General features: G+C 33.0%; 2 protein-coding genes and 1 pseudogene across 2 annotated transcripts; 2 read left to right on the top strand and 1 right to left on the bottom strand.

Annotated features, from left to right (window-relative positions):
- Nucleotides 1–26,450: 26,450 nt before the first annotated feature.
- LOC105775970 (uncharacterized) lies at nt 26,451–28,610 on the top strand. Its single transcript, XM_012598451.2, has 4 exons — nt 26,451–26,687; nt 26,755–26,815; nt 26,968–27,112; nt 28,157–28,610. Exons 1-4 carry the CDS (start codon nt 26,471–26,473, stop codon nt 28,433–28,435), a joined length of 702 nt encoding a protein of 233 aa, XP_012453905.1. The 5' UTR covers nt 26,451–26,470; the 3' UTR covers nt 28,436–28,610.
- Nucleotides 28,611–36,340: 7,730 nt separating this feature from the next.
- On the top strand, nt 36,341–50,005 carry LOC128031958 (equilibrative nucleotide transporter 1-like; annotated as a pseudogene).
- A 12,450-nt stretch (nt 50,006–62,455) lies between these two features.
- Nucleotides 62,456–66,289, bottom strand: LOC105778413 (sulfate transporter 2.1). Its single transcript, XM_012602104.2, has 12 exons — nt 65,769–66,289; nt 65,637–65,685; nt 65,342–65,549; nt 65,057–65,231; nt 64,907–64,972; nt 64,575–64,805; nt 64,366–64,492; nt 63,992–64,278; nt 63,258–63,451; nt 63,036–63,124; nt 62,855–62,931; nt 62,456–62,775 (listed from the first exon to the last, which is right to left on the bottom strand). The coding sequence occupies exons 1-12, from the start codon at nt 66,084–66,086 to the stop codon at nt 62,653–62,655; spliced, it is 1,944 nt and encodes a 647-aa protein (XP_012457558.1). The 5' UTR covers nt 66,087–66,289; the 3' UTR covers nt 62,456–62,652.
- Nucleotides 66,290–72,089: the final 5,800 nt, after the last annotated feature.

Genomic DNA, 72,089 nt, shown 5'->3' with positions numbered 1-72,089 from the left:
TCATTAGCTTGTGCTCATCATTCATCTAATTCACTGAGCTGTACCATTCACTTTCCACTCGTCCCTTGATTTTTTTCATCTTGGGATGGATATTGTTTGAACACGTATTAATTAGTAAATTCCTGCAAAGAATGTCGAGTCACATGATTACTAACATTAACAGAATAACAAGTATCATCTCGCTACCTAGGAACTCTAACAAAATCACATGCTTGAAGTGTAACCTATTCATCACCTACATTTAACACAAGTTCACCACTACCCACATTAATAACAGTTCTAGCAGTGGCTAAAAATGGTCGACGTAAGATCATGGGTACCTTAATATCCTCATCCATGTCCAATATAACAAAATCATTAGGGAATATAAATTTATTGACTTTAACTAGTACATCTTCAATAATACCCCTAGGATACTTAATTGATCTGTCAACTAATTGAATATTCATCCTAGTGGGTTTTGGTTCCCTGAGACCAAGTTGTTTGAACATTTTATAAGGCATAACATTTATACTAGCCTCAAAATTAGCCAAAGCTTTTTCAATATTTAAACTACCAATAAGACAAGGAATAGTAAAACTCCTTAGATTTTTAAGCTTGTTGGGTAGTTTGTTTTGGATAATGGCCGAACAATCCTCATTAAGTTCCACAGTTGACAAGTCGTCTAACTTCCTTTTATTTGTTAACAACTCTTTTAAAAAATTTTCATATTTGGGTATTTGCAAAAGAATTTAAAAAAAAGGTAAGTTAATATGCAGTTTTTTTTAAAAGCTCAAGAAATTTACCATATTGTTCATTTATGCAGTCTTGCTTCAATGTTGTCGGATATGGAATTCATGATTTGTATTCTCTAACCACCGACTTATGCTCTTTCTTGCTTTCCTCAACCCCATCATTCTTCTCAACAGCTTCTTGATTCAGCTTCTTTTTAAGATTGACTAACCCTTCCACGCTTCAAAAAATGATTGCGTGGACTTGCTCTTTTGGGTTAATTTCAGTGTTACTAGGTAAGCTACCATGTTGTCTTTTTGAAACTAGCTTAACAAACTATCCAATTTGAATTTTAAGCCCTTGAATTGATGCTTGCTGATTTTTCAGAGTTATCTCAGTGTCCTGAAATCGAGTTTTGGACACCAAAATAAACTTAGCTAACATCTTCTCAAGGTTCAGTTTCTTTTCTTGCTGATAAGGTTGCTGAAAACCTAGAGGGGGTTGTGACTTTTGATTACCTTAACCAACCTAAGAAAAATTTCCTAAATTATAGTTATTACTACAAAGGTTATTTTGAGGTCTAGAATTGTTACGCATAAAGTTGACTTACTCATGCTTCATGTTAGAATCGAAGGGTAAACATTTCAAATTGATTCTCCCCGCTCCAATTGCATCACATTGCATTATCGGATTCATCGTGTTATTACAAATCAAACCATCAATCTTTTTACTCAGTGCTTCCACCTGACTTGTCAACATAGCAACTTCATCTATATTAAGAACATTGGCTACTTTAATCGGTTTTGTTCTCATGACTTGCCACTAATTGTTATTCAATGCAATCTCTTCAATAAACTCTTGAGCTGCCTTAGATGTCATATTATTCAATGTTCCACCAGCTGTTGCATCAATTAGTTGCCTACTCGAGGGATTTAAACCGTTGTAAAAGGTCTGAACTTGTAACCACAATGGTTACCCATGATGGGGACACTTTCTCAAAAGATCCTTAAATCTCTCTCATGCAAAAGGAGAGATGTCGTTCCTCAACTTAGCTATTTTAGCTGGTGGGAATTACTTCAACAGAAACTTCTCAATCATCTAATCCCAAGTCGTGATAAAACCCCATGGAAATGAATTCAACCATTTTTTTGCCTTGCTCCTCAAAGAGAATGGGAACAACCGTAAGCATATGGCATCAGTAAAAACACCATTCATCTTGAATGTGTCGCAAATATGTAGAAAGTTAGCCAAATGAACATTCAAATCTTCATCTTATAGCCCATCAATCAAGAGATATTGTTGTACCATCTAAATTGTGTTCGGCTTTAACTCAAAATTGTTTGCAGCAATAGTCGGTCTGGCGAGACTCGATTCAGCCCCAATTAGAGTAGGCTTAGCACAATCAAACATAGTACAAGGAGTAAGAGGTGCAAGAGGCTGCTGATTATTTTGATTATCATTTATCTCCACAGTAATATCATTTTCCTCTTAATTGTCTATTAAAATCTGTTGACATTGATTTGTTTCTCTAACCTCTCTACGATTTCTGTGAGCAGTCTTTTCAATTTCACTATCAAACACGAACGGTTCAAACGAGTTTTCTCTAGTCATAAACCAAGAGAACCTATAAGAATCAAACAAACGAAAAATTAAAATGTAAAAATTAAATAAAAAACAAAAAATATTAAAATTAAAATAAAAAATGGCTAAAGTAATAGAAATAAATTTTTCCTCATATTTTAGTCTTCTGCAATTGCGCCAAAAAATTTGGCGTAGTCGTAAACAAACTAAAAATCTAGCTAAGGCAAGTGCACCTATCAATTTATAGTATAGCTACAGTGAGCAAAGATATTGTTCCACGAAGAGTAAAAGTACTAGTAATTATAGTGTTTCTATTATTTAACCAATAAATTTGAGTGATTAATTAAAACTAAAATTAACTAATTTAATTCACTAACGGACACGACAAAGAACAAATTAGAAAAATAATCGAGTAAGCAAACAATAAGCGAAACAATACCATGAGAGAATTCACGTAGATTTCATCTGTCATAATCAATCTAAATTAAGCAATATCTTCACTTAGTATCTTGACTGTAGAAATCCCTAAATTATGCTAATATCTCTTTCAAGAGTAAGAGTAACTGAATTTAGGTTGATTAATAGAAATTTCTTTCTAATTAAAACCCCTATTATCGCATTAACTCGTGTTAGGGATTCCCTTATTAGATTTGACTCTAATTCGGTAGATTTATGTTGTCCTATTTCTAGGATTGTATGCAACTCCACTGAATTATGCAAAATCTAATTTTAAACAAAGTCTATTTCTCCTCTGATTTAAGCACATCAAACATGGATCAATAGTTTAGAAATATTAAACCGAGAACTAAGCACAGATAATTGAAAACAAGATCTAAGTATTTATTACGTAAAATAAAACTCAAATGACAGAATCCATCATAGGGTTCATCTTTCTAGGTATTTAGAAAATTAGTTCATGCTTGCAAATAAAAGCATCCAAAATACAATATAACCATAAGAAACAAAGAAACTCATAATAATATCCAAAGAAATCAAAAGGAAATCTTCAATCTTGATGGAAATCTACTTTAGATTCTACTTCAATGGTGTTTTTCGAGTTGTTTTCTTGAGTATTCTATGACGACTCCTTCCTATCTTCTTAATTTTTTCATATATAGGTCTCATAATGCCCAAAAAAACTGTAAATATGGCGTTTTCCCACTGTTCAGAGTGCTAATTTTTTTTTTGCTCCTTTTGCTCCTAAATGCTCTTTTAAGTATAAAAACATGAATTTAAAGGGTTAGGATCATAGAATTCACCATTTACATCGAATAGTCATCGAAAAATGCATTAAGAACGAGGATAAAATATGTTACTTTTGGCACTTATCAATCGGCTTAAGTGATTGAGGATTTAGTAAAATTGTAATATTGTAAAGCTTTTTTTTGTATCTTTTGATTTAAGAAAATGGAAGGAAAATTGAAGATTTCATTTTAATTCATTGAGCTTGTACTGAAATGTTAATGGTTGCAGCTAACCTTTAATATATCTATGCATGCAAATCAATTATTGTTTTCTTACAACTGAATGTCTTCATTTTGATCTTGATATGATTATTATGTTTAGCTAACTGAAAAGGAGGAGGCTCAGGTGATGAGAAAAACCTAACCAAGTGTAATTGGTACCAACTTTTAGCTATTTTGCTAGTGAGTATCTTAACTTACACTCTTTGTGGTTGTTTTATATATATTAGTACTATGTTATTGTGTTGTCTTCATGTTCTGCTGATGATGAGTTGAATTATTATGAGTTGTTTTTTGCTTGGTTGATGTATACAAAGTTGTGATTTACAGAGGCATGTTTAATTATACGATTTAGTTCATTGTTTTGTTAAACTTTTACTGGTAAAATAACTACTGAAGAAGTTACCATTGAAATGGTCCACTAAATGATATGTTTGGTATGATCTATGTTATGTTATCAATAGAATGATCAGTCGAATGATTAGCCAAATTCTTGTTATATGTCTGTCATAAATATGAATGATATGTGGAGTTGGGAGGGTTGTTTCGGTAGATGAAAAATGAGGAAATGACATGTTGTGCACTCTGTGCCTCATTATATTGGTTTTGTGGAGGTTTGATTGGATTGTATGGAGATATATGTACAAATTAATATGATATCCTTACGTGGGATCTATATAAGTATGAGACTCTACGAAGTCTAAGGCTTAAAGCCTCATATGTGTTAGTAAGTTCATGGCCATGGCATATGTAAGTTATGGAAGTCCGTCGAATTTATTCTTTAAGTTTACATCAAAGTTATATGTACGAAGTTCGCGAAAAAATCTGCATGTGTGAATCTGCAATATTCATGAATTTACTTCTATTAATTTGTATGCATGACAATCCATTAGACTTCTTCTCTGAGTTTCATGAAAAAGTTATGTTATTCGTGAAATTCCTTCATGCAAAAGTTTATGGAACAGTCTGTGTATAAGAATTCACATCTATATGTAAATATTCTTTTATGGATTCGCATGTACGAGACTGTCATATATGAGGTCGCACCCATGAATCTTCAATATGAATCTTTATGTTTGACAGTCCACTGGATTTATCTTTATTATTAAAGTTATAACAGTCTGTTGATCTTTAAACATGTTTCAAGTTTAAGATATCATAGAAACTATCCTTCATAAGAATCAACATGGACTATTATCCAAGTAAGAGACCACATGAGCTTATTCTTATGTTCAAGTTACGAGAGTTTGCACAAACTAGTTATATAAAGCTAAAATTGTAAAGATCTTCTTCACATAGGAGCCCGTCAATGACCATCATTAAATTGAGAGTTCGCAATTACTATCTGCTAAACGAGAGTTTGGCAACAACTATTATTTAAGATAGAGTTCAAGTAAGAACTCGTATGTATGAATTTGCGATTATGATTTTGCTTATAAAGGTTCATAAGTAAGGTCTGTAGGTATATGTTAGTCAAGCTCTAGTCCGCGTATAAATGACTTAAAGTGTAAATTTGCGTGTAAAATAAATTCTCCAAGTGTGAATCTCCCCAAATGAGTTTGATCTATCATAATTTAATATGGAAAATTAGGCTTTTTCGATATACTTGAGGAGTTTATTTTTGAGCAAAATAGTTTCGCTTATGTAGATTTTCATAGTTTTTAGGATTTCAATTTAATAAGTGTAAATGCCTCTTTTTCCTTATTTTGAGACCCAAATTGGCCAATAGTGTCATTGGGCTAACCACCACCAAACATGTGAACATTTTATTGGAAAATACTATACCAAATATATATGAAATTAAAGCAACGATGTCCGCAAGTATACAGGTCAAATTGTAGTATAGTATTATGTTACAATAGAACACAAAGAAGTATTTCGAGGATCGTACCCAAGGGAGGATGAATTAACTCTATTGGAAACATCTTTACAATAATAATTCTAAATAATAGTAATTGATTTCTATATTACGATAATTCATAAAAGAGATAAATATTAGGAACTAGATAATTAAAATAAATAAACAATAAAATAAAAAAACAACTAAACCAATTAAATCAATTAGGAAAATTAACTCATTTTAGGGGTTGTAATTAACTTCAGATTCATATTTTAGGGTGAATTAGCTATTAACTAACCAATCATTACCTCTTAGTATTTAACTGATTCATTAATTGATTGATATCCGCTTATCTCCTGACCTCACTTTCTCAACCAGGATAAATTACAATTTACTTGGCAAACTTATCTTCCGACCTTGTTCAAGAATTTACAATTTACTTTGAGTACTTCCTAATATTTTCAAGCCTAGGGTTTAAGAATGCGTAATTTATACCAACTAATTCTATAGAAAACCCTTAATCCTCCGTTAATGACTTCCCCATCCATTCGTTAAGCTCCCCTAAGGGAATTAACTACTCATGATTTTATTCATCATCTCAATCTCAATTGAAATAAACACGTAAATAACACAAATAAACCAAAAGAGAAAAGAGATATAGAATAATCTTGTTGATGTCGATTGAAGCGTAGAGTAGGAAATCTCTTGATTGGGATAACAAGAATCGTCCCTTGAAAAAGAAAATAAATTGAATAAATTCAATATTATAAAAGAAATCTTGGATCAAAAGTGATTCTAAGAGAAAAAAAAAACAAAGCATTTTAAGAAAATAAAAGAAAACTAAACCTAATCCTACTCCTAAACTACGAGGGTTTTTGGATGCGCGTAAGACGACTTAGTTGCATCAAACCCCTAAGGTTTTATTTATAGAAGTGTTAGTAGGCCAAATTAGGTCTTCAATATGTCCTAGGTCTTCGTATAAGTTTCATTGTGTGGACGAAAATAGCCTCGAAAGACTTGTAGCTCCACGTTGGTCCTATGTTGAGCCATGCACAATCCATGACATGACAAGACATGTAATTTGTGAGTTCTTGAGTATATGTCATACTTTAGCGACTCGGAAAGCTTGTGCATCACTTGACCCAAGTTTCTATGTCCATTGAACCCTAAATTCAACATCCTGCACACTCAAATTAACAGATTAGAACTACTTAACGCCCGTGTCAGCCTAATAGGTTACTAACACTCACCAAATGTGTTAAAAACACTTATTTTATTAAGTTTTACTACCCAAGTACTAATTACTGAAAATGCAATAAATAAATATAAAAATACTAGAAAACAAGCTCCTTAAGTGCGAAAATATACTAAAATGACTACTACATTTGGCAGTAGGTTAGGGGTCGTAATATATCATTGAGTGTTATAGGGACGTGTTGGAGGCCGAAATTGAGCGAGAACATCACAAAAGGAGCGGATATCACGATATCTACTCTAGGAATCACATACCTCTAACAGGCTCCAAAGATGAAGACCACGTACAGTGGTATCACGATGTCCTCTGTGAGTATTGCGATACCCACCTGTCCAATGAGCACCTTAAGTCAAGTCTGTCGACGGTATTGCGATATCTTATCCTTGGTAATGGTGATACCAATATCGTAAGAGGACAAAAAGTGACGCAAAGGGTAGTTTTAGTCTAATCAAAGCACCAATCATTGAAAGCTCATTCAAGGGCATTTTAGGCACATTGAAGGTTAAAAATTGGCTGCTAAAAATAGCCAAATTTGGTTGAGGAGAGAGGATACACACACTTAAGTTTAGTTTAGCTTTAGTTCCTCTTAGGTTTGAAAAAATTAGTAACTAACCTCGGCTTCTAAGCCTTGATCTAACAACAACCTGATATCTTTGAGCTGCTTTGATAGTCCCACGTAACTCGGCCCATGGTTCCACCTATTCAAGCTATATGTTAATTCAAACATATAATAAATAAACAACATTTACTATATTAACTACATATTATTATCAAATGGTTTCTACCTTGTCACCAGTACGAACGTATGAGTCATTCACTCAGGGATGTAGAAATGGTAGCCACCAAATGCCCTTGACTACAACAGGAGTAGGAAACCACTAATCGATATCTTATCCGATTTCATCGCCCGACATAACTCCCGGTACAATGTGGCCAACACGGTTGACTCCAAACTTAGTCATCAGCAATCTTCGAAGTTGACTAGGTGTAGTAGCCACCTTATGTGTACCAAATTTCAAGATTTATCGGGCATTAAAATGCCCTCAATTATCCTTAGGATGAATGCTCGGGCGTATTATTCTTTAACGATGTCTGGAACGTTCGGAGGAAGATCTTTGAAATTGGTTTCCAACCACTTCATATTTATCCGACCACCTTGAATCTTATTCAACACCTTCCCTATAATGCCTTGCAAAGATCCTTTTTACCAGGAACGATCGCTGACCCCGTAATGACTAGCCAATCTACCGGTAAATCGAGTTGTAAAGCTACGTCCTAGAGTGTGTTTGTACACTCGCCGCATGGAAGATAAAAAGTGTGTGTCTCGGGCCTCTATCTTTCCACCAACACGCTAATGAGTGTAGAATCGAGTTTGTAGTCCTCGAGCATACGAAACACATGCAAGAGTCTCATGTCTTGCAAGTAACCTTGAATTTCGATGTCTTGGCTCTTTGACAAGTTATGTTTGAACCATTCCAAAACATGATCATCCGCCTATTTATATTAATAAAATAAATTAATTTTAAATATTTTAAAAACTAAATAAATTCAAATTTAACTTAATTAAAAATAACAAAATTTAAAATTTCGTCTTACCATTATCGCTTCAGCAGCGGAATGTGCTTGTCATCGAAACGAATCAGAGAGCTTGCCATTTCTTGAAAATTTAATTGAAATGAATAATATACGAAATAACGAAATAAAACTATAATATTTTTAAACAAGTGTATCAAAAAATTCAGAGTTTAGAGAGAATAGGGAGAGTTGAATTTTAGTGGAAGAATGAAAAATGGTCTGATATTTACAAGAAACAAAAAGTTACCATTGGCCCTTAAAAAGTTTTACCATTCCCAACGTTTAAAAAGTCGTTGGGAAAATGACCGTTGAAAGAAAGCGTACCCAGTTGGACATGCTTTCACACACTCTCTCCAAAAATGACCTATTTCCTTAATTAAAAAAAGCTAAAAGATGAATTAGAAAAATGGCATAAATGCCTAATTTGACTAAATGGTCAAAAAATGCCCATTTAAAAAAAATTACGAAAATGGATCATTTTTCTTCATATTTACAAGAATGGTCCGATTTCCCTAAAATGTGCTAAGCTGGAGTCGTTTTCAGGGGAAACGCAGAAAAGCACGTCCAGGCCAGCTCTTTTTTCCCTGCTAACATGTAAAATGTGCCCAAGTTAGCGCGCTTTAGTAAAGCGCCTCCACGTAGGCACGTTTTTCCTGTGTTTTTCTCCCAGTGCACTAATTACTAATTAGGATTTATGAAATTAGGGTTAGGATTTAAGGTTTTTTAACTTTAAGTGTTTATGTTTAGGGTTTTATTTATTTTTAATTTTTTATTAATTACAATTTTAAGGTTTTATTTAATTTTTAGGGTTTAAGAATTCTAAAAAAATGTGTACAAGATGGGTTTTGAAAAAATAATTTTGAGGGGATGGGTTCTGAAGAAATAATTTTGATAAGATTGGTTGAGTTTTGTAGAGGAAAATGCTCTAAGTAGGATGCACAGTCAGTAAAAGCACTAAACACAGTTCCAACTGGATGCCTTTTTTAGTATTGCTGCTTTTGAAAAAATAAATTTGAGGATATGGTTCTTAAAAAAAATCCCGGGATTCTCGAGATGAGGTTTGTGAAAAATGCCTCGAATAGTGGGGGTTGAGGTTTGTAGAGGAAAAACACTTCCAACTGGACGCCCTTTTCAGTACTACTACTGATAGTGCATCCTGCTTGGAGTGCTATTCCTTTACAAATTTCAACCCCCACTATTTGGGGTATTTTACAGAATGGAGTGGGATGCTATGCCTTAGGCTATAAATAACCCATATTTCAGCCTCTGGTGGCATAAGTTGGAGCAATAGAAATTGAAAAAGTTTAGAAGAATAGAAGTTCAGAAGAATAGAAGTTCGTAGGGAAGGTATAAGTTGATTTTTCGTGTTAATATTTATATGAAGTATTATTTTTATTGCATAATGTTTTTATTTTTCATGTTAATATTTTGTATTTCAAATTTCTCTCAACAGATAATTTGGATGAAAATGAGTGAATGAATTAGTGCTATTATTTATTACGATGGTGAGGTCTGTGACGCCGAGAGCGGCGTGATTTTTTATCAAAGAACACAACGCGATTGGCTTTTGACCAGAACATAGAGTGGACAGAACTTCGTAAAAGAATTAGGCGAAAAATCTTTGGATCTATGGCAATAAGAGTTTCATCTATTAAGTATTAATTTTTCTTTCGGTCGATCCCGTGGGATATGACTCATTTGATATCAAACATGCTCGGGGCTTGGAGGTGATAGTGTAGATGCACCTTGACAATGGATCACCGTTTCTTAAGTTATATGTGGAATTTTTAAGGCTAGATGAAGGACTTGAGACTTTAACATCTCTTCATGTTCGAGAGGTGAGAATGGTCGAAAATGCCAATAGTCCAACCATGTTTTAGAAAGTTTTCATTATGATATCCCGGAATCATCAATGGGAAGACACTCATTCGTCTTAGCCTTAGATTTCAATCGTGGGAGGCAGAACAATGAACCATTAGGTTTTAGTGCTTGAACAAAATACACGACCCCTATACGAAACTCAGTTAGTGGATGGGACATGCGCCTCGGTGGGTCGATGCTCAACAATGTGGATCCACCTTGAAAGCTCGGTGTCGAAGGTTCAAAAGTTACATTATTTTCTAAACTGGAGCTTATTCCAATTGAACTTGAAGACGGTAAAGGAGGTCAAAATGAAGAAGAAGAAGAAGATCCATGATTCACAGTGTACTCGTTGCCAACCCACATGCATAATGTCGATCTCTCGATAGAGGATGTGTTGGAGTTTCCAAAACTACAACATAGGAGGCCTAGGCACGGAACTACATCGTTAGATTTGGGTGATTTAGAAGTGGGTAGGGAGTTTTCCAATAAAGATGGTTTTCTCGCAGCATTGAAGCGATACAACATTATGAACGGGGTTAACTTCCACGTGGCTAAATCCAAATCTAAGAAGTTTGAGGGAAAGTATGAAATACGAAATAATAGCTGCTAATGAAAAATCATGGCTTTCGTTAAGAAGAAGACACGGTAATGAATGATAAAAAAGTTCATCGGTTCGTATACTTGTGTTGCCTTTGGTACAATATCACTAGGTTATTAGGGTTTTACTTAGGTTTTAGGGTTATTTCCAATTAATTTAACGTACTCGTAGGGTTGCAGGTGTTTTATAGGATCATCCGAAGCTGAATTTAGATATGATCATGGGCCTAATACTACCGATGGTGAAATCAGATCCGAAGACTACTGTGTCGATTTTAATTGTCAATATTCGTAGCCAATTCAATTACACACCTTCGTATAGTAAGGCGTGGATAGCTAATCAGAAGGCCTTCGAGTGGGTGGGACGCGTCATACAACTAGGTATGGTAGTGGTTTCAGGTGCTGAAGAGGTACGTACCAGGTTGTGTAACAGATATTAAAACGGGTCCCGTACTAAAGTGATTGCTTGCTCCGTGGGTGCCGAGTGTTCAAGCACCTTTTTTAGACCTTCAAACAATACCGAGATGCATTCCAGTACTGCAAGTTGTTGGTACAAATAGATAGAGCCTTTATATATGGTAGATATACCCATCGGCTATTCTTGGCTGTGGCACAGGTTGGTAATCAGATGATCCTTTCAATTGCGTTTGCAATAACACTGGGGGAGAAAGTAGATGACTGGGATTTCTTTCTGTCTAGGTTAAGAAAAAATGTCTGCCTCCAACCTGAAATATGCGTCATATCGGATCAGGGAACTAGGATACTATTCAAAATTGACCGACAGGAAAGCCTCTGGGATCGCACATACTACCAGCAATATCAGTATTGTCTAAGGCACGTTTCGTCCAACTACTACCAGCAATATCAGTATACCGTTGAGCGACGACAAGTGACCAACATGGGTACTTTCTAAGGGCTATACATCGTCGTAGGCATCGCTGTTATCGGGAAATGAGATGGCTGATGCGTGTACCAGATTGAGGATAGATGACCAATAGTCCAACTTGACATAGGACTAGGAGTAAAAAAATGTGGTGCAACATTTTGTGCCTGTGTGAAATTAAAAGGGTTAGGATATAGACCAAAATAAGGCGGTACATACTGAATGGGGTATGGTGTGGGCATCGGTCCTGAGGCCGTCGAGGTCGGTTCTTGCGTGGGTGTTGATGATGGGCTCTCCTCACCACCCATTGGATTTAAAGGAGGCTATCGTGGCCTACTTGTATGGGGATGCCGATGCCTCGTCTCTTCCCCTAACAAATATGGCTTGCCATGGATCCTAAACCATGGCATGTAATCCGGATCGCATGCTAAATCCAGAATGAGAATTACGTTACGAGTGGGTAAAAAACTCATACTGATTATTCCACATGTTGATATATTGCAAGTGGAATACCGGTCAATTCGTATTCGGTCGCTGTAAGTCGATACGATGCAGATTATCAAGCTTCTGAGGTGTCACAGAAATTAGTTGTTGGAATCCGAACAGTCGTAACACTCTATCCACCTCGTGCATATTGACGGTAGCATATACTACCAATGGGACCTTAACGTACCAGACGTTGGGATTTACAAAGAATTCTTCAAGAATTACTGCTCGAATGTCGGGTCCTCGTATGGTGTCCATTCAAACTATATGAGTGTGATCAAAACTTTAGTTATATACATACTACTAAATACTAAATACAAAATTGACTACGTTATTTGTATATAGTTCAAAATTAAATAAATACATACCTCCGTTTCCAATCGTTAGTCTAATAGAAGCCGTATATCTTCAAGCTCGGTAGGTAATCGCACATGACTCGGGGCATGGTTCCACCTATTTAAATAACTTGTTAGCATAATAGTTTTATTTTAAATTAATTTAATAATGGTAATATCTATTGAATTTTACTTTGTTACGAATGAGAATGCATACAGATAGTTCACTCGAGGACATAAAAATGGAAAGCAGTACCGAGCCCATGATTGTAGTAGTAAAAGGCAACCACCAATTTTGATTTTTTCTGGTTTCGTTGCCCGACATATCTCTCGGTAAAATGTCGCCAACATGGCGGACCCCCAATTGAGTTCGCTAGCTCTTCTAAAATCGATGAGTTTCAGCAGCCACCTTAGATATACAAGGTTTTGTGACTTATCCAGTATCAGAATACCCCCGATAATCTGAAGGATGTACGCCTAAGCATATCATTCTCTTCTCTCTTTAGTCGAATCCTCCGCTAGCTCCACGAAATTATTTCATAACTAGGCATTTCGATCCGACCTCCGTAAATCGTCTCCGGAACCAAACCCAAAAGATTGTAACATATGGTTCCCGAATCAATAGACTGAACAGACCCGATGGCTACTAACTCATCCACGAGTAATCCCAACTATAAATGCACGTCCTTTAGAGTGATAGTAACACTCACTGCAAGATAGAATGTGTGCGTCTCGGGTCTCCTCCTCTCCACCAACGCGCTTATGAGTTTCGAGTCGTCGACCTACAAGGGCTACGTGTAAAAAACTAGCTTCCCTTAAGTGAGTTTCGATCAACGGTGATGGAGGACTGGGTAGATTATAAATATGACTTTGCAAAATTCGATCTTCCGACTATTTACGTAAACGTTATAAAAAATATTAAGTTCAATTATAACTATGAAATAAAAAGACTAAAAAAGATTAAAAATTATTAAAAATTATTCTTATCATTTGCAATTGGTTGATAGATATGTGCTTGTTATCAAGACAGATTAGAGACCCGGCCATTGCTAAATATATAGTTGAACTCAAATAAATTTTTAATAAAAAAAACTATTTCCTGAAATTACTAATAAAAAATATCAAGACAGATTAGAGACCCGGCCATTGCTAAATATATAGTTGAACACGAATAAATTTTTAATAAAAAAAACTATTTCCAGATGTAATCACTGAATTTTGTCCGGGATTAATTTCGTGTTTAAAAAAAAGAATTTTTTAATTTTTTTTTGTATTTTAACCCCTGTACTTTTTGAAATTTACATTTTGACCCCAAACTTTCTCAAAATTACATTTTAACCCCTAAACTTTCTCAAAATAACGTTTCAACCCCAAAAGTTTTGCTGCCATTACATTTTGGTCCCTCTGGCAAGAATCAGTATAAGTTCTTTACCTACACCTGCAATGCCGACCTAAGGCATGGCCTCATTCTCCCCTAGCCACCTACCACCTGCAAAAGGAGCAAAAAAATCAACAATAAAAGGGGTTTTAAACCCCCAAAATTTGGAGGAAGCCAAAAAAAGAGAAACAAGAAAAAAAAAGAAAAAAACAAATTTTTGAGCGAAAAAACACAAAAAACGGCAGCTCCACCGCGCGCCACCGTGCCCACCACCACGACATCACCGTCACCGCCGTCCCAACACCTAGCAAAACAAACCAAGAAGCAAAGAAGCAAAAAAAAATCTTAAGCAAAAGAAAAAAAAAGAGAAAGAAAAGAGCAAAGAAGAAAAAGAAAAAGGGAGGAGGCGTGCGTCGGTCAGACCACAGCGGAGGAAGCGCCGCAACAGAGAAGTCGGTGGGGCTGAACGGGAAGAAAGAAAGAAAGAAGAAGAAAAAAAAAGAAGAAAAAAGAGAAAGAAGGAAGAAGAAAAAGAAAAAAGAAAAAAGAAAAAGAAAAAAATAAGAAAATAAGAAAATAAATTTTTTTACAGTCGGGTCAAACCGACCCGACCCGACCGACCCGCGACCCGCAACCCAAACCCAACAGCCCAAAAAATAAGTAAAAAAAAAAGAAAAAGAAAAAAGCAACACAAAAAAAACAGCCCAAAAGAAAGAAAAAAACAGCCCAAGAAGAAGCAAGAAGCAGGCCTGCCAAAGAAAAACCAGCAGCAGCCCAACAGCCGAAGGCCCAGCAGCATCCCAGCATGCTGCAGCCCAAACGAATCAGCCCAGTAACAGCAGTAACGGGCCCACTGCCCAGCAGCAGCAATCTAGGCCCAATAGCACAGCCCAACAGCAAAAAAAAGGAAAAATAAAAAAAAGAAGGAAAAGGCCCAAAATTGTGCAGCCCATAACTTTGGGTTTTGGTAAATTCTTTAACTTTTAATTTTGCATAAATATTTAAATGATTGTCTCGTTTTTAATATTATTGCATATTTTTAGGTATTTTTATTTTTTACGTTTCTTAATTTTATCTTATTTTAACTTTTAAATTCGAATAATTTTGATGCATAAGGCAACGAACCGATTTAATATTAAGTCATCAAATTCATCGCTATGTTGGGTGAATATCGATGGCTCGTGTTAAATACGGAACGCCCTTTTTAAAAAAAAACGAAAACATTCAAAAGTTCTCGTGTTCTAAAAAAAATGAAATAAATAAAAATGAGAATTTCTCAGGTTTTAATAGAATCACGATTAAATTTTAAATTAAATCGATTTGACACTAACTCGATGATTTCATCGCCATGTCGGGGTGAATATCATCGATTCGTGTTAAATACGGTATTTTAAAAAAAATCGTGTTTCAAAAACTTTCATGTCTTCAAAATTTCTCGTGTTTCAAAATAATAATAATAAAATTCCCCGTGTTTCAAAAAATATATTCGTGTTTTTTTTAAAAAAATTCGTGTTTCTAAAATTCTTGTATTTAAAAAAAAATTTCGTGTTTTAAAAAAAAATAAAAAGTCGTTGTGCTTTAAAATTCTCGTGTTTCAATCGGTTCACGACTAATATTAAATTGAACTCGTATTTTTGAAAATGAAGACAACGCGCGTTTAACGAGATACCAATTTTGGGCGTCGTGAGGGTGCTAATACCTTCCTCGCGCGTAACCGACTCCCGAACCCTAATTTTCTCTGGATTTTCACGCAGACCTAAAACTACCTCTTTTTTAGGAAAATTTAAAAATAATTTTTTCTTCTAAAAAGAGAATTTATTAGGTGTCCCATCATACCTAGAAAAAAAGATCGGTGGCGACTCCTCTTTTGTAAATAAAATTTGAAACTTTGTTTTTAATTTTTCAATAATCAGTTCGACTAGCGCCCGTGCGTAAAATTTTTAGGTCGCTACAGCTGGCGACTCCACTGGGGAGTTTTTGAGAGTCAAGTTTGATGTTAAACGCGTGTTGTCAAAATTTTCAAAATTTCTTGTTCGAATTAATTTTTAATTGTGATCCTTGAATTTTGTTTTATTTTTTTCGAAATGTCATGCATCTGCATTCGGTTTTTAAATTGATGTTTTTCCTAACTTGTTTTATTTTTCTGTTTTTTTGTCAGCTCTAAGTTTTACGGTTTTTTAGTTTGGTTTTTTTAGAAAAATAAAAAATAAAAAGGTTCGTGAGTTTCTCCCCACACACCGTGCACTTGCATTCTTGCATAACATGAGCTCTCTACCCGGGCTCCGTCCGTTTAAGTGGAAGTAAACGCTACGCCTTCGTGAGTTAACTCGTCCCTCCGCACAGGCTAGTGAAATACTTCCGGGTTACATATGGCTTATGCTTTCGTGAGTTAACTCGTCCCTCCGCATAGGCATAAGTAAATGTAATCCCTCGAATTGAGCTCGTGAGCCTGTGATGGGTGATGACCGAGGCTCCATACTAACCTTAGTAGGTGACAGTATGGACAATTTGAGTACCTTTCTAGAACCAAAACCACATATAGTGAACCGTACGAGCCACCCAATTAGAGCCATGCCGAACCTTTGTCCGTTTGATAGTTACCAAAATAAGAACACGGGAGAAACGCCTCTTACCTTTTATTTCTTTTACATTTACACTTATTTGCAAATGAATTGAGTCTGTTTAATAAATTGGGCCGGATAGATTGTCTGATGGTATGTGGGGTAGGTTTCTTGTAAAGCATGTTGGGGCAGAGAAAAAATGTGGGTCTGTTCCACCAAATTGCATGATTGAATAGCCTAATTTGTTAAATTTTCCATAGTCTTTATTTTTCTTTTTCCTTCTGTTTATACCTGTTGTTGTCTCTAACCAAGGTTATTTGTTCTTCATTTTATTGTTCATCATGCATCGTAGACATCTCTTTAGGAAGGTGTTGATTAGAGATTGGTTGCTAAAAACGGGTTTCTGATAGAGGAGTCAATTACACGAGTAACCGAGAAAAATACTGTAGTCCGAGATTGGTCTTTGAAGACTCAAAGAGCAAAAGGGGACAGTTTAAAGGAAGGATACACCTCTGATCTTCCCGAGCGTGTGACTTCGAATGCTCGTCAGAACGATCTCGAAGACTTGACTGGGATTTGGAAGCAGTGAGACTCAGGCACTAGGGGCATCTTCATTGACAAAATATTTTGTAATGGACTCTTTTGATAAATGAAACGCCAAAATATGGGGCTATCTTGAAATCAACACCAAATTCTTGTATATTTATTCATGACTAACATTCACTTGTCATTCATTTATTCATTCATTTATTGCATGTACATATCACCATTACCATTCACCAAGGCTAGAACCGCATAATCCACAGTTGCGACTATAAGTTTGGAATCACGTCATTCTTATAGAACGCATCTAAGAGGTAGAGCTATCGATGCTGAACTCAGCGAGGATGATGCAATTGAGGATGTCTCAATGATACGCCCCTGTCCTCCAGGATATGTTTTGAACAACTGGACTGCTGTGGACCTCCTTGTAGTTTCTAAATCCTCTCCAGAGTAATGCCCAATGTTAATTCTCCATTATTTTGTGTGCCCCTAAGTAATGGGATTCCTTTTGTAAGAGCTTATGATTGCTCTTTATCATTTCAATGAACATTAATGAGGATGCATTTTGTCATAATCTTTTCATTTCTATCAGTTTCATAATTACCCCCATCGCTTCATATCCATTCTCTCTATGCATCTCATTCCATAACATTGTGTGTGTTGATTCCAATGCTTTGATGCTCCTCCATAGTTTTCTTTCCCAATCACCTTTCAGGTGCTCAGATATCCACGGCATGAACAATCCCGTTACAAGTCCTGAAATCGATTTCAAAAAGGCTGTTTGTTTAGGAGAATTTAAAGCTGACGAAAATGTTGAAGATTGTGTCTCGTCTCCTGACTTACTGAGAATGGTAGAACAAGAAGAGAAACAGATCTTACCCCATCAAGAATCTGTTGAGGTAGTGAACTTGGGGAGTGAAGAAAAGAAACAAGAGGTGAAGATTGGGACTTCCATTTCAGAGAACACCAAACAGAATTTGATCGCCTTGCTCCATGAGTACAAGGACGTGTTTGCCTGGTTTTATCAGGATATGCCAGGGTTGAACACAGATATTGTGGTCTATAAGCTCCCACTGAAACCAGAATGCAAACCTATTCAACAGAAGCTAAGAAGGATGAGACCCGAAATGCTGCTGAAGATAGAAGAAGTCAAGAAACAATTTGACGCTGGCTTCCTACAAGTCTCAAAGTATCCAGAATGGGTAGCTAATATAATCCCAGTGCCGAAGAAGGATGGCAAGGTGCGAATGTGCGTGGATTATCGTGATCTGAATCAAGCAAGCCCTAAGGATAACTTTCCTTTACCGCACATCGACACTTTGGTGGATAATACGGCAAAGCATTCTCTATTTTCTTTCATGGATGGCTTCTCAGGTTATAATCAGATAAAAATGGCTCCCAAAGACATGGAGAAAACTACATTCGTAACAATATGGGGAACATTTTGCTACAAGGTAATACCATTCGGATTAAAGAATGCTGGGGCAACATATCAGAGAGTCATGGTGATGCTGTTCCATGACATGATGCATAAAGAAATATAAGTTTATGTCGATGATAGGATTGCCAAGTCCTGGGGAGAAGAAGAGCATATTGGGAACCTCAGAAAGTTGTTCGAAAGATTAAGAAAGTTCCAGTTGAAGCTTAACTCAGCCAAGTGTACATTTGGGGTTACCTCGAAAAAATTGCTAGGTTTCATTGTCAGTGAGAGAGGTATTGAGGTTAATCCAGACAAGATAAAGGCCATACAAGAACTGCCACCTCCGCGTACACAAAAAGAAGTCAGAAGATTTTTAGGAGGATTGAATTACATTGCTCGATTCATTTCTCAACTTACCAACCGGTGTGATCCAATTTTTTGACTCCTTCAAAAATATAATCCAGGAGAATGGAATGAGGAGTGCCAAATGGCCTTCGACAAGATAAAACAGTATCTGCCTAATCCTCCGGTGCTGGTACCGCCGATCCCTGGAAAACCCTTAATATTGTATCTGACCATATTCAAAAATTCAATGGGTTGCGTACTGAGGCAACATGATGAGTCAAGGAAAAAAGAAAAGATGATTTACTACCTCGGTAAAAAGTTCACAGAATATGAGACAAAGTATCTTTCAATTGAGAATTTTTGTTGCGCATTGATTTGGACGGTTCGAAGGCTCAGACAATACATGTTGTATCATACGACATGGTTAATTTCAAAATTGGATCAAATAAAGTACATGATGGAGTCACCTGCACTCTCAGGAAGAATGGCACGATGGCAGATCCTACTAACTGAGTATGACATCGTGTATGTGAGCCAAAAATCGATAAAGGGAAGCGCGATAGCGGACTTATTGGCAAGTCAAATAGCAGAAGAATACGAGCCTTTGAGATTTGATTCCCCTGATGAAGACTTGATGTGCATTTCAGAAAAAGAGGGCGAGTCATCAAAAGAGAAATCATGGAAGATGAGCTTTGATGGTGCATCAAATGCATTGAGGCATGGGATCGGAGCAGTCTTAGTATCGCCTGAAGGGGACCATTACCCAGTTACTGCCAGATTGAATTTCTTCTGTACCAATAATATAGCAGAGTATGAAGCTTGCATTATGGGACTTCATGCAGCTATCGAGAGGAAAATTAAAATTTTAGAGGTACAAGGGGACTCAGCATTAGTCATTTACCAAATTCGTGGAGATTGGGAAGTGAGAGACTCAAAATTAGTCAGGTATCACGATCTCGTTGCGGAATTGGTCAAAGAATTCAAAGAAGTGACTTTTAACTACTTCCCACGGGAAGAGAACCAACTGGCTGATGCTCTGGCCACCTTGGCTTTGATGTTCAAAGCAAACAGAGAAACTGAAATAATGCCTATCTAGATGAGCATATATGAGACCCCCACACACTGTTGTAGTATTGAGGAGGAGTCAGATGGACGACCATGGTTCCATGATATCTTGGAGTAAATCAAAAGTCAAAGGTACCCCGAGCAAGCAAACGAGAATGACAAAAGAACAATAAGGAAATTGGCGGTTGGATTTGTTCTTGACGGGGATATTCTATACAAAAGAGGAAAAGATCAAGTGCTCTTGAGATGCGTGGACGCTGTTGAAGCTAGAAAGATACTTGAAGAGGTTCATGAAGGAATTTGTGGAACATATGCCAGTGGTTTCACTATGGCCAGACAGATTATGGGACTTGGTTATTACTGGCTGACAATGGAAAATGATTGCATTGGCTACGCACGAAAGTGCCACAAATGTCAAATTTATGGCGTTAAAATTCATGCAGCTCCGTCGCCCCTTTATGTCATGACTTCTCTGTGGCCTTTTTCTATGTGGGGCATGGATGTTATAGGGCCAATTTCCCTGAAAGCTTCCAATGGACATCGATTCATCTTTGTGGTTATAGACTACTTCACAAATTGGGTAGAAGGCACTTCGTTTGCTAATATGACGAAGGCTGCAGTCTATAGGTTCTTAAAAAAGGAGATCCTATATCGATACGGTCTTCCTGAAAGAATCATTTCAGATAATGCTTTAAATTTGAACAACAAGATGATGAAAGAAGTATGTGAGCAATTTCAGATAAAGCATCATAATTCTTCGCCCTATCGTCTGAAGATGAACATAGCAGTAGAAGCGGCTAATAAGAACATTAAGAGGATTCTTGGGAAGATGACTGAGACATATAAAGACTGGCACGGGAAGCTACCATTCTCTTTGTATGCATATCGCACCTCTGTACGGACGTCTACAAGAGCAACTCCTTTTTCTCTGGTCTACGGGATGGAGGCTGTTCTGCCTATCGAAGTAGAGATCTCATCCCTGCGCTCTTGATGGAGACAAAGTTAGAAGAATCAAAGTGGGTTCGAGCTCGATATGATCAGCTAAACCTTATTGAAGGGAAATGTTTGAAGGCAATTTGTCATGGACAGATGTACCAGAAAGGAATGATCACGGCCCATGATAAAAAGGTGCGACCAAGAGAATTTCGCGAAGAGGAGCTTGTACTAAGAAAGATCCTCTCAATACAAAAGACCTTCGAGAAAAATGGTCGCCAAATTGGGAAGGGCCATACGTTGTAAAAAAGGTATTCTCAAGAGGGGCTCTGATTCTCACTGAGATGGATGGGAAAGAATTACCTAATCCAGTGAACTCAGATGCTGTGAAGAAATATTATGCCTGAAAAAAAAGAGACAAAAAAAACAACAAAAAAAAACAAAGAGACAAAAAAAAAACAAAAAAACAACAAAAAAACAAAAAGGAAAACAAAAAACAAAAAACAAAAAAATAAAAAGAAAAATCAAGATGAAAACCCGAAAAGGGCGTCTTGATAAACAAAAGGATTAGGATGAAAACCCGAAAGGGCGTCCTAATGAAGCAGATTCGGACTTAAGGAGCAAGACGACCTGAACAGGGAGTCGAATGGTGAGATTAGAATATTTGAAGCATTCTCAGAAGCTTGAAATCTTCTACACAAGAAACCGTACTCGGAAAAGATCCAGGACGAAGAAACATGGAGAAGTTCATGCGTTGGATGTCTAAAGCATTTGTAGCTATTGGATTCACTTTCCTTTCTTTGTGATGCTTTCTTTATTGAACTATTCCTTGTTAATTTTCTTTGTTGCTTTTGAAATAGTTTGAATATGAGGTATTTCTTTCATGCCTACTTTACCATTTTTCATGCATCTCGTGTTTGATTCATTTAACTGATAAATGGTAAGATGACATACTCTAAACAAAAGGAATGTTGAGCATTACCTGGATGAGAATTTGATAAATACAAGGACCCTGAAGCAAGAACAAAGTTCAACGAGAGGGCAAGAGGGTGATATACAAGGAAATGTGGGTCACTCAACAAACTTGGAGATGGGCACAAAACCTGAGAGAAAGTCAAGAATTGAGGAAATGAATGCGGATCCTCACGAAAATCAAAAGTGGGGCACGTGACAAACAGCCCAGGGTGCATTGCATGATCATGTAGACACAAAAGCATTTAGGACAAACATGTGCATATCGTAATAACATCATACATGACATATACAGGTATACCGGTAGAGCAAGGAATACTAGGAGAAAGCTGCACAGAATCAATGAAGAAGAAGGCTTTTAGTATCACCTGATGTTTTTTTGAAACCCTGTTTCTTTCAAGAAATATTTTTAAAATTCTGTTTTTTTTTCAAAAAATCAACTCATAATACAGAGGTGAGTTGAGCCTCGGGTCACGCTGAGGTATTTTTTTTAATTTAATTTCTGTTTTTTCAAAAAATCAACTCATAATACAGAGGTGAGTTGAGCCTCGGGTCACGCTGAGGTATTTTTAAATTTCTGTTTTTTTCAAAAAATCAACTCATAATACAGAGGTGAGTTGAGCCTCGGGTCACGCTGAGGTATTTTTAAATTTCTATTTTTTTTAAATCAACTCATAATACAGAGGTGAGTTGAGCCTCGGGTCGCGCTGAGGTGTTTTTAATTTATGTCTTTTTTTTAAAAAAAATCAACTCATAATACAGAGGTGAGTTGAGCCTCGGGTCACGCTGAGGTATTTTTAATTTCTGTCTTTTTTAAAATCAACTCATAATACAGAGGTGAGTTGAGCCTCGGGTCACGCTGAGGTATTTTTAATTTATGCCTTTTTTTTAAAAATCAACTCATAATACCGAGGTGAGTTGAGCCTCGGGTCACGCTGAGGTATTTTTAATTTATGCCTTTTTTTTAAAAATCAACTCATAATACCGAGGTGAGTTGAGCCTCGGGTCACGCTGAGGTATTTTTAATTTATGTCTTTTTTTTTAAATCAATTCATAATACAGAGGTGAGTTGAGCCTCGGGTCACGCTGAGGTATTTTTAATTTATGTCTTTTTTTAAAAATCAACTCATAATACAGAGGTGAGTTGAGCCTTAGGTCACTCTGAGGTATTTTTAATTTATGTCTTTTTTAAAATCAACTCATATTGCGAGAGATGAGTTGAGCCTCGGACCATGCCGAGGTATTTCTTTTAAATTTATGTTTTTCAAAAAATCAACTAATATTGCGAGAGGTGAGTTGAGCCTTGGACCATGCCAAGGTATTTCTTTTAAATTTCTGTTTTTCAAAAATCAACTCATATTGCGAGAGGTGAGTTGAGCCTCGGACCATGCCGAGGTATTTCTTTTAAATTTCTGTTTTTCAAAAATCAACTCATATTGCGAAAGGTGAGTTGAGCCTCGGGTCACATGCCGAGGTATTTCTTTTAAATTTCTTTTTTCAAAAATCAACTCATATTGCGAGAGGTGAGTTGAGCCTTGGGTCGCATGCTGAGGTATTTCTTTTAAATTTCTGTTTTTCAAAAATCAACTCATATTGCGAGATGTGAGTTGAGCTTTGGGTTACGCCGAGATATTTTTCAATTCATGTTTTTCAAAAATCAACTCATATTGCGAGAGGTGAGTTGAGCCTCGGGGCACATGTCGAGGTATTTTCGATTTTTATTTTTCGAAGATCAACTCATAATCCAAAAGGTGAGTTGAGTCTCGGGTCGCACGCCGAGCTGTTCTCGATTTCTGCTTTTCAAATAAAGAGGAAAATTTTGGATGGTCGAACAAAATTCAGTGCTTTTTAGTCTTTGCTCTATCCCTGTTTCACAGTGATAAGCAAAGAGGGGCAGCTGTAATCACTGAATTTTGTCCGGGATTAATTTCGTGTTTAAAAAAAAGAATTTTTTAAATTTTTTTGCATTTTAACCCCTGTACTTTTTGAAATTTACATTTTGACCCCAAACTTTCTCAAAATTACATTTTAACCCCTAAACTTTCTCAAAATAACGTTTCAACCCCAAAAGTTTTGCTGCCATTACATTTTGGTCCCTCTGGCAGCAATCAGCGCAAGTTGCGCACCTACACTGCAGCGGCCGACCTAAGGCATGGCCTCATTCTCCCCTAGCCACCTACCACCTGCAAAAGGAGCAAAAAAATCAACAATAAAAGGGGTTTTAAACCCCCAAAATTTGGAGGAAGCCAAAAAAAGAGAAACAAGAAAAAAAAAGAAAAAAACAAATTTTTGAGCGAAAAAACACAAAAAACGGCAGCTCCACCGCGCGCCACCGTGCCCACCACCACGACATCACCGTCACCGCCGTCCCAACACCTAGCAAAACAAACCAAGAAGCAAAGAAGCAAAAAAAAAAATCTTAAGCAAAAGAAAAAAAAAAGAGAAAGAAAAAGAGCAAAGAAGAAAAAAGAAAAAGGGAGGAGCGTCGTCGGCCGTCGCACCGCAGGCGGAGGAAGCGCCGGCAACAGCAGAGAAGTCGGTGGGGGCTGAACGGGGAAGAAAGAAAGAAAGAAGAAGAAAGAAAAAAAAAGAAAAAAGAGAAAGAAGGAAGAAGAAAAAGAAAAAAGAAAAAAGAAAAAAGAAAAAAGAAAAAGAAAAAAAATAAGAAAATAAGAAAATAAATTTTTTTACAGTCGGGTCAAACCGACCCGACCCGACCGACCCGCGACCCGCAACCCAAACCCAACAGCCCAAAAAATAAGTAAAAAAAAAAGAAAAAGAAAAAGAAAAAAGCAACACAAAAAAATCAGCCCAAAAGAAAGAAAAAAACAGCCCAAGAAGAAGCAAGAGCAGGCCTGCCAAAGAAAAACCAGCAGCAGCCCAACAGCCGAAGGCCCAGCAGCATCCCAGCATCCTGCAGCCCAAACGCAGCAGCCCAGTAACAGCAGTAACGGGCCCACTGCCCAGCAGCAGCAATCTAGGCCCAATAGCACAGCCCAACAGCAAAAAAAAGGAAAAATAAAAAAAAGAAGGAAAAGGCCCAAAATTGTGCAGCCCATAACTTTGGGTTTTGGTAAATTCTTTAACTTTTAATTTTGCATAAATATTTAAATGATTGTCTCGTTTTTAATATTATTGCATATTTTTAGGTATTTTTATTTTTTACGTTTCTTAATTTTATCTTATTTTAACTTTTAAATTCGAATAATTTTGATGCATAAGGTAACGAACCGATTTAATATTAAGTCATCAAATTCATCGCTATGTTGGGTGAATATTGATGGCTCGTGTTAAATACGGAACGCCCTTTTTAAAAAAAAACGAAAACATTCAAAAGTTCTCGTGTTCTAAAAAAAATGAAATAAATAAAAATGAGAATTTCTCAGGTTTAAATAGAATCACGATTAAATTTTAAATTAAATCGATTTGACACTAACTCGATGATTTCATCGCCATGTCGGGGTGAATATCATCGATTCGTGTTAAATACGGTATTTTAAAAAAAATCGTGTTTCAAAAACTTTCATGTCTTCAAAATTTCTCGTGTTTCAAAATAATAATAATAAAATTCCCCATGTTTCAAAAAATATATTCGTGTTTTTTTTAAAAAAAATTCGTGTTTCTAAAATTCTTGTATTTAAAAAAAAATTTCGTGTTTTAAAAAAAAATAAAAAGTCGTTGTGCTTTAAAATTCTCGTGTTTCAATCGGATCACGACTAATATTAAATTGAACTCGTATTTTTGAAAATGAAGACAACGCGCGTTTAACGAGATACCAATTTTGGGCGTCGTGAGGGTGCTAATACCTTCCTCGCGCGTAACCGACTCCCAAACCCTAATTTTCTCTGGATTTTCACGCAGACCTAAAACTACCTCTTTTTTAGGAAAATTTAAAAATAATTTTTTCTTCTAAAAAGAGAATTTATTAGGTGTCCCATCACACCTAGAAAAAAAGATCGGTGGCGACTCCTCTTTTGTAAATAAAATTTGAAACTTTGTTTTTAATTTTTCAATAATCAGTTCGACTAGCGCCCGTGCGTAAAATTTTTAGGTCGCTACACCAGAAATTACTAATAAAAAATAACAAAAAGAATAATTTAGATAAAATAGAATTTAGGAAAAATTTTAAGAGACTATTTGAGAGATTTTTTAGAGTTGATTTAGAAATTTGAGAGATTTAGGAGAGAATTGTTAGAAATGTGTGTGGGGGGTGTTTATACTTTCTTTTTATCGTTGGGGGGCCAACGGCTAGTTGAAATAGTCATTGGAATTGACCGTTGGAGCACGGGCGAAAGCACGCATATGTGGAAGCGCTTTACTAAAGCGCGCTGACGTGGTTGCATTTTACATGTCAGTAGGGAAAAAAGTGTTAAACTGAACACGTTTTTCTGTGTTTCTCCCAAAAACGACTCAAGCTCAGTACATTTTTGAAAAATCGGACCATTCCTATAATTATCAAGAAAAAACAGCCCATTTCTATAATTTTTTTAAAAATGGGACTTTTCTGGTCATTTAGTCGCCTAATTTAGCCGAGATATTCAAATATTTATATTGTCGTGTCTAATACTAATTATAAATTCTGAAAAAAATTATTAATTATAAACAACATGACATGAGTATGAGCAGGTTTCAGTTTTACCCATCTCATCTAAATTCAATAACACATGCAACTTCCACCTTTCCTCAGCTGCTCTCAACCAATGGCGGTAGTTTCCTCCAACAGCATCCCATCTTTAACCCTCGGCTCACTGAGTCAACTCGGAAGGCGTTCGCTCGGATGTCCATCACTCTCTCTAAAACTCACCCACCTCTCTAATTCATCTCTTCATTGCTCGTTAAATGTACCTGAAAACACACATGAGGACACCCCGATGGAGAAAAGTAGACCCTTTTCCCCTCTTTTCATCCCAATTATTATCTTAAAGCTGGATTTGTTTATTTGTTTCAGGGTTCCCACCTTATCCTACTGTTATGGACATTAATCAAATAAGAGAAAGATTACCACACAGGTGAAGTTAAACTCTCAAGTTTTGATTTATAGTTTCTGTTTAGCTTTTTTTTTTTTTTTTTTTAATTTGGAATAATATACTATTTGGTACCTTAACTTTACCAAACTCAAATATGAAATGGTGTATTATTATTTTTTGTTTTTATTTTGTAGGTTCCCATTTTTGTTGGTGGACAGAATAATAGAATATAAACCAGGCGTTTCAGTTGTTGGTATAAAGAATGTGACTATAAATGATAACTTTTTTCCTGGCCATTTCCCTGAGAGGCCTATAATGCCCGGTGTTCTTATGATTGAGGTACTCAACTTTTTCTTTCTTTCTTTTTGCCTTTTAGTTAGTTCTTCTTTGCTCTGTAGTAGATATGAATATACGTTGAAACGGATGTCTTCAGTGTCTTTTTTAAAAAATATTTTTCAGGATCTTGATAGAGTTAATTAAATTTGGATTTTGAGCTCTAAATATATAATTAAAATTGGAAAGTAAAAATAATTTACACAGTAATTCAAAATACAATTTGAAACTTTTATTGTGTTTGTTAAGTTTTATTTAGAGAATAATCCAAAATAAATTAATAGTCCAAATGTCAATTAAATCTAATTCACTTAACATATTGTAGCATCGCGTCGATATATTCAACTAGATTCATTCTCTCACCAATTTTCTCCCTTAAAAGTTTAGTTAAAACTAAACAGAAAAACAATTTATTTACAAAATAATTTACACTCTAACAAATTCCTCTAATGAATAGAATAAGTCTCTCTCAATCACATGCATAAACCAATAATCAAGTCTTTATATAATATAGGCTGCAGTGATAAAATTGTGATTCTCTAACTAGTTTGATTGAACCAAACCTTTAAAATTGTGTTGAATTGAGTACTTGATAAGGTGTAAAATAGAAAGAGATGTTCTTTCCTTTTAACTTTTTCAAATTTGACGACTTTAAGAAAATATAAAAACAATTAAAATATCTGGATCAGCAATTACAAAATGAAATTTGAAAGTACAACTCACAACACTAATAGAACGTTGGAGAATTTTACTATTGTAATCATTGTGAGCGACCAAAAAAAAATGAAATTTTTTTGACTTAGCTTCGTATTAAGCCATGCGCATGTTTTAGTATCACATGAAGCCATCTTTATAATTACTTATTATATTACTTGAACTAAAATAAGTGTGTCAAATACGGTATATATTCAGCTTTCCTAATTTTTAATATACATGTTTACAGATTACTAAAGTTCAATGGTTTTTAGATGATCTATTTCCTGTATACTAAACCGATGACTGCATGTTTACTACTAGTATGTACTAACAAAAGTATTTTGCTGGGTCCAGGCAATGTCACAAGTTGGAGGAGCAGTTATTCTGGAACCCGATGTGAAGGGAACTTCTGGGGAAGTTTTCTTTTTGGCCAGAGTCGACAAAGTGAGGTTTCGGAAACCGGTCATTCCCGGAGATACTTTGGTTATGAGGATGACACTTATGAAGATGCATAAGCGATTTGGAGTAGCAAAGCTTGAAGGGAAAGCGTATGTTGGGAGTGAGTTGGTATGCGAAGGCGAGTTCCTGATGGCCACCGGTAGTGATCCACAAGCTCGATTTCTTTATCCTTAATATTATATGGAAATCAAATTATTTTCTATGACACAAATGTTGCCTTAATATTTCTTTCAAATCCTGTTTCCTGGGATGCTATGAGATACATTAGGCTTTTGTTTTTTATGCATAGATTTTTGCTTTAAACCATCTAAATTATATATTCTCAAATGGTTATGAATTAATTAAATTAGTTACTATCCATAAAGTTATATTTTATGAAAATTTGTTGATATGCAGCTTGTTCCCTTTCACGAGATTAATGCATTGTGGGAGAGGTATTGTCTTCTTAGTATGTTATGTTAGAATCCGTTTTCGCGACATAACTATATTAATGTTTAGTTTAGATAGACGGTATATTTATCTCTGGTAATGTTAAATATAATGGTGGTGGTGAGATTAGTTATTATAGCGGTGGGATTGTGCACTATAGCATTGAGATTAAAAACAGAGGTGAGATGTGTGTTCAGATTCAAACGTAATTGTAGTGGTAAAGTGAGAATAAAAAATGACTATTAAATATATTAAATTACAAATGATAAATATGATTTTATCATTATTAGAAATTATATATAATAGAAGTAAGATTGGATACTAAGATTAAAATCAATGATGAAATGTATGTTTAGATTCGAATACAACCGTAAAGTTAAAATGGAAAATTACTATTAAAAACATTAAATTAGCGTGAAGGTATATATAATGAATATAATAAAATTATATTTATCTTAAGTAATAATTAAAATTATACGAAGGAAACACTGTTTTTATTCATTCCTAGCTAATAGGAGTGTTATTTTTCTCTACTAAAAAAAATTATTATATAATATAAGTATTTATCCAACTTAATCTAGAATTAAAATTACTTGGGCTTTTCAGCTTTACACATTAAAAGGGAAAAGAAACCTTAAAAAATAGAAAGGGCCATGGGTAAAATTGTAAAGAAAAAAGGTTGCATTGAATGCATAGAAGCAAAAATCACCAGTGAGAAATTATAAGTGTAGCACAGTAACAATCAGTTCATCGGGCAACTGTTGAACAAATAAGCATAAAATTGGGATGACGAAAAATATTTTTTATTACTAATTATATTATTAAATTATTATTAAAAATATATTTATTTTAATAATAGAATTATATTCATTTAAACTTATTATTATTAAACTAATTTTTATTTGATAATATGCTTTGATATAACAAATTAAATTATTTTTTAATAAAAGTTCAAGTTGAACAAAATTGATAAAATCAAGTTCAAATGGTTTTAATTGAGTTAAACATTTTCAATCATGTTATATTTAAACAAGTCAATATTGCTCCATACCTTTTGGCCAAGTGTCGATAGTTTTCAAGATATCAATACCCATCCTAAAATCGATACCAAATTGACATTCTGTTTTCAATTTATACAAAAAGTATTGATACGGTTACAAAAAGTATCGATACCTTTGACCAGGTATCGATAAATTGCATTTGGTATCGTTGTAAACTAAATTTAACGGTCACTGAATCAGACATTAAATGCTAATAGTATCAATACTCGTAGAAACAGTATCGATACCTTTTGTTTCAGGTGAATTTAATAACCTGGTATTTTCATCCCCAACGGCTCTATTAACTTTCTGATGTGACCTCGTAATTGATTTAGAATTACAAGTCACTCGATTACCCGACCGTTTCCAAATAGGTACTTGTTGCTAAAGAAATAAAAATAAGAATCTCGAAAACAAAGGCTTGTACGAGAAAAGAACCAACGTTAAAGAACGCGACCCATTTTCTATACAACAAAAAATTGAAACAATAATTAGAATCGAACAAACCTCGACCCGTTGTTTATGAAAACAAACAAGAACCGAAGGTATAAGAAATGAAAAAGAACGTCATAAAGCAAAGAGCCTTGATAAGTTCAGATTGTTTGTTCTAAAGAACTTAAGAGAACAATTCTCACAATATGCAAATTCATTTACCATCCACCAAAGTACAAAGTGAGCAATTATTTACAGTCAATTCTTAGGCATATGAATTGCCAATATCAAACATGAAATTGAATGTCTTAACTATGCATGAATGCATGAAGCACACAAATAGTTACAAAACTTTTATCTTGAATGTTGGCAATTAAAGGGACTTTGGCTAGCTGAATGGTCACTTAAAATGAATGTGAACCCTTCAATAATTCTTCTACTAAATTCAGACAATGAATGCTTGTGTCTTTAAATCTCCTCCCATTGAATGCGTCTATTCAAGGCTGGAATTCTAATAGTTATGAAGTTGCTGAAAAGTTGTTTTCCAAAGGTCATGTTCAGCTTCCATCTTGAATGCTCCATTAAAATCGTCCATTAAAAAATCACCTTTGAATGATTGAGTTTCTTTTGTCTTCCTTCCATTGAATTTTGGTTTGAAGATGAAAGGTTTTCAACAAAAATAACCTGCAAAGTAATTTAAATAAAGCTTCAATGCATAATTAAACAAACAAATGCATAACTGAAATGAATGCAACAAAAAAAAAATGAAGCATAATTAAAACACCACTTTATTTATGAATGCAACAAAACAATGAATGAAGCATAAATAAAACAACTCTATGTATGAATGCAACAAAATAGTCAATGAAGCATAATTAAAACACCACTTTATTTATGAATGCAACAGAACAATGAATGAAGCATAAATAAAGCAACTCTGTTTATGAATGCAGCAAAATAATCAATGAAGCATAAATAAAACAACTTTATTTATGAATGCAGCGAAACAATCAATGAAGCATAAATAAACAAACTTTATTTATGAATGCAAGTATGCTTTAAAATGCTTATTGAACAATGTATAATACGTTACAAAGTTGATGATCCTTATTTAATTCAGATTGAAATGTAGATTGTTCCAATTCAACCCAAATGGCTCGTACGAAAACATTAAGCGCCTCTTTAAACTTTCTATCCCTCACCCTCGTAATGGGTCCCATAGGTACGTGCTACACATCTCCAAATATTGGAACCTTCACGTTTGGAACTAAGGACGTTCTCATGCTCACATTATCCTCTCCCTCTTCGAGAGGATTTTTCTTCAAATCAGAAACATTAAAACTCACACTAACATTGTACTCACCTAGGAGATCTACTTATAAGAGCTATCGTTAATTTTTTCCAACATTCGAAAAGGGCTATCTCCTCTTGCAAGGAGTTTAGATTTTCGTTGGGTAGGAAACCATTCTTTTCGCATGTGTACTCAAACCAAATCTCTAAGTTCAAATACAACTTTCTTTTGTTCTTTGTTAGCATGTTTAACGTATTGCTCCGTCCTCTTTTCAATATTATCCTGAACCTTCTTATGAAGTTGTCTAACAAATTCAGCCTTTCTCTTACCATTTAAATTGATAAATTCATTAGTAGGCTATGGAATTAAATCCAAATTTGTAAGAGTATTAAAACCATACACTATCTCAAAAGGAGAAAATCTAGTGGTAGAATACACACTTCGGTTGTATGCAAATTCAACATGTGGTAAACACTCTTCCCATGTCTTTAAATTTCATTGAATGATAGCTCAAAGTAGTGTTGACAATATACAATTTACAACTTCGATTTGTCTATCAGATTGGGGATGTCATGTAGTGGAGAACAAAAGTTTAGTGCCTAGCTTACCCCATAAGGTCTTCCAAAGTAACTCAAAAACTTGGAATCTCGATCAGACACAATACTTTTTGGAATCCCATGTAACTTGACAATTTCCTTGAAAAACAAATTAGCAATATACTTAGCATCATCAATTTTTCGACAAGGTATAAAATGAGCCATTTTGGAAAAACGGTCTAGCACAACAAAAATGGAATCTTTCCCACTACTAGACCTTAGCAAACCTAACACAAAATCCATTGAAATATCTATCCAAGGTTTCATGGGTATAGGTAATGGGGTGTACAAACCATGGGGATTTACTCGTAATTTATCCCTTTTTCATATTATACAATTTTGATAAAGATGCTCGACGTCTCGCCTAATATGTTGCAAAAAAAATGTTCATGCAAAACATCTAGAGCTTTTGCAACTCCAAAATGTCACATTAAGCCTCCCCCATGAGCTCTTTTACAAGTAGCTCTCGAACAGAACTCATTGGTATAAAAAGCTTAATTTCTTGAAAAAGAAATCCATCATGCTTGAAAAACTTACTAAAAGCTTCTTTCTTACAAGCTGTAAAAACATTGCCAAAATCAAAGTCATGTTCATACAAATCTTTCATGTGCTCAAATCCAAGCAATTTAGCATCCAAAGTAGTAAGCATTACATACCGATAATGCATCGGCAACTACATTTTCCTTACCTTGTTTGTATTTAATGACATAAGGAAAAGTGTCAATAAATTCTACCCATTTGGCATGTTGCTTGTTGAGTTTGTGTTAGCTCTTCAAGTGCTTAAGAGATCCATGATCGATGTGGATCACAATATTTTTCGGCCAAAGATAATGCTGCCAAGTCTCTAAGGCTCTAACCAAAGCATATAATTCCTTATCGTATGTAGAGTAGTTCAATGTGGCTCCACCCAAATTTTCGCTAAAATACACAATTGGTCATCCTTCTTGTATCAAAATTGCTCCAATACTTATTCTTGATGCATCACATTCTATTTCAAAAGTTTTAGCAAAATTAAGTAAGGCAAGCAATAGCGTATTAATCAATTTTTCCTTAAGCAAATTAAAAGCTTTTTCTTGTGGCTCTTCCCACTTAAATCCCACAATTGTCTTAATAATTTTAGTTCAAAGAGCGACTATACTACTAAAATCTTTAACAAACTTGCGGTAGAAGCTAGGAAGTCCATGAAAGCTTCTAACTTTACTTACGCTCGTGGGTGTTAGCCAATCCTCGATTGCACTAACCTTTTCATCATCCACTTTAATTCTTTTTGAACTCACAACGAAACCTAAAAACACCAACTTATCAATACAAAAAGAACATTTATTAAAATTTGCAAACAATTTCTTTTTTCGAAGCACTTCCAAAACAAGTTTCAAGTGATTAACATGATCTTCAAAACACTTACTGTAAATTAATTTATCATCAAAGTAGGCTACACAAAACCTACTGATGAATGCTCGCAATACATGATTCATAAGTCTCATAAACATGCTGAGCGCATTGGTTAAGCCAAATGACATTACCAACCATTCATAGAAACCGTGTTTTTTCTTGAAAGCGGTTTTCCATTCATCACCTTCTTGCATTCGAATTTGGTGATATCCACTTTTAAGATCAATTTTGGTAAAAATGATAGACCCATGTAGCTCATTGAGCATGTCATCCAATCGAGGTATAGGGTGTCGATACTTTACTGTGATCTTATTTACAGCATGACAACCAATACACATTTGTCAAGTTCCATCCTTCTTTGGAACTAACAAAATAGGAACAACGCATGGGCTTAAACTTTCTCATTCATAACCTTTTTTCCATAAGCTCGCGAATTTGCCGTTGTAACTCTTTAGTCTCTTCTGGGTTGCTTCGATAAATAGGTTCATTCAGAATTGTGGCTCCCAGAATAAAGTGAATTCGGTGTTCAATTCCCTTTAGTGGTGGTAGTCCATCGGGAATCTCATTGGGAAATACATCTTGAAAATCCTGTAGGAGAGAAACAATCGCACTAGGAAGATTTTTGTTAAGTTTGTTAGTACTAAAATATGCCTCTTTGTACAAAAGTACAAGTAGTGGCTGGTAAGACAAAACAGCTCTCTCAACATTTTTTGCATAAAAATTCAATTTATTTTTTCATTTACTCCCTTTTCTTACCACAACCTTGTTTTCTTGCTCTTTTATCTTTTCTTTTTCACTCTTTTTTTCTTTTCCCTCATGTTTTTTTTTTGCATTCTCTCATGATTTTCTCTTTTTCTTTTGTTGTTACCTCATTCTCTTTTTTTTTTTCAAATCTTTTCCTTCAAATGTATTTGATCTTCATACACTTGTTTGGGTATTATGGGTACAAGTGTGATGGGTTATCCATTGAATTTTAAAGAATAGTGGTTGGTGAATTCATCGTGAATAACTTTCCGATCGTATTGCTAGGGACGTCTAAGTAAGATGTAGCCAGCATGCATAGGAACAACGTCACATAACACCTCATCTTTTTACCTTTCAATTGTAAAGGACAGCTTCACTTGTTTTACCACCTTGATCTAACCTAGTAGAACCTTTTCTTTTGAATTTTCTTTCCACCTTTATGGCCATGTAAACCATGTCGGTTAATTCAACAGAATGGTGCAACTCAACAACGTTGGCAGTCTCTCGGTATAATCTAGCCAAGTACCTTGCCATTGTAGCCTCTCGATCCTCCTCGACATTGGCACGAATCATCACAATTTCCATCTCTTTGTGGTAGTCCTCCACACTCTTGTTCCCTTGGGTAAGAGTTTGAAGTTTTTGATAAAGATCCTTTTGGTAATGGTTTGGAATGAACCTCTGTCTCATTATGGCTTTCATTTCGGCCCATGTGTCCACCTAATGTTCTCTATTTCTTTTCTTAAACATGGTTAGTTGATCCCACCAATTTATAGCATAATCGTTGAATTCAATGGCAGCCAACCTTACCTTTTTCAATTCTGAATAGTTGTGACAATCAAACACATTAAATCTTCTTCTCCCACTTGAGATATGTTTCAGGGTCATTTTTGCCTTGGAACGACGGAATATTCAATTTAATAAATCCAAGGTCACCATCAACCTGCCCTCTCTCTTGTCTCTCTCTAGGCCTTCGTTCATTTTGCCTTAAACTTTGATCAGACGCCCTATCATCATTGTCATTACCATAGCATCCATCAACATTGAATCAGTTGGATGCGTCACCTTCTTGCACACTAAGGGCTCTTGGTGATCTTCCCCTTTGAGGCCTTTCCTTTTAATTCCTTTCCTCCATACGATCAACACGTTCACTAAGTTGATCAAACCCCTCTTGCATCATCCTTTGCATCTCTTGCATCATAGCTTGCATTTCAAGATTAGGAACTCCACCCTTTTCACATCTATCACGTTCTTTAGTAGACATTATTTAGATGATTAGTAACCAAAAGGATAATCTTTTTTTAAAACAAAAAAAGAAAAAAAATGTACCTCACGATTTTGGCTCAGAAAGGAAAATCACTCCTCTCGTGTTTCACTCAATTCAAGCTTTTATCACTCGGTTGATCTCACTCACTCATGCCTTTTTCCGCTCAAAATTTCTCTTAAACTCTTTAAGAACACTGGAAATAAACTTAGCAAACCCCGTATCATTGTAAACGTTGATAGGATGTGACATGGAAGGAAATAGAAACAAAATAGATGAAAACTCAAATACGAAGAAAAAATAATTATGAAAGGCTTGTACAAATTTGACAAAATGGACTCAAAATGAAAAATGTAATCTCTTTCGGGTGTTTGAAAAAATTGTAATTTTTTTGACACAATTTTTTTACTATCACGAAATCTTACCAGAGTGTATAAGAAAGGCTTAAAAACAAGAATCAAATGAAATTTTTCTAGAAGGGTTTCCAGACTTTTTTTTAATTTTAATCTCTTTTTTTTCTTTCGTTTGTTTTTTTTTCGTACTTCTTCTCTGTTTGCTACAATTTTTTTATTTTTTTGAAGTTTTTTCTTTAAAATTGGGAAATAAAATTAAAACGATACCTGTGAAGAATAATGACTCTGATACCAAATGATGTGAGCTCGTAATCGATTTAGAATTACAAGTCACTCGATTGTCTGACCATTTCCAAGCAGGTACTTTTTGCTAAAGAAATAAAAATAAGAATCTCGAAAACAAAGGCTTGTACGAGAAAAGAACCAACAATAAAGAACATGACCCATTTTCTATACGACAAAAAATTGAAACAAGAATTAGAATCGAACAAACCTTGACCCGTTGTTTATGAGAAAAAAACAAGAATCAAAGGTGTAAGAAATGAAAAAGAACACCACAAAGCAAGGAGCCTTGATAAGTTCAGACTGTGTTCTAAAGAACGTAAGAGAAAAATTGTCACAATATGCAAATTCATTCATCATCCACCAAAGTACAAACTCAACAATTATTTATAGTCAATTCTTAGGCATATGAACAGCCAATACCAAACATGAAATTTAATGTCTTAACTATGCATGAATGCATGAAGCACACAAATAGTTACAAAAGTCCCATTTTGAATGTTGGCAATTAAAGGAACTTTGGCTAGTTGAATGGTCATTTAAAATGAATGTGAACCCTTTGATAATTCTTCTACTAAATTCAGCCAATGAATTATTGTTTCTTTAAATCTCCCACTATTAAATGAAACTATTCAAGGCTGGAATTCTAATAGTCATGAAGTTGATGAAAAGTCACTTGTTTTCCAAAGGACATGTTCAGCTTCCATCTTGAATGCTCTATTAAATTCGTCCGTTAAATCAGCCTTGAATGATTGAGTTTCTTTTGTCTTCCCTCCATTGAATTCTGGTTTGAAGATGAAAGGTTTTCAACAAAAGTAACCTGCAAAATGATTTAAATAAAACTTCAATGCATAATTACGCAGACAAATGGATAACCTAAATGAATGCAACAAAAAAACAAACAAAGAATGAAGCATAATTAAAATACTACTTTAGTTATGAATGCAACAAAATAATGAATGAATCATAAATAAAACAACTCTATGTATGAATGCAACAAAATAATCAATGAAGCATAATTAAAACACCACTTTATTTATGAATACAATAGAATAATGAATGAAGCATAAATAAAGCAACTCTATTTATGAATGTAGCAAAACAATCAATGAAGCATAAATAAAACAACTTAATATAGGAATGCAGCAAAACAATCAATAAAGCATAAATAAAGCAAATTTGATGCTCCTTATTTAATTCAAATTGAAATGTAGATTGTTCCAATTCAACCCAAATGGCTTGTACGAAAAACATTAAGCGCCTCTTTAAGCTTTCTAGCCCTCGCCCTCGTAATGGGTCCCATAGGTATGTGCAATGCATCTCAAAATATTGGAACGTACCAAATTGACATTCTTTTTTCAATTTACACAAAAAATATCGATACGTTTATGAAAAGCATCGATACCTTTGACCAGGTATTGATAAATTGCATTTGGTATCGTTGAAAACTAAACTCAATGGTTACTGAATCAGACATTAAATGCTAATAGTATCGATACTCAGAAAAAGTATTGACACATTTTGTTGCAGGTGAATTTAATGATCTGGTATTTTCATCCCCAATGGCTCTATTAACTTTCACAGCAACCCCAACGGTTGGAAATGTATAAGAGGGTATAAATACCATGTTCCAAAGGACCTACAACAAAAAGAGAGATTAACAAGCTTAAAGATCAATCAATACAACCTTAGTGCTTAATTTTTTCATACTTTTCTTGTACACACTTGAAAGCTTTCATTGTTACTCTTTAGCTCAAGTGTTCTTTATTGTAATTGTGCTTAATTGGCAAATATTTTGATATTGTAAGATCTATTTCTTATTTACTTCTTTGTTATACTCTTTGAGAGGGTTGAGTTTTAAGGTTTGGGTAAGAAAGCTTAAGGTAGTTGCAATCTTAAGATTTTGGGTAGAAATCTTAAGGGATTTGTAAGGTTAAATCTTGTCCTCAAAAGTTGATCAAATTAGTGAATTTGGGAAAATCGTTAGTTGTGGAAAGCTAAGGTAGTGGAGTAGGCAATTAGGGTTGAACCACTATAAATCGTTGCGTTCATTATTGCTCATTCATTCGTTGCGTCCACAAATTGTTTAAGAAACCAATTCACCCCCTCTTGGAAATTTCGAGTTGATCTTTCAAGCTAACAATTACAATTGAGTTAAAGTATTGAATTTAACAAATTAAGAATAAGTAATATTAATAAATTATTTTATTTGAACATCAATATCATTATACGTTCTTATCATATCAGCTCTTTTTGATAAATGCTTAAAACTACCCATAGCCCCTTCCCAACTCTTAAATAGGAGGATAATGCGCTTCAGCGCACTCGAACCTAGGTCCTCCTATACTAGCAATAATGCCAATGTCAATCGATGTAACAGCCCGGTTTAGACCCTAGTCGGACAGTGATTTCGGGACCACGAATTTGAGTTAGAAAAATATTTTAATATTATTTTCCATGCTTATAGTATGTGAATTGACATGTGTGAAATTTTCGTGATTTAATTTATCCGTTTGTGTGCTTAGTTTGATAAAAGGGGATTAATCGCATAAAATGCAAAAGTTGCATGCTATTTGTTAAAGTGCTATATTGCTATGGCTTTTATAATGTGGGGTCCTTATGTTGATATTATACCATTAGAATTATGAGTGGACTTTTATGGACATGCATAGTTAATTATTAAAGTTATTTCATTAAGGTTAATATGGTAAATGTATAATAAAATGTAATTAAATTAAATAAAACACAAAATGGCCATGCATTCATCTTTTTTTTTCCGAAACTTGAAGAAGAAAGAAGCCATTTTTGTTGTTTTAGGTTTGGCACTTTGAAGCTTTAAATTAGGTATGCTCTTTGCTCGGTTTTGATAGTTTTTACTTTTTTGAGATCGTTGCTTCGAATACTAGCTAACCCATGCTTGAATTTTTGAATTGGTTGTGGATTTTGTGATTTTCCATTTTTGATAGCTTGAGATTTTTGTGGTTTGATGATGAAAAATAAACCTTTGTTGATAGATTATTATGTTTAATTAAGTGATTTTTAGTAAAAATGCCTATTTGGGATTAAATTGTGAATTTTGTAAATTGAGGGGTCTAAATGTGAAATAAATGAAAGAAATGGGCTGCTATTAACCTTAGTAAAATTTGGCCTAACTATAGGATGTTGAAATTTTTAATATTTTGAGTTGTTTTGAAATAGGGACTAAATTGAGAAAAATATGAAATGTTAGAGGCTAAAATGCAATTTGCCCATTTATGTGTTTTTGAATAAATTTGAGTGAATATGTTATTAAATAAGTCAAGTTTGTATTAAATTAGATCAAGAAAAGGAGAAATCAGATTTGGATCGAGGGAAGTCAAAAGTTGTCGAATAGTCGTCTCGGTCAGTTCGTCTTCGTCCGAGGTAAGTTCGTAAGTAAATTATTGAAGTTAAATGTATTGTACTTATTTTATGTATAGCTGACTCTAAATGATTTTATGTACATTATAATGTCGAATTGTATTTGACAAATGATGATTAATTACGAGTTTAAATTGATTGATTTACGACATCCGGAAGTCATACGAACTACAGGAAAGCTGAAATGTGACATCATGTAAGACCACATCTAGGACGTTGGCCTCGATTTGAGTATTACGTGTAAGACCATGTATGGGACATTGGCGTTGTATATGATTACATGTAAGACCCTGTCTGGGACAGTGGCATCGTTGTTTGATTACATGTAAGACCACGTCTGGGACGTTGGCATTGTACTAGCTTTTTGAACCGATCGAGTATCTTTTCTTTGAATCCGCAAGGTATAACGGGAAAATCATATGGCAAAATCGAATGTGAGTCTGAACTAAACAATTCAGGTATGTTTAAGTTATACGAAATTGGAAGTAAAGGTAAGTAGTATGTATAACATGAAAAGATGTATTAATTGTATAAATATGATTATATATGAATGTGTACATGATTAGTAGAATTCGGCCTACTGGAGTAATTTTTATGAGCTTGGAGATCTTTAAGGAAGTCTGTCACACTATCGATCTTTATCTTGGTATTTTGAAAGCTCGAAATTTTTAAACATATGGCATGTATAGGCTAGCATTTGTTTTTGGTTGATTTTGAAAGTTGTTTATAAGCCATGCGAAAATGGCTAGAGATGATGCTTATATTTATCTATTTTCGATTATGATATATGTGTGGTGTGTTTGGTATTTGAGTTTGGAATGAAGTAATGATATATAATATATATATATAAAAATGATGAGTTTAATCTAATTTGTGGTTCGACAATGGTCACTTAGTTATGTAGTTAAATTGTTTAGTTAATTGTTAATAATGAAATTGGTTGAAATCGTTAGGTGTGAACTATACTATGGATATTTGACAAGTTGATATGGTTATCTGAGTCAATTGAAATGGTATGTTGCATTAGTGAAATGACTTAGAAATGCTGAATAATGTGTATAAGTATAATCAGCTAAAGTATTAGACTCATATTATTGCATATGTAATAATGTTTATGTTAGGTATTGAAGTTATCTTGGATGGTTAAATATGTGGATAATTGATTTGTTATATGGATCATTTTATAAAATGGTTTGGCATGAGTTAATATGATGAGTATGTATGGAAGGTGATTTGACTAAATAGGTTAGTTGTTAAATGGCAATCAAGGATAGCGTTTCAGGTTATTTTGTTAGCCGAATTGATAAGAACAAGTTGGTCTTGTATGATAAATTAGTTTTATGCATAAAATGAGTGATAAACATAATTTGGTTAGGCTTTTGTAGTTATTAATTAAGATGTTTTGGTTTGATCTCTTGCGTATGTTATGAACTTGTTGTATGGGTTATATGATTAGTTAATAAGTGAATTAAATGAAGGGTTATATTCGGCTTTTGATAGGTTAACTAATGTTTTATGCTCATGAAGTCATTGGTTGAGAAATGTTCAACTTTGCTATGATTAGGAAATAACATAATTTGCACTATTATGTGGTTAACTTTGATAGCCGAATAGAGGATAGAAAGAATTACTAAGTGTGCACATGAACATGCTTGAATGATTTATTTCAATGTGGTAAATTTTTGTATAAGGTTTTAATGTTTAACGTAACATGTTTGAACATATTACAGAGAGGTTAATACCGTATTTGTTTATGGACAATAAGCCGTGTAAGAGTATGTATAGAACTTTGAAATAAAGTGCTTAATTCATGATAGGTATTCAAATACTATTGAAGTGTTGCACTTATAATTCGAGTATTATGTTTTGTAAGGCATGTATTATATACTGTATAAGTTTGAGACATGTTTAATTGTTGAAAATGTGATTATATTCATGGCATGGTTTCGGGTAAATATTATGAGGTGATGATTTGTATTTGTAATACGAGTAATAACTAATGTTTAACCTTTAATTAGCTATATGCTTTATATATTTATTAATATGACTTGCATAAATGTTTTAATCTGTGCATGGGTTTAGTAATGCCCCGTAACGCTAATCCAGCGACGGATATGGGTTAGGCGTGTTACAATCAAGATAAGACTCAACCGGCATATTAATGAATTATTAGTAATAGATAAAATTGTATCAATAATAGTTTTTTTTTATTTTGTTTAATAGTATTTTTATTCATTTGAACTACAAATTTGAGATTATTAATTAATTATAAGGGTGAGTATTTGGTACAATAGGAATACACTTTTTAACTCCACAAGTAGAGTTATAAATTTTCCATATGTCTCATTTTTTTATATGTATGTTTTGATTTTTTACTATAATTTATATACACTTGCCATAATTCAACTTGGCTTGTGTAAATTTAAAATTTTCTTGGAAGTGTACCAAATATTTTTCCTAATTATTATTAGATGTTATTTGAAATTAATTATTATTTAATTACTATTATAGTTCAATACTAATTAATAAAAATAATAATATTTTGTTATAAAATAAAGAGAGATGGGAGAATAAAGAACAAAGAAAATATGAAAACTATAGAGAATGTACTTTATTGATCAAAAGGGGTGATTACAATGCTTCATCAGAGTCTCTATTGATAGGCATAAGAAGTATAAAAGAAGTAGAGATCTAATTCTAATAACTATTAGAATTTAAAGTGCATTAAAACTTTATCTTTATCATGATAGGCATCCACTTAATAAGATATTCATGAAGCTCCCCCTTGGATGTCCATTGGTAGATAATGTGCCTCGTTAAAACCTTATTAGAAAAAACCTTGTGGGATAAAAACCTAATGAAGGAAAACGAGTACACAATCTATAATACGTATAATATGCTACCTCATTAAAAACCTTGCCAGAAAAACCCAATGGGACAAAACCTCGATTAAGGAAAAAAGAGTGCAACGCGTATTTACTCCCCCTCATAAAAACATCACATATTTTCTCATATTCTATGTATTCAATCTTAAATACTAGTTTTTCAAATGACTATCTGAATGTATTTGCTAAACATTTATATTACCATTCTTTTAAAAGTCAAGAGTGAGGAAAATTTGGGAAAATATATTTTGATCTCTTTAGGAGATTCAACAATAATCATAACAAACTTTAATCATGATTCTTTTATAAAAACACAAATAGGTATTTTGGATCATTTTATAATCCTCCTTCAACTACTATTCACTATGTCAAATTTACGACATATGTTTAAATTATTTCAATTCATATAAATGAACAGCTTTCTAGAATTTCAATATGCTTCTAGCATCCTAAATCCTTCAATGATTTTAATATAAACTTTACTATATAATAATTCATAAAAGGTTGTAAGAATAACCACTAGACAGAAGTTAAATCTTTTATGAATTGTTAAAATAATATATCTAAAGGTTATTGCATCCACCACAAAAAGAATATTATATCTTTTCATAATCAATGCCAGAACTTAGCGAAAAACTTCATATTTTTATTCCGCTTTTGCAAAACTACTTCAATTGCACCCTCGCTAGCTTTATACCTTTAGATATTTGGACTATTGGTCCAAAAACTCCACGAATTTAATTGTACTTGAGTTGCGTCTTTCTATTTTGATCAATTTATTCCATATCTATATTTCTTAATAGATTTATTCAAGATCTTCCTTTTATTTTATTATTTTAATGATAATATTGCATGCAAATTTATTGTCGACCACTTTTATCATTCGGTTCCATATTTTCTCAAATTGACATAACTTATCGAGATCTCTTATTTTCATTATTTTAGAATTCAGTTTCAAGTACCTGAATCTCTTCTAAATTTTTACTTATTAGTTATGTCTTAGGTCTCTTCTGGAGCATCCGTCTCCACTATATGACTATCTAGAAGAATTTTCATCTTTGGAACCAATCAATCTATTATTTATTCTAATTGATTGTCCTACTGGGACTTTAATTCAAATTAAAATATTAGATGGTATATAACACTTGGTTATTCTCATTACATTTGTAAATACATCTAACAGTTAACTTGTAATGAGTTATCCTTATTGAACTTCTGGTTCAAATTATTCTCCCCCTAACTCATTACAGGTTACTATTTCTCTACCCCTAATGTCAGGAAAACTATCGAATCAAAATTGTAATCACAAAGAAACTTGTAATTAATATATATTTCCCAACTTTTTTTGAGGAGTCACTCATCTTTGTGCGTTGTGGTGGAGCAATTGGAACATATACGCAAATACAAAAATTCAAAGATGAGAAGTATTTAGGTCTTGATCAAAAACCAATTGTAACGGTGAGTATTTATAACTTATTAGCTTGATGTGTATAACACGTAAATCAACATAATCTCATGTTGAAATAGAAAATTTAGTTCTCATAAGTAATGTTTTAGTCATTAATCAGAGGTGTTTAATCAATAATTTCTCTAAACCATTATGCGCAAACTTTTACAAAAAATTTTCAAACTCAATCAATAAAAGATTGAGATATAAACTCATCAGTATTAGCAAGATGATTTGTCTTAATTGCATGACCTGAAATTAATTATTTAAATAATCAATCTTGCAAACGACAGGTTGCAAATTGATAACACATATGTGATTATTTTGTAGATGCATCTACCAAAATCATATAATATCAAAACCATTCACATGGTGGATGGGCCCATATTCGTTTTCATAAATGTAAGACATTCAATCTCAACTTTAGCTAGTGAGTTTCTAATAATCAATTTTCATTTAGAACAAGCAACATTTGAGAATTCTTTTAAATTAAAGAATCTTTTGGTTTTTTAATGAATGTTTATATGAATACTTAATTAATTTTCGCATCATATATGATCCAGGATGGCCTAACTGGTCACGCCAAGTAGTAAATGCATTTCTATCAGTAAACTTTTGGTTTACTTTAACATGTGTTCCAATTATACTAAATTGTAACAAATTAATAATTTTACTATCATTCATTTTACTTTATATCTACATATAAGTGCTATTGTAACATTTACTACTAGAAATGTCTAAATCAATGTGAATATTATAATGTCACTAAGTCAAAAAAATAAATATAATTTCCAAACAATTATATGCAATATTCGCTTCAGGAAATATGTCAAAATCTTCAAATATCTAAAAAAAAAAAATTGCAAATTCAGGTGCATCTAGCCATAACGAGCTTTAGACTAAATTATCATATTTTATTGCTCATAAATAGATCTTTCACGATCAAATATTTTGCTTTCAACCCCTTAACGGGAATGATGACAAAAGAAGATCACAAAGATTATAAAATAAATATAAATTAATAACTCAACCCTCTCTTTTCCATCCTTTCAAAATAGATATTTATAGCAATATTGATTCATATGAAATATAATATTTTCCTCATTCACAATTGAAATATAAGATCCATTATAAATATCATTTAAAACCAATGGATTAACCATCACAAGATATTAATATATTAGCTCTTCTAGAGTTGTCGACTAATTTTGTACTATCAAATATTGAGATAATATTTGTTTGTTTTAGTATCAAATAAGATAAATACTTTTTATCTATAATGATAGAATTTATGACTACATTCTCATATCCTTTCTCAAAGAATATTAATGTAAACAAAATATTCGTGAATATGCCACATATGTGGCCAATAATCTTTCATATCGTATTGATAACATAAGTTATCTTTACCCTTTGAAGAGTTATCTTGAGAACTCTCATTGTTCTCTTATTTATTACTATGTTCCTACTTTTAGTGGTCCACTATTATATATTTTATTTTGTTTATGTTTGCATTCACTTCAAGGAATGCTATAATCTAGTAGGATAGATTTCTAAACGCCTCCATTGATTCTTTATTTCATAATCACCATCGCAAAACATGCGTGGATTTCAAATCAAAATCTATCTATTCATGTTGTCATGATTAGTCTCGAATCACATCCTCAATTACAAAAACAACCATGATCTCCATATTTTCATTTTTCATAATTGTTATGTATTGCTACATTCACTTCAAGGAATGAAGCAAAACTAGTGGGAAGATTTTCATAATTTTTTATTAGTAACTTATTATTTTGCTTAGCCACTAGAAGGTATGAGATCGTTCGAAAATACTGTTAAAGTCATTTTCACAATATTGCTACTGCAGGAGCACATTAGATATTTCAATCATATAGTGTAATGTATTCCTTCGGGGAATATATATAATACAAATACATGAGAATCTTATGTTATTTATATATATGGTTTTAATGTAAAACACATGAAGGTTTTATTCAACATATATCTTCTTGATCTGGAAAATAATATTATAATTTACAAAATTTTGCATCACAGTGAGCTAAAATATAAGCTCTTAAAGAGCTTTTTACAGCTTTGATGCAATATTAACTCTTTAGGAGCATATAATCATTTTATTGTATAACCTTAATTAATGCTTAATTTATTTTAAATAAAATTTTATTTATTCATATAAAAATAAAATGAATAGGTATAAATAAAACATATATTAAACGTAACAAATAATAAATTCATGTCACTAATAAATCATTGTGGTTAGATAATATATATATTCTATATATCATACCACAACGAAATACAAAATATTATAACTTCAAATTAAAATAACTTTATAACTATAAAAGTTTAAACATAAACATTTTCTAACCTCCACCTCTTATGACATAATTTCATCTCAAATTTTACAATAATATAAAATTATCACGTATATGTTGAATATCCCAAAGTTCATGACAAGTAAGTATTTTTACTCACATTCCACAATAATCATATATCTTAATCAAAATCAAAACTAAACCAATCAATTCTATTAAAATGAAAAAATATTTATCTCCACATAAAAATCTCAATAACTAAATGCGTGAAGGGTTTTATAAATTCATAGAGATACGAGATAGTGAATTATATAAATTGAACTTTTAATAGAAATCAAATCAAATTTTAAAAGAAGTTGATTAGATTGGCTTACGTTACCATGGATGAGAAGTAGTGAATATAAACATCCTTTGTAATGAAGAAAAAAAGATCATCCCCAAGCGGATATCAATAAGCAAATTTTGAGAGTGAATCTTACTTCTCGATTTCATATGGATAATGGTATCAAATCTTTCACCATCCTTAAGAATAAAAAGTAAAATAAGTTAATCAAAACAATGATAACGTATAATGAAAGAAGAATAAAAATAATAATCAGATATAAAACATTAAATAAAAAAAGAACTTGTAAATATTTTGCATATTGTCGTCAAAGATATTGGAAATCATGGAGGATAAATTTGATCGTCGATAAAAGGAACTATCACTTTAAGCAAGATCGTGCTGATAACGTGTTATAAAATAAAGAGAGATGGAGAGAATAAAGAACAAAGAAAATATGAAAGCAATAGATAATGTACTTTATTGATCAAAAGGGTGATTACAATGCTTCATTAGAATCTCTATTTATAGGCATAAGAAGTATAAAAGAAATAGAGATCTAATTCTAATAACTATTAGAATTGAAAGTACATTAAAATTTTATTTTGATCATGATGGACATCTACTTAATAAGATATTCATAACAGATTTACCATTATAAACAACATTCAACACTTTAGCATTTTCAAACAATAGAATCTAATAATATCAACTTAATTCATGCAACTTCACAAACATGAAACGAGGTTTAAATGTTAAAGGTAAAAATTTTCAATGGCATGATAAAAATCATTTTTATTTCCATATACTATGCAAGATTATAATGATAATAATTATTACACTTTTGGTTTTACAATTTGCACAATGAACTTTGACGTGATTAATCCTCTCCCACTCACCTAACCCCAACTCAAAAAAGGGTTCTTAGCATTTATAACTTAAAATTGTTTAAAGTTTAATGATATATTAAAGTAATGATTAAAAAATATTTTAATTGATGATGAGGTAATATTATAATATTCATTTGTTACACATTTTTTTAGTTTTTTTTAACAACACATTTATTTAGTTTATTATACATAATATACTAAATTTATTTTTAACAAACACTTACACTGTGTTTGGTTCAATGTATTAGGTAATCCATTACTGACCGATTACGCGCCTATTACATTACGCCCCTAATCCGGCGTTTGGTTCGCTGTAATAGGTATTACGCGTGTAATACAATCCCGACCTAATCCCCAAATTCCCTGCTTTTCTAATCCCTTCCCAAATCGAGTAATAGGTATTACGTCTGGCTTCCCTCCCCAACTCTCTATTTTACCCTCCCTCCCTACCCGACCCTCTCCTCTTCTGTCCCAAATCCGCAATCGACGGAGGCCCGGAACCCGACTCTGAATCCGCCCTCCTCCTCCGCACATTCCTAAAACCAGAAGACAAATTCAATTTGGGCTACATCATCTACTTCACTTTGGGCGTTGGCTTTCTCCTCCCATGGAATAGCTTCATCACCGCCACGATTTAGGATGTTCATGAGCGGTATCGTCATGAGTCCCATTCAAGTCATGGGCGCTTTAATGAACGTTTTTGTTATCTCTTGCATCATGCAAAGCCTGTGTGGTCATGGATGATGAGCTAAATATATTACCAATTTCATCTCATATAAAATCAATAACCCCATTCGATTAATGAGGTATCTATCGACTTCTTTATTGAGTATGGGTCGATTGGAAATGTTCGGTGTTTTGTACTGTGTATCATGATTCTAGAAACTATAAACATTTTTTGTAGTCTTTGAGGAAACTTTAATTTAACCTTTTGTTTACAACCACATTTTCCAACATTCAATAGAAAAGTTACGGAGAATGTGAGTGCCAGTAGAAATCTTTGAAGTAACTGCTTGTTTGGCAACCACATTTCATCAACATAAGTTAGGAAAGTCACTTGGGAATGTGAAGGCATTTTTATGCTCAAAATTTTTCTAACTCGATTGGCAAAAGGACCTCAAGGGTCGTCGAATCTGAAAGGGACTGAAGAATTTAAAACAAGAACTAAGTGAGGATTTTCTGTTGGTCCTTTGATAAAGAAGTGTTGTACATCGGATCGTAGGAACTGTATCTCCTTTACTATTTTCGCATGTGGCTAACAAATTTGGCTAACTTTTGCTGGAATATTTGATGGGTATATTTTTTCTAGGGAAAAGTCGTTGTTACATTTCTTGATGCAATTTTGGACAAGAGCTCCTGCAAGACAGCTTGCTTTGCTTGTCTTCGTGGTCGTGGGAAATCACCAAGACTTTTCGGCTTAGCAATCACTGGTGCTATTGCTGCTGGGTAAGATGAATTTATGTTATGAAAATCTTTTACCTTTTATATAATTTCCTTTTCTTGTTTCCATTTCATCTTTGTTCAATCTAATGAGAGAACTTATTCTAATAGGTACTTAAAGGAGTCATTAGTACTTGAAAGTTGCCTTGATTCGCCAGGTATGTAATAAAGCTCTTGATGACACTATGAACTCTGAATCTTGAACCACTTGTAACATTTTTCCTCTACCACACATGGTCTATGGCTATGCTTTTTATATGGTGTAATAGAAATTAAACCATAGTTACTATTAGTACCCATGTGGTCGAGAGTTTCACTTGAATATTCTCGGATACAAAATTCATTTCTTTCATTTTTATCTTTTGTATTGAATCATATTATATGAAGAACTGTCTGCTTCCTCGTCTAATGAAATTTTAATTTGTCAAATTGTTGGGCGAGGGTCCTTGTTTCAATGCTAAGGATCCTAACCAAAGTCAGATTTCCACAATGTCTTGATGGCTTGAGAAAGAGTGCCTACCTTTACTTTTTTACTAGCATTGTGTTTATGGTCATATGCATAGTCTTGTACAATGTGGCACACAAACTTCCGATTATGCAAGATTATGAGGAGTTAAAGGTCGAGGTCATTAAGGAGGAAAAGCAGAGAAAGTCCTATGACCGGCCTGTTTGGAGAGCAACCTTGTAGAATATAGTAGGAACAGTCAAGTGGTATGGATTTAGGATCGTCCTCATATATGTTGTGACTTTATCAATATTTCCGGGATACATCACGGAGGATGTGCACTCATTGGTTCTCAAGGACTGTATCTGGTCCTCCTTATAACAAAGCTACAATGTGTTTGACCTGGTTGGCAAATCGTTGATCAGTCTATCTCCTTGAAAATGCAAAGGTTGCTATTTCCGCTTGTGTTGTGAGGTTCTTGTTCTTTCCTCTCTTCATAGGTTGCTTGCACGGCCCTCACTCTTCCGAACGAGTTTCCGGTCTAGCATCGACTTGCCTTCTAAGTCTAACTAATGGCTACTTGACAAGTGTGTTAATGATCATGGCTCCCAAATCATCCGGATACAACACGCAGAGACTTCGCATCGTTATGGTGTTGTTTCTAGTAGTTGGTCCGCATCGGGATCACCATAGCTTGGTTCGGGTCATCGATCATCGCCCAAGATCTCTCCAACAGGTGGCCGCTATGAATTTGTGCTAATGATGTTTTTACCTTTGTAAAGTTTATCTAAAAGCCGTTGTTTGTAGCAGTGTTTTTCTTCAAATTGTATGATGAATACTGTGCCTGAAGTGTGCATATCTGCTTTCAATGTATGCCTGTATCTTAAAAACATGAAAAGGAAAAAATGGAAACATTTGGCTATTATCTGCTTTTAGTCTAGTTTGCTTCCATTGGATGTTGCAGCAAATATAGTTATAGAGTTTAAATAGGAAAATTGGAGTGAGCTACGGTATTGAATTTCTATGATGTTGCAGCAAATATAGTTATAATATATTTAATAATAATTATGTTAATTTATATTTTACAGTATCATATATTATGATTTGAGCAAATTCATATAAGAATATTAATTATTAAGAATTTTATTAAATTATATATTTTAATTAAAATATATTTAATAATAATTATGTTTAAATATGATTAAATTATTTATTATTGATATTAATAATCTTATTAAAATTTAAATAACAATAACAATAATAATTTACCAAAACAAATTTCGCTAATTATTAAGAATTTTATTAAATTATATATTTTAATTAAAATATATTTAATAATAATTATGTTTAAATATGATTAAATTATTTATTATTGATAATAATAATCTTATTAAAATTTAAATAACAATAACAATAATCATTTACCAAAACAAATTTATGCTAAGGGTATTCTAGTCATTTTAGTTTTTTCCATTATGCTATTACACCTCTATTCCATTCAACCAAACACAAGATTACTATTACGCCTCTATTCCATTACATTCAACCAAACATTTGATTTGCTATTACACCCCTATTCTATTACACCTCTAATCCATTACACCTCTAATCCAATACACCTCTAATCCAATACAGCGAACCAAACGTGCTCTTATTCACTTTCCCCTATCATTTCATTGTGAAAATTTCACTTTGTTATTAATTTTAATTTTAATTTATCCTATTTTTCTAATTATGTTTATTATTATAATTTTATAAAAATATGTAAGTTATAATAAATCTTATTATTTAATATTGTAATATTATAATAGTTTAGGTAATTTACAACTCAAAAGTAATTAATTGCATCAAAAGTCTAATATTTGATCGAATATGATGATGAAGATGATAGATCGAATAAGAATATTAAAATTGAAGATGATGACGAAAATGATAGATAGAAACAAAAGATTAAAATAGAAATTTAAATATATTTGTAATATTATTAGTACTTATTTTAAGTTAGATTTTATTTCAAGAAGTTAGATTTTTAAACTTTGTATAGATATTCTTTTATTTTAATTATTTTAAGAAGTTGAAGTTTTTTTTTCTAATTTATTCATATCATTTTTAATAATACGACTAAATGGTTGAATTTCAATAGTTGTTTCACTTACAAAATAAATTACTATAAAATTGGAAAATATATCACGATAATTCCATCCCAATTAGATGAATTTATTTTGAATAAGATCCTAAATTTTAATTTGATTATATTTGATACAAATTAAAAAAATTGTTAATTAATAATACTATTATATGTTTTTAAATTAGGAAAATATTTAAGACATAAAATGTTAAAAATATTGAAATTAATATTATAACATTAAATTTAAAACTAGTAGTTAATTCCATAATTTTAATACATTAAAATCATAATTAATTTTATTTTTATTTAGTGTACACATGCAAAATAATTCAAACCCTAATATTAATTCATAAAACACTTTTTATTTTGAATTTAATCTTTTACTTTTATTCAAACTCATAATAAGTGTACAAGTAATTTATCTTCAATTGTACTTTTATTAGAATTTAAATTATATAATTTAATCAATAAAAATATCTTTTATTTTAAATTATTTCTTATTTAAATAGATATTAATTCTATTATCGCACCACAAAATCACAGAAAGAGGAACATACACAAAAAAAAAAAGTAGTATACAAAGAGGTAAAAAAAAAATCGTATACCTAATATGTGATGGGTTTGTCAATGATTATTTGATGGATTTTTAGTGGAGAAATATTAGATGAATCTACATCTCCCATTCAACCTAATGTCGAAGAAAGAGAGCTAGAGCATGAGATAAATAATCTCTTGCATGAAATGGTTGTCAAAAGAGCTATGATCAATGATGTTAGTAACAATCATACAATAGGTGGTAATCAAGGGCAAGAGCAACGTCATAGTCATAGCCTTGATTGTGATAAGCTCTATGATTTACTATCGAGCATTTTCAATTCGAAATACTTCATCATTAAAAATTTATATTTGTCGCTCGATGTTGTATTTCTCTTCAAAAGCTTTCCATATTTCCATCAGGGATTGCATCGACATGTAGAGATCATATAATCGATCAAACAAGGTATTGAGGATGTTTCCTAGACATGTGAAACTGTCTTCTTCGCGCTTTTTCTTGATTTTGGCATTTTTGCAATTTCCTCGGGGTTTGCATTAGGGGCAAGATCCTTTATGGGTTGTAGGTTTGGATCCAAAACGCACACCACATGTAAGACAATAAGAAGGAACATCTTGTCCTTCTAGCGATTGAAGTTTGAACCATCAAATCGGTCAAGTTTTACAAACTCTTGGTTCATCACTTTGAATGTGGTGGTAGCCTCCGTCACCATCTCTAAAATAGTTCTCTTTGATTGTTGGATATATTGAGTGAAGAAGATAGATTTGGAGACGGTATTGAATTAAACAGTAGACTTTGAGGCACAAGTGACGCTTTCCAAAAAGAACTATTTTCCCCTACACAAAGTTGCTAGAGGGTTAAGACAAAGGTCCTCCTAGGATACAACGAAACTTTGAATTTCCTTTGATTAGCAAAATCGAAGAATTCCCTAATTCTTACTCTAATTTCTAAAAATAGGATTGACTGTAATGATTTTTGTGAGCACCATAGACCCTCTATTTATATGCACTCAATGGATATTATTTTGAGGAGTCATAAACCTTTATGTTAGACATACTTCTTAGAAGAAATATGTCCCCTAGAAATGTATCCATTGAATAATAAACCATCACTTACTAACTTTGAATAAGTGCTCATCAATAATTGAATTTGCAATCTACAATTTCCAACAATCCCTCACTAGATTGCTAATTCTAGAAAATAAGTACACAACAATTATGCATAAAGAAGGGTGTCCGTAGATTGAACGTTCCTTTAGTGCAAACTCTCAAAGTATCAACAAAGTGAATGTGTTAAACTAAGCTTTATTTGATAAAAGATCTTTATATAAAAATTAAAAGTTTTTTGAATATAAGCTAAATTTGACAAAAGAATTTTTAAATTTGAATTCTAAGAAATAAAACTTTGAATACTTACAATAAACTCTTAGAAAATTTTGAAACAATTTTACAATCAAGTGAAAATATTTTAACCAAGTCAAAATGATCTAAATTAAGTTAAAAACATTTTAACACATCAAAATTATTTTCAAACAAGTTAGAATTGCTCCATGCCAAAAAGTATCGATACCATTTGGCCAAGTATCGATTATTTTATCTTATAAGGATTGTTTCTTTGTTTGCTCATTTGTATCTCTTTGAAAGGTTTTGAAACTTAAGATTTGGGGTAGAAATTTAAGGAGTTGTAAGGTTAAACATTGTCCTCAAAGGTTGAACTAATTAGTGAATTTGGGATAAATCCTTAGTGGTGGAAAACTAAGGTAGTGGAGTAGGCAATTAGGGCCGAACCACTCTAAATTCTTTGTGTTCTTTGTTTCATTCTTGCATTTGCTTTTACCAAATTTTTTAAAGGCCAATTCACAAACCTGTTGGCATTTTCAGTTTGCTTCATCCATCTTTCAGAATGGTGGTTAGTCGCTTGAACCATCACTCTTAAAGTCAATACCAAAAAAAATTCACACATAACCATAAAGTATTAGAGTAAGAGTTTAATTTGCTTTAGCACTGTTATGGCCATGTGCTCATCCCATTTCATGAATATGTATAAGAGAAAACCATAAAGAAAATCTCGTTGAAGCGGCACCACTTCATGCCCATATAGGTGGATTTCAACACAATTAATGTTCATCCATTAAGAGTAAAACTCATCCTCCTAAAATATAAACACTAAATCTTGATCCTTAGTGTACGTTGTCATTCGATAACTAGTTATTACATTTTAAACCTCGAAACTAACTTTTGGCTAGAACAAGGTAGTGTTTCCATTATCAATGACGTGATTAGAATGGTTTTAATCTCATTTTAGTGGTGATACTCTTAATCAAATCCCTGGACAAACCTTTTGTCAATGGATTCACTAAATTGTCAATTGACTTAACATAGGTAACAATTATCACACCATCCTTAATCAGTTGTCTCACATACCCAGTCTCAAACTTATATGTCTAGACTTTCCATTGTACACCTTATTGTGCTCTCGAGACATGATGGATTCACTATCACAATATACGGAAATGACAAACCTATGTTGTGGCCACAACTTTATATCTAGCAAGAGATCTCTTAGCCATTTCGCTTCCTTTCCAGTAGACACAAAGGCTATAAATTCAGCTTCCATAGTTGAATGTGAGATGCAAGTTTTTTCTTGGGGGCCCAACTAATGGCTCTACCTCTGATCATAAAAATCCATCCCGATGTGGACTTTTTGTCACTCAGACTTGTAATCCAACTTGCATATTAGGGATAATCACTATAGAATAATCCCAAATTTTTTGTTTTCTTAAGATAGCCAAAAATCCTACAAATTCTTTTCCAATGATCGGTACTAGGACAACTTGTAAATCTCGCCAATTTGCACACAACAAATGCGATATCGGGTTTAGTGCAATGCATTAAATACATTAGACTTCCGATTGCGTTGGCATACTCAAGTTGCGCTATAGTCCTACCATTATTCTCACTTAACTTGAAATTTGAATTGTATGGAGTGTTCAAATCATTGATATTCAAGTGTTTAAACTTTTCCAATACTTTCTCGATGTAGTAAGATTGGCTTAGTGCAAAACCCCTTTCATGTTTTTTCACCTTTATACTTAGAATTATATCTACTCATTGAGATCCTTCATCTTAAAATTCGAGGCTAGATACTATTTGGTCTCACAAACACCTTCCATGTTCGTCCCAAAAATCAATAAATCGTCTACATAGAGACAAATAATTACATCGTACCTATCAGTGAATTTAATGTAAATACATTCATCTACACCATTATGTTAAAAAACCATATGAAAAGATAACCGAGTCAAATTTCTCATGTCACTGTTTAGGCGCTTATTTTAAACCATATAATGACTTGATCAACTTAAACACTTTATGTTCATTCCCAGGGAGCACAAAACCTTCTGGTTGCTCCATGTAGACTTCCTCTTCAAGATCACCATTCAAAAAGCCCTCTTAACATTCATTTAATGCACATATAACTTATGGATAGATGCAAGTACTATAAGAATTCGAATGGAAGTCATTCTAGCCACTGGTGCATAGGTGTCAAAATAATCTAGACCTTTTTTTTGCCTAAATCCTTTAGCGACCAACCTGGCCTTAAAGGTTGGAGAACCCCCTGTTGGAGTATTCTTTCTTTTAAACACCCATTTACACTAGATAGGCTTCAACCCTTGAGGAAGATCAACTAGAATCCAAGTATTGTTGGATAATATTGAATCCATTTCATCATTGATCGTCTTTTTCCAAAATGTTGTATCCTTAGAAGTTATAGCTTAACCATAGGATTGTGGATCACCATCCACATTAAACATTATGGGGATCTTTCTAATTATGAATTCTTTATTTCCCTCAACAAGGAATGCTAGAGATTGCGAGGAAATAAAATCGGGACTAAAGTCCTTTACTTTTTTCACTCTTTGATTTTTTCTCGACTCCATATCCTTAATATCACAAAGGCTTCTTTTGGTTTGATCACTTGAGATTATTGGTTGATATTCTTTTTCTAAATCCGTTGAATCACTGAAAACCTTATTTTTAATGAATACAACATCACTCGTTTCAATTATCATATTTGACACTAAGTTAAGAACATGATAAGCTTTAGAGTGTTAGGCATATCCAATAAATGCATTGACGGCTCTTGGTCTTAACTTCGTTCTTCATTGGTTGGGAACTCTATAGTAAGCCAAACAACCACACACTTTAAAATAATCTAAGTTTGCCATCTGACCCTTCCATAACTCATATGGAGATACTATAAGTTTTCTCAATGGTATTTTGTTAAGGATATAATACGCAGTCAATAATACTTCACCCCATAGACTATATGGAAGTTTAGCATTTAACAACATCGAGTTAATGTAACGAGATTTTGTGCAAGTGTACACAGTCATTCAAGTAATAAGTAAACTGAGTTATCATTTCCACAGGGACTGTTTATGTTAATCGATTATTTGTAAAATTATTAGTTAACAATTTGGTGGTAAAAACACAATATTTTGAGTGGTGGATGATTAAATTAAATTATCTAGATGCAAGATGATCCCTATGCAATTAAATCTAAATAAAAATGATCTAAATGTATGAATGGGTTTTAGAAACAAAAACACGATTTCAACAATCAATAACATGTATAGTTGTATTTTAATTATCATGTGTTGTAGTTGTATTCACTTCTTGTACATGTTCATGCATTCAAGTTAGAAATTTTGTAATTAAATAAGCTATAATTGATTGTAATTTATATAAGTAGACTAGGTTTGTGTCTGTATCCATTAGTAATGCCCAAAATTTAGCTCCAAGAAATAGAATCGGGTTTAGAGTGTTACATCTAGTTTCAACGATCTAGTAAAGAAATCGATTATACTATATAATTAGGTCTCAAATAATTTATAATTAAGTTCTATATTTTTTCCTATTAATTATAAACTTATTTTTTCATGAAGTCATTCCACTATAATATCTAATTGATCTCCCATTAATTACATATCATTACGAAAGTTACTCGATCAATGCTCGTCCAATGACATTGTCATCAGTGTATTACCCTCATGGGATATCCTTAATCTCATTGGGATAAATTCGTTCTCCCAATATAATCCTATTTTATCTCATGGTAACCCCTACATCTTCTTTCATGAAAAGCCAATTACTACAAAATAGGAATTAAGTCATTTATCACAAAGACAAGCGAACCGTTGTCACATTTACTTTTCATCTATCATTTAATGCCAATGAGAGTATCATTTACCCATTTCTTGGGTTATGAATTCCACTACTGTGAGTGGTGCTACACACTGTAGAAGTCGTATACCCAACACACTAGCTTTCGGTTCATTTTCTATTTGAACTTAGGCTTTTACTTACATCAAAGTGTAGAAGTCATGCATATATAGTCTGTCATCCACTTAGGATTTAGGTATGTCACACCATGAACGTCACAAGTGAATAAATCCATAAATGGATTTAGAATCTATTCTTCTGGGTCCAGTCTGATGTACTGTTAGTCCAGTCAGTCACATCTATGTCTCTATCTTCAGCAAGTCATCCGCTCTGATGCTCAAGACAAAACTTCTCCCCAATTGGACTTAATAGATGGAATATTAGTCTTTCAATCGGTTTTCTCATTTCTGATTAGACTAATGACATGTTTAGGTTCGTCTACTAATATAAACTGTCTTTTTATATTACATCCAACCACATAATACTACTTAGTATTAGTTAAACATTAGACAAGCAGTGAACAACATTTGCTTCCATTTTGATTTGCATGAAAAAACCACATGAGGAAAATATTTAAAGTATTAATGTAATTCATGAAAAATTTTATTAATCAATCTATTCGAAAAATTTTATTAATGTAATGCAAATGTTCAAGTATACACGTCGAATCAAGTAATAAAGTGATGAGTGAGTATCGTCTCCACAGGGATCAGAATTGTCTAAAATAATTAGTTATGCTATTACTATGAAATTGACTAATTGAACCGAGAAAAAAGGAGCTGGTGAATAATTGTTAAAGATATGAAATTAAGGATTAAGAAAATCAATTATGACTAAAAATATGCTATGGAAATTAAAATGTTGTGGCAATTCTCAAAGAGTAAGTGGGAAAGAGTAAGTGGAATTACTTGGGTTTATTTCGATAACATAATAATGCCATGGAAAAATCTTGACCATTCTACTATTCAGAGAATCATCGTTGCAGTCTGCTTCTTTTGAAAGATGGACTTTGAGATATCATTTTGAGTTGTTGTATGTCTACAGACTCAATAATGATATCTAGATTTTTCTGCATTTTTCTGTACAAGTTGCAACTTCTATGTCTAGAGTGCTACAATTATTCTTTCGAGTACTTTCTTGTATCAACCGATTATAATCCAATCTAATTTATCTTTCCAAAATTATATCAAATCTAATAACAAACTACACAGTCAACTACGTTTAGAGCTTGCATACATGTATTAAAAATAATCAGAAATCGGATGAAATAATATTCAACTCAAAATCAAACCATGGGCATTAAAAGTTAATAAAAATTCACCCAAAATAATTTCAACCCAAAGAAAATTAGTTCATGGGTTGAACATTAGAATTCATAACAGAACCATTCAACGTCATTGTTTAAATTCAAAAATCACAAACTCAAATCAGAAAATAAAGGCAGAACTGCAGTAAGCTTTCGCTACTCCAGGTTTCACTTTAATAATGAGAATTGATGCAAAACCCAGGACAGATTTCTCTTCCCCTTCTATGCGTCTGTAGTTCTTATGCTCTGTAAGCTGCTACCCTTTTCACTCTTCCTCTGAGAATGTATGAGAATTTGATGCAGAGAGATAGAAACTATTATTCTCTCTTTTTCTCTTTCTTTGATCCTTCTTTTCTTTATCTTTTTCGTTCTTATTTATAAGGTAGGTCTCTCCCTCTCAACACACACCTCTTGCTTCCTCTTTTTGAGGGTGATTTATTTGGTCTATGTACAGCTGGCTGAGAGTGACGTGGACTGAGTGCTGTGTCATCTTCCTGGAATTGCCATGGCATTCGTGCTGGCAATCTAACCAACATTTTTTCATGGCAATATTTCACTTTCTTCATTTTCCTATCCTTTTTCTCTTCTCTTCTTCATCCTGTACCTGTTGTCAATCACAAACAACACATTTCTTCCCCAATTATAGAAGTCACAAATAATAACATGTATAGCACAATCCAAACTTTGTTATGTAATGTCTTAAAAATATCTAAAAAATGAAAACATATTTACTTAATTACAATCAATTAATCCAATCTAGAGGCTGAAATAAAACTCCTTTCAAGAGTTATCATGTACTTGATGAAAATACAACATAGGGCACCAGATCCAACAATCCCCACAACTAATTTACACATGGAAGGGTTGGTGGTTTAAGGCGTCCTCAATCACTATAACCAACTTATCGGTTGAATGAGAAAATTTGTTATCAAGGATTTGTTCGAACTTGGAGTAAAATCGAGCCTGAACCTGAAATTTCATCATATTGATTTATTTAATTAAATTTCATTTTTGTCTAGTTTTACTATTATTTCAATTTTAATTATTTTTAATTTTATTATATTTAGATTCCCCTTTTTTTTTGCTAGACCATCATATGTCGTGGGCACGAAAGTTGTCTAAACGCGCAATTTAGTTGAATCGAATAACAATTTTAGATATCTCAATCTCTGTGGGATCAACCTTACTCTCTATATTGCTATTTATTTATTTATTCTTTAGGCGTAGAAATATTATTTTTTGGTGAACCTGACACACATACGCGCACACACATATACATCACACATAAACAATCATAGAAAAATTTCTACATGGGCTTTTGAAATGAAAAATGGATGAAACTAGCAAGTGGTCCCGAGAAGAAGAAAAATTATAACACATTTTACATCGGGACATTTATTTCTTCTTCTCGGGACCACTTGCTAGTTTCATCCATTTTTCATTTCAAAAGCCCATGTAGAAATTATAACACAATTGAGGAATAGCTTTAAAAGAGCTTTAAGAAAATTTTGTGTTTTAGTCAGAGGGCTTTGTATTCGGGGTTTTGGGCAATGTATGTTTAGTACATTTAGATTTATTTTCTCCATATTGTACTCTTATTTGTTTACTCATTTAGTAAAAAGCCAAAGCCTCTTTTCCCGTGGTTTTTATCCTATTCGAAGGAGTTTTCCACGTAAAATTTGTGTTCGATCTTCTCTTCCTTTTTCTATTTCGTTGTTTATACGGGTCGATCCCTGTCAATTTTAATTACTTTTATTATATTTAGATTCCCTTTTTTATTTTTGCATAGACCATCATATATCGTGACACAAAAGTTGTCTAGATGCACAATCTGATTGAATTAGATAACAAATTTAGATGTCCAATCTCTATGGGATCAATCTTACTCTTTATATTATTATTTATTTACTGTTTAAGCGTAAAAATATTATTTTGGTTAATCCGACATGCAGGCACAATAATATACATGATACATAAACAATTATAGAAGTATTTCTATATAGGCTCTTGAAATAGTGACAAATGGATAATCTCATTGGGTGACATATCATTTATTTATTAATAAAAATATATGCGACAAATTATAGAGTAGTATTGGTAGAAAGATATGCAAAAATCGTGTCAACTTGAAAGGTTAAATTAAAATTATTTATAGACTTTTTATTATTTTTTTATAAAATAAGAGTATATTCATAAATTAAAATTCCATATTTCAAACTCGAAAGCCCAATATAATTTACTTTAACTATGTAATCTTTTTTGTAGTAATTATATCCAACAAAGATTTTCTTACCCTTTCAAAACACCATGGCATATAGATGCAAGTACAAATGTTTTGAGTCGAAACGGATTAGGCTTGGTTCGAGTTTAAGCGTAATATTAATATATTTTATATTTGTTTAAACTCGACTTGAAATATTGACTTCAAATTTTGTCCACTCAAATTTATAAATAGCTAACCAAGTATATTTAGACTTACTCATTTTAATTTTTTAAATATATATTTATATTAATTTTATTTAATATTTAATAATTTTATATATTTTTCACTTATTAAAATTGTATATATAAGCCTATTAACAATTTTTAATATTTAATTTATAATATTATACATTAGATTTAGTTTTATGCGTTATAATATAATATAATATAAACAGAAAAATGATTTGGGTTGGGCCAAGCTTTGGGCTTGATTGTTCGAGCCTTAAACTTGTGTTGACAAAATTTATCAAATCAAACATAAAATTATTAAAATTATTAAAAAAAGTATAAAAATATAAAACATCTTTAAATTTTTAAAAAATTAATTAATTACAAACGTGCGTGAGTAAAGTTAATAGATGTTAGCTTTTCTATCTATTTTGGGTGATCGACAAACAATACAATTAGTTCAATAGTTAAAAGAGGTGAAAAATTAAATTAAATATTAAAATAATTTTTTATTATAAAGTTGGAAAGCCAAATAAATCATTATAAAGAATTTATATTTATTTTTATGATATTTACCGATTACCGAATAAAGTAGTTATGTTTTTATGTTTTTATTTAATATAAAAATGTCAGTGCAAATTTTTAAATTTAATAAAATATTTAAAAGAATTAATTTAATATGATTATATTGATGCACATTATCATTTTTAGCATAACAATACAAAGTGGTAAAAGATATGAACGAGGCATCTATATTTTTTAGGTTGTTCTATTCTTAAAATCGACTTCATCATTGTGGAATTGAGCGGAATAGCCTTTTAGTTGAAGAGGTTAACTCAAATTTCAGCTGCCATGCGAAAACAAAAGTCGATGAAAGTGGAATGAGGTCGCCTTAAGATACAATGAACGTGGACAGGTTTTATCCTTATAATTAGGTCTTTCAAGTCTCATTAATGAGGAAGCTCAAGGAACTAAATAAATAATCATAATAGAAAGGCTAAAAGTAGGGTTTTGGTATTGAACCCTAAAGAAAAGAGACCAACAGCAAAGTCCCAAGGTGAAGCACTAACTTTAAAGCCAATATTCCCAATATTCTTTAGTCTTTGGTCAGAAATTAATCCTTCTGCCTCTCCACTAAGTCTGGTACATCGAACCTAGACGCATTTCGAATGAGTTGAATATTATTTAATATTATTAGTAACCTTTTTTTCTTGAAAAATGGTATATGTGCTGTCAAAGCTGAAGAGTATGGATCTAGACATGACAATATTAAAGATGTTGGTATACTGAAGGTATGGATTTAGATATGACAATATTAAAGATCTTGGACTTGGAGAAAACATGACAAAATTGAATTTTTGTTGCTGTTTTATTTATCTTTTCACTTATAATTGGGAGTTATAAAATAACAAATGTCAAAGAGCGAAAAAAACAATCTGGTTCTTTAAATAAATAAAAGAAATTAATATAAAACCATCCAACTTATTTCTTCATTGAGTTAAAGCTCTTATTATCAGATATCCATGCATAAATTCTAATAACATGATCAAAAATGAAATATATTAAAATTAGAAACTTAATTTCGTGCAAACATTTTTATTATCATGTCTCACATTAAGTATACATACATTCATAGGGTACATATTTGGATATCCAAATTTATCATTAGTTTCGATAACATAGATGAAAGAAAACAAAATATAAAAACCACACCTTGTGTTTTTCAAACTTAATACATAGAGATTTGTTTGAAAGGTGTTTTTATTTAGATGGAAAAAGATGCCATCGCTTCGCCTATGCTTAAGAACACCCTTCCTCCAATTTTGGGCACAAAGTTAGCCAATTTCAACTTGTGAATAACTTGCCACCTAGGGTTTGCAATAGCCAGCTGCAACAGCCAGATGTAAATTGGCATACATGAATTAAAAAAAAAAAAAACGTAAAATAACATAGCCTTGTATACATACCTTCATCCCATTTGAATCAAAATTCTTATGCAGTTCCTCCAGAGACGCGATGCCCGATGTATCGATGTCCATCAAATCTAATACCATTCATTAACATGCAAAATCCATTGTGAGGAACAATTAATGAATAAATGATTCAATAATCTCTTCAAAACATAATCCATATTTCACCAACTCTTACTAGAAATGTCAAGGATTACTATTTGAATAGTCTTTTCTGCATTTCTCAGCTTGATGTCCTTTTCCTCCTCAATAACCCATTTCATAATCCTTAAAAAATAAAACAAATCATTACTCCAAAATAATGAATGCTTTTTTCATGATGTTTCTTGCTTGTCTTGGAGCATTTTAATACCATGTCATAATTTATTACTGTGGGGATAGAGGTGAAGTAAGTAGTTACCTTTCTCTGACAAAATTGGCGTTTGCAAAACAAAGTAAAGCAGATTTGAGGCGCATTATTAAGACACCTGGAGTCTTGACAGCCATTGGATATTGATTGACATCACCGAATGCATCAGTTTCAGGAAGCTTTCCAAGGGTTTCAGTTCCTGGTCGAATTGATACCACTATTATCTTTGCGAAGGATATTGTTACCTGCAACCATATTAAAACTTAGGTACCTATAGGGTATGGATAAAACCTTTGCAATGACGAAAGCAGAGTGGCATGCCTGACATTTTTCAAGGCCTCACACACCATACATGTCAAGTTATAAGACTCTCATTTCACAAAAAGCCTTCTGTTTGATTCGAGACCAATATGTTTTGTTTCTTGGAACTAAATCTGACGTGTTGAGACAACTAGTTGACTTTATGTCTATGTCATGTACACTTTTCCCTATAAGATATGAACCTTCCTTTGTGTTGTAAAATGTTCTCTCTTTTTTTTTTTAAAACGCATGCCTCACCCATGTTGGAGATTACTGTTGACAGAAGAGTTCACAGTCCACTCGCATCATATTCTCATGTTATAATTAATCCTATTTAAGGTATTTTATATATAGATTAATAATTCATATTGGGAATATTTAGACATTTTCATATATTTTTTACGTTTTAATTAGTTTTTACGTGGCACTTTAATCATATGGTGCAACAACCTTGTTGGGTGGTTTAGAGTGAAAGTAAGTGTTACCGCCACAAGAAGGCCAATCTCCACAGTTGCAAACAGCACTCCCAGAAAGGCCCCAATGCAAGCCAGGAAATCTAGCTTATCAACCTTCCAAATATTGCAAGCTTCATTGACGTCGATGAGTCCCGGCAGCGCCGACAGAATAATCGAAGCAAGGATCGCCACCGGTGTGTAGTACAACAGCTTTGTCAAAAGTTCCAATGATATGAACACCGTAACAGCCATCACAATGTTTGACATTGCGGTTTCACAACCCGCGCTGAAATTCACCGCTGTCCGCGAGAATGAACCTGCAACATTTTACTCCGACTCGGGTTTGAGTTATTTGAATTGAAGGGTGGTACGAGTAGGAATATAAATGTAGGTAGGTTAATTACCGGTTGCGACATAGCAAGAAGTGAAGGAACCGATGATGTTCATGAACCCCATGGCTACCATTTCTTTGTTGCCATCAAGGTGGTAACCTTTTATGGCTGCGAAAGATCGACCAACTGCAATTGCTTCCTATGATTCACAAAAAGTAGAACAGTAAGCTGTTATAAAGACTTAACGAACATATAAGATTAAGTCAGACTCAGACGCCAACCGTGAGTGCAATTATAGCTACAATCAACCCAATCTTAGCCAGTTCCCCAACATGTGGTCCGTTGAACTGCAACTGATCAACTGAACTTGGATTTAAGCCTCCTTTGATGTGTTTCACGATGTCAACTCCGTGTTTATCGGCTTTGGTAAGGAAAACGATGAGTGTGGCTAAAACGACAGACACCAGAGGAGCAATGGCTGGCAACCAGAATAGTTTTTTGTTCTTTCTACCCTGATATACAAATTATAGAAATAATAATAATTTAAAGATGATTTCTTGAAGATGCAGATATTCAATTAATCAAATTTTGGGAAACAAGCTGCAGTTCTTACCAAAAATCTTGTGATTAAGATGAATATCAGGAAAGAACATCCGAGTAGGAAGTTATAAGGATTCCACTGCAGTAAAAAAAACAAAAGAAAAAGAAATTAATATTAACGAATTCAAGAACTCGTATGATTTGTTAAGTGATTGGACAGTACGGGATGTTGGAAGGAACTCCAAACGACTTTCAATACAGAGACAACATCGGTCTTGTTCGTAAAATGAGTGATTCCAAGCAGTCCTTTAAGTTGTTGAAGAACAATGACAATGGCGGCGCCTGCCATGAACCCCACTATTGCAGCATGTGAAAGAAAATCGATAAGGAAACCTGACCTGTAAAATCTCCACAAGGATTAAAATATGCATGAAATCTTGTAAGAAAATGATGGGAAAGAAAGGGGTTAATAAGAAAATGCCAAGAGAAAAAGAAGTGATAAATTAACCTGAAGAGTCCAAAGGCAGCTTGAAAGGTACCCGCAAAGAAAGTTACAGTGAGCACAAGTTTATGGTAAGCAATGGGATTAGCCATTGGATCCTCAAGTTTCTGAACCATCGACGATAGAAGGAGTGAAATCACGGCCACCGGTCCGATCGCTATCTCTCTTGAAGTTCCCATCAGGGTGTAAATAAGAGGTGGGACGACACTCGTGTCTGATCCACAGATTCATTAGTAAAATAGAAGATCTAATCAATTTCAGACGCCAAAAGTATAGCAAAAATTTTCATCTAGCAGCTTACAGAGGCCATATTGAGGATCAAGTTTCGCCAAAGTTGCATATCCGATACTCTGTACGAAAATACAATGATATGAGTAACAGAAGGGGGGGGGGGAGGCAGAATTTGATGGAGAATTGAACTTAAAGTAAAAACCTGAGGAATGCAGAGGCTTGCAAGAGTTAGACCAGCCAGTAAATCATGCTTGAACTGATTTGGTTTGTAGTTTTGACACCAAGAAAGGATGGGAAAGATTGCTTTCAACATTGAAAAGAGTTCATGTTTCAAGCCGGACTGCATGTTAAGAAATGGGACTTTGTTTCTCCATGAAACAGCAGTTCCAATGAGCTCTTGGCTAAGCCCTGGTGGCTTGGGGGTGTTGAGCACCCACTGGACCCTTTCTACATAGTCATGTCTCTCGAGGTCCGCCATTTCTTGATCACTGGTTGTTGTATTATTGAGTGGAGAAGCCATGGTTTTTGTTTTGAAGTGTTTGGGGTAACCCAAGGCCCTTTCTTTTTTCAGCTACTTCACCACTCCGATCGCTATCTCTATTTTTGTTTCAAGTTTTTGCTGTAACAGACATGATATGACATTGATTTATAGATGGTAACTCAAGGGATGATATATCACTGGCCTATGACATTAGTGGAGAAAATAAGAGCGCTATTTGTAGGTCATGAAAGCCAGACTCTCTCTCTCTATATATATTAAATATGTTGGCATATTGGGTATATATATAATATTTAAAACATTGTAATCTGTTTTTTTTAAATATATATTTTGAATATTTTACTATACTTTTAAAACACTATCAGTACAAAAACTTTAATAATAGTTGCCAAATATTTCTCTTTAAATCTTAAATGTGATGTTTTTTAATTAAAAAATCTTAGATGTGATATATGAATTTAAATTACATTCTATTGTATTTATTGTTACATTTAATGTAATATATTGTAACCTCTTTAATATTTTTTACATAACGGTAATTTGTTTAGGTGATATTATCGTACAGATATATTACATCTCGAATTATTTGTTGCCTTCGCTTAACAGATATTCATTACCATTCTTGAATTTATCACATGACATACACCTATGTCTATGTCTACACATAATAAATATGTTAATGTTGTTTAACATGGAGTCTTCCCTCTTATTATTAACTAGTTTTAACTCCACACGCACTTATATATGGTTGCAGAGTTTGCAGCACTATAAATGGAGGCGAAAACGTGAAAAAGCAGGCCAAAAGAGCATAGTTGCAAAAGATGCAAATGCAATGGACTATATTGATTACAAATTGACAAATACCCAAAAAGCTCACTCAAAGACACCATTTTCAGAGGTATTTCTAAAAACAGAATATGTTCTTCGGGAATGTCTTTCTTTGGCCTTAGTTCTTTTCGACCTTTTTTATATGTTATAATAAACTCATAAATTTAATTTCTCCAATGTAATTTGTCATGCATGTTGAATTACACGGATGCTAATTGCCTAGAAATTAAGTACTTAATTACAAGTGTTTGGTTGTAGTCATCACTTCGGTTGATATTGTGATAAAGAAATAAGACAGGATAAATAAGTGACACCAATGATTATTTATATAGTTTAGTTTTCTTACGTCTATAGAACCAAACTCAATGAGTAATTTTACTATCTTTAATCCTTGATACAACATGTAATTCAAGATCTATCATTTTCCTAGTATAACAACCTCACTTCTGTATCTTAAAGTCTTAAAACCCTCATCTCTAAATTCTCTCCCTAAGAAGTGAGAACGTAGGTTGTAAGCACAATCCATTTACTCTCAAATGCATTCACACATACGTTCCTCAATGAATAATAAAGTGCTCTCAAATGCTCAATACAAAAACTTATACAAGTCTCTCAATATATAGAAGTTTTAGACTTGCTAACATACTGGAGATCAATTACAATCCAAATCCCTTAATAACGATAACTGTAAAAAGCAAAATAAAATATATACTAGTAAAGACCAATGTAAAGTGGGCTATTGGAGATTCATTCTTCAATGGTATCTTTAATGTGATCCTAATTCGATCTCCACAATTTAAGGGATTCAATTGTTTGACATTATCTAATCCAATCTTTAATGGAAGTTGCTTTAAACAGTCTGGTCTTCCAAGTCGAGCTTTCATATATCTAGAATATCATAACCATTCAAAGTCAAAAGATTTTGTTTCAATAATTTGTCAACTCCAAATATAGCAAGTAACAAACAAACTATTGTAGTGATGGCGGAAGTGGTCACATCTGTTTGGAACCTAGCCTGCCACTTCAAAAATTTGCCTCAACAATATCCTCTTTTGGAAATTTTTTGAACAAAACCAAACAAGGCAAGACGCTACTCATTATTAACACCTATAGCTCCTCTTCAACACACCCCTTAATCTAACATACTTAGTATTACGTTGTCAAGATCTACAAAAATAAAAACCTACTTGAAAATATAAAATAGTAGAAAGCAACAAGTAGGGTCATCTCCACATAGATTAATGATAATTTTATTGCTTAAGTAAAAACTAGTAAAGTAAATAAAAGAGGGTTTTTATAAATTTTAAAAAATTCAAATTAAAAACTAAAATGAAGAAATAAATAATTAAAAGTCTTGAAAATCAATAGGGAAAAAATTTAGTCGAAGGTAAAATTTTCGTTTGATTCATAAGTTCAATAATTGATGCAATGATATCTTTAATGCCTTTAATAAATTAGTTCTAGTTGCTGACTTAATGTTGGGCAACCGATCTCACCTTATCTGTTTGGTAATCAAGAGACAACCCATTTGAAATTACTTCCCTAATCAATAAGTAACCTTGTAACTCAGTGTCCAATATTTAACTTATTGGCCATATTAAGAATAAGGGACACCTAAATCTAACAAACAAACTCACTTAAATGAGGTTTATTTAAGCTTGATCACACATCCACACCACATAACCATAAACTATGACATACACAATTATGCAATTCATCTCTAGTGTTGGAATGAATTTAAAAATTACGAATTTAATTATTTGATTTGCAAGACAATGGTTCTAAACATCAAATACCAATATTTAACAAACCCGAACAATTGTAATTAAAACAAAAGATGTGTGAATACTAAAGAACAAAAAAAGAATTTAAAGTGAAAAATCAAGTTTTAAGAATTTATTGAATCGAACTTTGATAATTCTTTGACTGGAAAAGGGAGTTTAGAAAGCCATAGAGTTAGAAAATGCAATAAAACAAGAGAATAGATATAATGTTAGAAATTTGCCAAAAGGTCCTAACTCCCTTTAAAAATATGATATTTATATTGTCTAATTGATCTAAAGTAGGTTATAAAAGCTTGCTTGAGGTATAAAAATCATAAAAGATCAATATGCCCTTAAGACTCGGTTAAGACACGTGAAATCACATCAAAATGGAAATGTGGCTCTAGGGCCCGAAGGTTGTAATTGTAAGAGCTGAAAATGGTTCTATAATTGTTTATGTATCATGTATATTATCATATGTGTGTGTGTGTGTTTGTCGGATTCACCAAAAATAATATTTCTACACCTAAACAATAAATAAATAAATAGCAATATAGATGGTAAGGTTGATCCCACAGAGATTGAGATATCTAAAATTTTTATCCGATTCAACTAGATTGCATGTCAAGACAACTTTCATGCCCACTACATATGACATTCTATACAAAAATAAAAACAAAAACAAAAAGGGGAATCTAAATATAATAAAATTAAAAATAATTAAAATTGAAATAATAGTAAAAATAGAAAATAATTAAATTTAATTAAATAAATCAATATGATGAAATTCCAACTTTAGGCTCGATTTTGCTCCGAGTTCGAACCAATCCTTGATAACATTTTTTCATTTAATTGATAAGTTAGTTATACTGATTGAGAACGTCTTAGACTACCAACCCTTCTATGTGTAAATTAGTTATGGGAATTGTTGGATCTAGTGCCCTAAGTATAGTATTTTCGTCAAAGTACAACTATAGTTTGTCGAACAGATTATTTAATAAAATTATTCATGAATTACATTAATACTTTGTATATTCTCCTCACATGGTTTTTGCACGCAAAGCAAAATGGAAGCAAATGTTGCTCATTGGTTGTCTAATGTTTAACTAATACTAAGCAATATTGTGTGGTCGGATCGTAATACAAAAAGACAACTTATATTAGTAGATGAACTTAAACATGTCTTTAGTCTAACCGGAATTGAGTAAACTAATTGAAAAACTAATATGTCATCTATAAAGTCTAATAGTGGAATTCATAGCCCGAGACATGGGTAAATGATATCCTCTCACTGGAATTACATGGTTGATGAAAAGTAAGCATGTCCATGATTTGTTCATCTTTGTGATGAATGATTTAATTACTATTTGATAGTAATTGACTTTTCATGAAAGAAGATATAATGAGATAAAATAGTATCATATTGGGAGAACGAATGTTATCTCAAAGAGATTAAGGATATCTTATGAGAGTAACACACTTATGACAAGGTCATTGGACGAGCACTAATCGAGTTGCTTTCGTAATGGTATGTCGTTGGGGAGAGTTCAGTCACGATACTATAATGGAATGACTTCCTGACTAAATGAGTTTATAATTAATAGGTGAAAAGCTGGAACTTAATTATAAATCATCTTAGCCTTAATTGCATATGTCCAATTAGTCCCTCTGCTTAGCTCGTTGAACCTAGAAATGAATCGCATGTTGAATCAAAATGAACAGAATGAATAGAAATGGAGAAATGAAAAATATATAGAAATGGTTTTGGTTTTTCTCGAAATGGAGGTATGAAATCATTTGAAAATGAATGTTGTTTTCTCAAAATGGAAATAGAAATGAAAACGAGAAATGATTCATTTTCAAATGAACATGGATTCCTAAAAAATGATCGGAAGAATGAGTTTCTGTTTTTGAGCTATTTTGAAGCCTGAAAATGAAAATAAACCATTCAATCATAGTGAACAAGCTGAATGGATAAATATTAAATATACTTTCTCAAAATTTTACCAAGGGTACAATCGTCATAATGTTATCGGAGGTAAAATTATGATGAGAAAATTATTTAATATAAATATTGAAATTTATTTTTGGGAAATAGAAAAACAAATATTGGTTTGGATCAATAATTTGCCACAATTCGCTATGGCAAATTAGAGTCTTTTCGGCACTTATTGATATTGTTTTCCAACTCTTTTAGTTAATTTTATTACATTTTCTGTTTTTTGTAGTTTAAGTTTAATTTCAGCAAATAAGCGTTTTTACACAATTTTTAGCCATGATGTGATCTAACAAGCCAATATGTGCCTAAGGATGAACTAATGAGCTACTTGAGTGTGCAAGAAACTATTCTCAGGCTGAGAATGCGAAGGATGACAATAGTGTCACGACACCAGCATGTGGTGTAACAACATCAGACTTTGAAGACAAAGAATTCACTTCGGAAAGGCAGTGTCGCGACACCAGACGATGAACAAGAATTATTTTAGTTTTAGGTTTGTTAATTAACCTAATTAGGTTAGACTATTTTTGTAACACCCTATACCCGGCTTGGTTGTCAAGCTCAAATATTAAGATGCCACACCACTGTCTCATGTCATACTTATAGTAAATTGTCACATTATTAAGAAATCATACTCTTTATCAATGATCTTATAAATTTTTAGTCAAACATATATCAATAATCATTAGAACATACCAAACATACCTTAAATAAACTTATAGTAATAATTGAACATGCATTGGGATCACTTACCAAAATTTCCAAGAAAATCATGTAGGTATCAATACTAGAACAAGCGTATCGATATTTTCCTGGTACAATATCGATACCATTTGTAAAATCGATACCAAATTAGTATTTTGTTTCTTGTCTAAAATCAAAGTCTTAGAAAATAACGATACCTTTGCAAAAGTATCGATAAAATTACCCTAAGTATCGATACTCGTGATATGGTATCGATATCAATTTACGATTTTGACTTCTTGCACATTTCAATTCACAGAGGTATCGTTTTTACAATATGAATATCGATACATCTGCTTCAGACCAGAAAAGTACAACGTACATAAGCATTTAAGTCATTCCAACATGTACCAACTCATCATGCTATCATATGAACATCAAATAAACGTCAAAATAGTCATAGTAATAGTCTCAAACTTCTAAAGTAAGTCAGAGCAATAATCTACGTAATACGAAACGAATCTCATAAACTTAGGAACAAATAATCTATGGAAGCATCCAAAATGTCATGGTAAATACCAATAAAATTCTACCACATTGCCTCATTCGTAACGAAAACAAATAACAATAACACCTACGAAATCTTAGAAAAGGACATGCTTGGATCACCCCTTGGAACCATACCACCCACACCGGCACACAACTAATCTGCAATGGTTTAAGAAGGAAGTGAGTGACCTTAACAAGCTC

Source organism: Gossypium raimondii, chromosome 10 (assembly GCF_025698545.1).
Source record: "Gossypium raimondii isolate GPD5lz chromosome 10, ASM2569854v1, whole genome shotgun sequence".
Taxonomy (NCBI): domain Eukaryota; kingdom Viridiplantae; phylum Streptophyta; class Magnoliopsida; order Malvales; family Malvaceae; genus Gossypium; species Gossypium raimondii.
This window is presented reverse-complemented; position numbering and strand designations above follow the sequence as displayed.

Coding starts and splice junctions, on each gene's coding strand:
- LOC105775970 (XM_012598451.2), top strand. CDS start 26,471: ATGCAACTTCCACCTTTCCTCAGCTGCTCTCAACCAATGGCGGTAGTT. Junction 26,688..26,754: donor GGACACCCCGATGGAGAAAA/GTAGACCCTTTT, acceptor TATTTGTTTCAG/GGTTCCCACCTTATCCTACT. Junction 27,113..28,156: donor CCGGTGTTCTTATGATTGAG/GTACTCAACTTT, acceptor TGCTGGGTCCAG/GCAATGTCACAAGTTGGAGG.
- LOC105778413 (XM_012602104.2), bottom strand. CDS start 66,086: ATGGCTTCTCCACTCAATAATACAACAACCAGTGATCAAGAAATGGCG. Junction 65,232..65,341: donor GCTGCCTTTGGACTCTTCAG/GTTAATTTATCA, acceptor GAGATTTTACAG/GTCAGGTTTCCTTATCGATT. Junction 64,973..65,056: donor GGAGTTCCTTCCAACATCCC/GTACTGTCCAAT, acceptor TTTTTACTGCAG/TGGAATCCTTATAACTTCCT.